At 34.4% G+C, this 72,089-nt stretch overlaps 1 protein-coding gene across 1 annotated transcript; it reads right to left on the bottom strand.

The window, feature by feature from the left end:
- Nucleotides 1-65,716: 65,716 nt before the first annotated feature.
- On the bottom strand, nt 65,717-67,730 carry LOC131157687 (protein kinase PINOID 2). Its single transcript, XM_058112023.1, has 2 exons — nt 67,117-67,730; nt 65,717-66,654 (listed from the first exon to the last, which is right to left on the bottom strand). The coding sequence occupies exons 1-2, from the start codon at nt 67,695-67,697 to the stop codon at nt 65,754-65,756; spliced, it is 1,482 nt and encodes a 493-aa protein (XP_057968006.1). The 5' UTR covers nt 67,698-67,730; the 3' UTR covers nt 65,717-65,753.
- Nucleotides 67,731-72,089: the final 4,359 nt, after the last annotated feature.

The raw sequence follows: 72,089 nt of genomic DNA, 5'->3' as shown, positions 1-72,089 counted from the left end.
ATTTCAATTACTTCCAAAATATACTCTAGATAGTCAATATGATATTTACCTTCCATTAGCCATTTCAAAATATCCATTGCATGTCTTTGAATAAACTCTGCAGAAAAACTCTTCAAAGTCCAAAAGATTTTCATACTTGAATGCTTGATTGTGTCTTATTCTAAGGATATATAATTTGCATGTTTAGGCTTAATTATAAGGCTTGAATTTACCATATTTCAAGTAATTATCTTATCCTACTTGATTAAGTCCTTAAGGACAAGTCTACATGAATCATATAAATTTTTGAATTTTCCACAACCTGTAGTTTCCGCATATAATTTATATTGATCATTGTGGTTAATTAAATTCTCATCTTAAAGTGTATCTGATGTGTTCACATTTGTGAGAGGGTCTTTGGTAGGACTAGGGTTCCTAGAATTTTCCTACATCATCTTGGTATCAGAGACTAGGTTTGGCTAGGTTGGCTAGTTTACATAGCTCAACTAGTCGATTGACCCTCCTTTTCACTTTGGTTGAATGGCCCATTGGGTGTTCCTTGTGTTGGTCTAATACCCATTAGATGGCAACTAGGTCTAGAAATTCATACCAAGGTCATAGATCTGATTATGAACGGGATAACCTCCTTGATGATCTCCAAGAACAAGTCCTTAGATTGAATGGGGACCTAGAAGAGGCCTTAACTAGAATTGAGAGGTTGGAAATCAAAACCCACAAGACCCACCTCAAGGAAGCATAGAGCATCCCTTAGAACAAGAAAATGAAGACCAAGGGAGGCCTCCATCTAGGGAACAACCTTTGTCCCCGAGGATTCGACCTCACTCTCAAAGAGGACGACCTCCTCCTCCACCAAGACAACCTCCTCCCCGAGCTAATTATGAAAGACCCCAACATTGTGATCCTTATGACCTATACTGGGATGATGAGGAATATGACTTGGATGAATTTCAAGGTCGAAGACCACACCGTAGGGACCGACATGATCCTTACGAGGACATGACTAGGAAGGTGAAGATAGAAGCCGCTACATTTTATGGTCAAATGAATCCCAAACTTTTTCAAGATTGGTTAGCTAAGATGAATGCCTACTTTGAGTGGTACAGGATGATTGACCCTCATTGGGTCCAATTCGCTAAGATGATATTGATTGGACAAGCAAAACTCCATTGGATGAATGTGGAGAGGCAAGAGGCTCACCTACGTCATAGGCCCATTGAGCATTGGGATTTGATGAAAGATAGGCTCACTGAAAAGTATGTGCCTATTAGCTACCAAAAGCGTCTTATGGATCAACTCTACAGCTTGCGCCAGGGTAATATGACTATTTCTAAGTATATGACCCAATTCGATGAGTTGTCTATTAGGTGTGGAGTTGATGAGACAGAGAGCCAACAAATTGCTAGGTTCCACACTGGGTTAAGGCCTGAATTAAGGAGAGAGATGTTTCCCCATCATATAACATCTCTTGAATAAGCATTTAATCTAGCTCATGACTTTGAGCAGATGAACAAAGGGCAGATGGGAAGGCGGTATGGCAACCCCTCAAATGAAACCTATCCTAGGAAAATCTAGGGCACTGATAAGTCTAAACAAACATCTGCAGGGCAAGTCACTTCTTGTGGGAGCAACCCCCTAGTCCAACAACCAGTGGACAAAGGGAAAGCCCGATAATGGGATCCTCTCACCAAAATTCTTGCACAAAAGTATGTTTCAAGTGCCAAAAAAAGGGACACTTTTCCAGGCAATGCCCTAATAGGAATTTAGTAATTAAGAGAGAAGAGGAAAAGGAAGAAGATGATGCACCATATAATGCTACAAATGAAGCGGGCGAAGATGTGCTAAGTAGTAAGGATGATGAGAATGTGCAGCTAAGTGTGATGAGACCCCTTATGGTAATGCCTAGGGGAGAGGAAGATTGGTGTCGTACTTCTATTTTCTACACTTATATCAAGTGTAGGAGTAAAAGCTGCAAGATGATCATAGATGGTGGGAGCTGTATGAATGTGATTTCAAAGTCAGAAGCTGAAAAGTTGAGATTAAAAACATAGCCTCATCTCAACCCATATAATGTTGCATAGGTCAATGCAACCACAATGCCAGTATGCCATAGGTGTTTAGTCCCCATTAAAATTGGAGAGTATGAGGACCAAATTTGGTGTGACGTGCTACTTATGAACGTTGCTCATATTCTATTTGAGAGACCTTGGCTATTTGACATGGATGTCTCACATAATGGACGTGCCCACCCCTACTCTTTTAAGTGTAATGGCAAGAGAATCATTCTCAGTCCACTTGAGCCCAAGAGTGAGAAAAGCAAGAAGAAAGAGGAGACGAAAGGAAAACAAGTTGGTCGATCCTCACATATTCTGAACAAGAAGGACTTTGTGTTTGAGAGTCAAGAAACTCAGGTCGTTTATATGGTTGTTGCTAAGGAAGTCGAGCAAAAGAGTCCTGAGTAGGAGACACCTCCGGAAGTATTCCCCATACTTTCTGAGTTTGAAGATGTCATTTCTAAGCCATTGAGTGAATTGCCTCCAATGAGAGATATTCAACATGCTATTGATCTTGTTCCTGGTTCATCTTTACCTAATTTGCCACATTATAGAATGAACCCAAAGGAACATGACGAGTAAGAGGCAAGTAGATGAACTAAGGGAAAAAGGGTTTTATTCAGGAGAGCATGAGTCCATGTGCATGCCCTGCCCTTCTCACTCCCAAAAAGGATGGCACTTGGAGGATTTGCATTGATAGTAGAGCTATCAACAAGATCACTGTCAAGTATCGATTTCCTATACCTAGACTTGACAACATGATTGATCAGATGGTGGGATCCAAAATATTTTCCAAGATAGATCTTAAAAGTGGATACCATCATATTAGAATCCGACCAGGGGATGAGTGGAAAACTGCTTTCAAGACAAAGGATGGGTTATATAAGTGGTTAGTGATGCTCTTCGGCTTAACTAACGCACCAACCACTTTCATGAGAGTTATGACCCAACTTTTAAGACCTTTCATTGGGCACTTCCTAGTAGTCTACTTTGATGATATCTTGATCTATAGTCAAACTAGGGAGGATCACCTTCTCCACTTGAGGAGCGTCTTTGAGGTCTTAAGAGAACATAAATTGTATGCAAACCTAAAGAAGTGTGTCTTTATAACCACACAAGTCATCTTCTTAGGGTTTGTAGTCTCTGACAAGGGAGTTTCTGTTGACCCTGAAAAGGTCAAAGCCATCAGGGATTGGCCCACTCCTAAAAACATTCATGAGGCAAGGAGTTTTCATGGGTTAGCCACATTCTATAGAAGGTTCATTAGAAACTTCAGCACTATCATGGCCCCCATTACAAACTCTCTCAAGAAAGGTGATTTTTCATGGTCAAAATCTGCAACTAAAGCTTTTTTGGATATTAAGGATATGATGACTAGAGCACCAGTGTTACGTCTCCCTGATTTTCAAAAACTATTTAAGGTTGCATGTGATGCATCGGGAGTTGGCATAGGAGGAGTGCTTAGTCAAGAAGGTCACCCAATTGCCTTCTTCAGTGAGAAGTTGAATGAGGCAAAACAGAGATATTCCACTTATGACAAAGAGTTTTATGCTGTAGTGCAATCATTGCGACAGTGGAGACATTACCTTCTTCCCCAGGAGTTTGTCTTATACTCTGAGCACCAGGCCCTTAGGTATTTGCATACTCAAAGGAAGTTGGGGCATAGACACATAAAATGGGTTGAGTACATACAACAGTTCACCTTTGTGCTCAAATACCGAGCTGGTGTTGAGAACAAAGTAGTTGATGCTTTGAGTCGGGTCGCAGCCACATTGCAGACACTTCATATTAAGGTTATTGGCTTCGAAAGCATCAAGCATGAATACCCTCAGTGTCATGACTTTTCTAATATATTCTCTGATCTGCTTCAAGGTACTTCTATTACTCACCCCGATTTTGTCATTCATGATGGGTTCCTCTTCAAGGGAATGAGATTGTGCATCCCATCCACGTCTCTACGTAACCAGTTGATTGAAGAGTTACATGCAGGGGGCACCACAGGTCATTTTGGTATGGACGAGACAATTTCTATGGTAGAAGATAGGTTTTATTGGCCTAGTATCAAGAGAGATGTTTCCAAAATTGTTTCCCAATGCCGCACATGTCAAACAGCTACGGGCAGGAAACAAAACACTGGGTTATACACTCCATTGCCCGTACCACACGTACCTTGGCAAGACATTAGACTTTGTGCTAGGACTCCCTAGGACTATGAGGGGAAATGATTCAGTATTTGTTGTTGTGGATAGATTTTCCAAGATGTCACATTTTATTCCATGCAACAAAACACATGATGCATCTAAAATTGCCACCATATTTTTTCGAGAGGTAGTGAGGCTTCATGGTCTTCCTAAGACTATTATTTCTAATAGAGATGTTAAATTTGTTAGCTACTTCTGGAAAACCTTGTGGGCAATGCTAGGTACCAAGCTCAAGTTCTCAAGTGCATACCATCCCCAGACCAATGGACAAACTGAAGTGGTAAATAGGAGCCTTGGTGACCTACTGCACTGCTTGGTTGGAGAGCATATCACCACATGGGATTTATGTCTTCCTATGGCATAGTTTGCATTCAATAGCTCAGTGAATAGGACCACAGGACTTAGACCTTTTCAGATTGTCATTGATTATAGTCCCAAGAAGCCTATAGACCTCATTCCATTGCCACCAGAGTCGAGAGTTAGCGAGTCAGCTAATACTTTTGCAAAACACAAACATGACTTACACTCTGAGATCAGAATGAAAATTAATTTGAGCAATGAACATTATAAATATATTGCTAACAGACATCGCAGGTTGCAGGAATTTTCAAAAGGTGATATGGTTATGGTTCGAATTCGTCCCGAACGAATTCCTTCGGGAAGGGTAAGAAAACTTCATGCTAAAAAGATGGGTCCATTTAAAGTCCTAAAGAAAATAAGCTCTAATGCATACATGTTAGATATTCCTCTTGATTATGGCATAAGCAATCTATTTAATGTTGAGGATCTAACCCCTTTTCTTGAAGCCAATTCTTTTTCAGAGCCTAGCCATACTAACCCTGCAGGTGATCTTTCCCCATTTATAGATATAGATATTATGAAAGAGCCAAAATTGCCTTTGCCACCACAATTAATTCCACCCAAGAAACCTGAGCAAGTTGAAAAGATTTTGGATGATAAAACAATACACACACGGGCTAGATCATATAAAAAATTCTCGGTCAAATGGAAAGGCAAGCCCCCATCAGAACAAAGTTGGATCTTACAGGAAGAAGTTCTGCGCCTCAACCCAGAACTATACACTGAGTATCTTCAACAAAATTCTACAGGGCAGAATTCTTCGCAGCCAAGGAGAGATGATGGGGATCAACAATCCCCAAGCATAATATTCGCTGAGATGGTGTCACGTGGATACATTCACTGGGACGAAGGCAACTACGCACCTTTACAAAAAAAAATGCATAACTTCATCTACAGAGGCCCAAATAATCCGATTCCAATTGGGCTGGAAAGAAGACTCCCATATCTTTCTTTGGGTATAGGGAAAACTATAAAGTTCAAATTGTACACAACTTGGCAACCCAATGACAGTACTCATTCGTCCAAAAATTTAGCATCACATGGACAGTTGTACACCTTCACCAAATATATCATAACTTTCTAAAAAAAAAAGTCCAAATGGAGTGGTTCAAAGTGTGTTGCAAATAAGAATTCCATATATTTAATTTGGTATATGGTAGGTGAGACAATTCAAAGTATTGAACATCTAGAAGGCCGAAGAATGAGACTATTTGTTTTGAAAATTCTACATTTTTGACTTTTTGGTTTCACTTTATCATTTTCCATTCAAAGCTTGTTATATTTTATTTACTTATGGTTGGAGGTTTGTTCCAACATCTCTATATATAGCTGGGCATGTAAGTTATTAGGGACATCATGTATTTTGAATTGAATCAAGATTTATTGCCTTGTTCTTAAGCTTTAAGCTTGTTCCCTCTTTATGAGTGAGTGGTGAGAGACCACATCCCTTCTCCTTTGGAGATTGAGTGGTGAGAGGCCACAAGATTATCATTCTCCATTTTCCATATTACCATTCTAGTAGTTGTTGTGTGAGATTATTACTTCAACAATCAAGCAGATCAATCACAACCCCTAGAAGTGCCGAGAATCACCATTCGAGATATCGAGCAAGGTTTGAGTGTGTTGTGTTCATCATTCCAAATAATTTCAGTACGCTCATTTCAATCACTTCCAAAATAAACCCTAGATAGCCAATATGATATTTACCTTCCATTAGCCATTTCAAAATATCCATTGCATGTCTTTGAATAAACTCTGCAGACAAACTCTTCAAAGTCCAAAAGATTTTCATACTTGAATGTTTGATTGTGTCTTATTCTAAGGATATATAATTTGCATGTTTAGGCTTAATTCTAAGGCTTGAATTTACCATCTTTCAAGTAATTATCTTATCCTACTTGATTAGGTCCTTAAGGACAAGTCTACATGAATCCTATAACTTTTTGAATTTTCCACAACCTATAGTTTTCGCATATAATTTATATTGGTCATTGTGGTTAATTAAATTCTCATCTTAAAGTGTATCTAGTGTGTGCATATTTGTGAGAGGGTCTTTGGTAGGACTAGGGTTCCTAGAATTATCCTACATCATGTTGTCATGTATTACCCCCACATGACTGGGTTGTGTGCCTGAAGACGGGACCTGACAATGGTTGGCCGACCACTGTCAAGTCAAAAGTACAGTCTGTAAGTCCTATGTGTCTACCAGACCTGGTCTGTACACCAGGGGCGCTCACACTTCTTAAAACCACATCGACTATTCGTCCTCGCGCTACTCCATATAGAAACGTTAACGCAATAACGTGATGAACACAAACACATAGCAGCGGTACCGTGCAAGTGCTAGCCTAGACCAAGCCAACCAGGTTCTAAAAACATATGGCCTATAATGAAACAGTGATATATGAATATTTCGTACAATTAATTGCCAAATCAATATCATCACATCATTTTGCATATATATATATACATCATGAAAATCATCGGCCCGTACACCGGCATTTCATATTTTACCATAACACGGCTACGCCAGCAAAACATATCCATAACTCGACCCGTATGCTGGCAAAACATATCCATAGCTCGGCCCGTACGCTAGCAAATCATATCTATAGCTCAGCCCGTACGTCGATTTTTCATTACCAAAATCCATAATATTATCATGTTCCAAGAAAACAGTAATTTATCATAAAATCTACTCATGCCACACAAAATGGGTATTATACATATATCTAGAACGTATCATCATTTTTAGCAATATTTTCCAACATAATATTCATATATATATATATATATATATATATACATATACATATATTCATATACATATATTTTCCTGAAATCAAATGCCATATAATTTTACTTATAATTTTCATAAGACAACTAGCATATAGTTTATCCCTTTACCTGATTCCTAAAGAGCACCCTAAGAAACAGTCCTACACCTGTATGGTTCCCTATTCAACACCCTGAAAATGATATTTTTAAGAACTAAATTTCAATATTTCTACGCGTACTACGCTTTCTACAACTGTTAAGAAGTCAAATACTGAGTAGAAAGTCTTACCCTAAATTTGGAATGAATTCTGAACTAGCCCCACCAACGATCCACTCCTGCAGATATGTAGAGAACTTCTACAGGAGTGTCATGATGGCTTCTGATCGTCAAACCGGCAAGAGATCGACCCGATATCTTAGAGAGAAGTGAGGAGAACCGAAAGGAGGAAGAGAGAGAAGTTCTGCGGCAAAAATCAACCAAGAAATGGCGTTTAGGGCTATTTATACTATGGCCTTCGTCGACGAGCCACGTCACCTCGTCGATGAGGTCATGAAGGGAACTCGTCAATGAACTCTTGCCTCATCGATGAAATTCAGAATCACCCAAAACCCCCTCTCGATATTTTCTCATCGATGAAGAGCACCCTCGTCAACAGCTCAGGCAAGTGAATTGAGATGAGGAGACTCCGCCTCGTAAAGAGAACTGGTTTGGCTTCACCCATAAGTGAGTCGAGGAGACTCTGCCTCATAAGGAGTATTGTAAAAGGTGTCACTCTGCCCGGTTAAGTGAGTTACTTAGTGGAATCCTCGAGTTGTTGGTCTGAGGCAGGGACGTACGCAATATTGGCCGAACCTTGATAAAAATAATGTGCCTTATTTCTCTTTCCCTTGGCTATTTCATTTTCGCACATATATGTTTGATTATTTATTGTATTGATTGTTTTACATACATGCTTTAAACACTTATGGGATATTGAGATTGTTTAGAAATACCCTAGGTTGTGTAATACTATTTATGGTCCATTAAAGTTATACCAAGTATGCTTGTGCATATAGGGTTAAATTGCTTATTGGCATGCATGTATTTCTTATGTTTGAATGCACTAAAATGTTGTGTTGAGAAATAATGCCTCTTACAACAATGCACAGCGGAATAACAATATTGTTGTAAAGAATCAAACAAGCACTTGCAACAATCTAAATGGTGATAAACAGAATATATCCATAACCACTGTAACACCCCTGAAATTACTCCTCAAATAATCATAATAATGATATCATCAATGCTATTTCTGATATCACACACACCATATCCTCGAACCCAGTGGGGTCTAAAGTAATACTATCACATAATTAATTTAAACAAACAAACAACGGAAACAAAATATACTTTTACAACCATGCATACCTGAGTACTACTCTCAACCAGTCTTACTAAAATTTCCCAAAAACATTATACAACCCATAATGTTCAAAACAACTAAACATACAAAATAGTATCCTACCTAGCCCACTTTCGGCTAGATCATCTAGGTCCCGCTCCTAGAGCTCCTAGGCTCGGTTTCCTGTAGGTCCTGAAAAGTTTGTATATTAAATGGGGTAATACACTTCTCAGTAAGACGGAATAGATTATTGTTAGTGTGTGACTAATATGAGTTTTCATGAATTTAAACACATTCTTTAATTTAATTTATTTGACATATATGACATTTCTACAACATAACTCACACCTATAAAGTTGAAAATACACATTTCTTTCATAATATAAAACAGTTTGTTAAATAATCCTATTTACATAAATTCTCATATATGTGTAGAAGAAACCCCATTTTGGACATATAACATTATCATGTATAAACCCCTATGATCAAGTTGTGCGGTTTGAAGACTGGACCTAGCCCTGGCTGGTCTACCAGGCTAAGTCAAATCTCATGCATGAAAGTCAAATTTACCTACCCAGCCTGGTCTAGACTCCAGGGGGTAGACAACCCTTCCGTGGCCAAATCAACTTATCAATACCAACACTTCTATCTAGAACAGTGTGGTTACATTATCCCAATCACTAGCTATGGTACCGTACTCTCATCACAATTGGTCCTTAAGGTTTATAAACCATATAATGCAATTTAAGTAATAAAACTATAATAAAATTCTCATTTTTATAATTCAGTATAGTTGTCATACCAAACCCGGCACTCAGTCGTCATATCAAACTCGGCTCTCAGTCAATATATCAAACCCAGCTCTCAGTCGTCATATCAAACCCAGCTTTCACAAATTCCACCATATCTCCAGTATTTCCATCAAATAGTACAAATCATATTTTCATGATAATACCACAAAAATGTTCAGATTCAATTATGCAGTAAAATATAATTAAATCTCATGCCACACAATTTATTCAATAATTATAATTTCACCAACTGCCTGCAGAATTTTCAAAATATATAATAGGTAAAATTTAATTAAAACGCATATGTGATCAATTCTCCATTTTTAAATTTAATCCCCAATATATTTTAAAACCCCAAATATGGTCAAATCCCAGCAATTTAACTTAATTCCAAAATATTCCCTAAAAAATTCCAATTTGATCAAATCCTTGGAGTTTAACTTAATTAGAATATATTCCCAAAAATCCTGATCTGATCAAAACCCTGCAATTTAATTTAATTAAAATTTATTCTCCAAAACATATGTATAATAATTCAAAATTACCATTCTCATAAGCCTAAATACTTAAAAAATCATGTATATTATTCTTGAAACCAAATACTACAATTTAATCAGGAATATTTTCAAAATAAACTGACATAATCTATTCCTCTTACCTTACCCCAAGAGTGGTGCCTACGACGTCCTAACGACGAAATCGCCCCAGTTAAAACTTTGGTGACTGAAAATGGAACCCAGGGATATTTTCTATTCTCAATCGGCACCTGTATCGCTAAGAAATTGAGGAGAGAGAGAGAGAGTGGGGGGCGTGCACAGAGAGATGAAAGGGGGGGCGGTCTACTCTTAGAAAATTTATTTCCTTCAGGAAGTATCCTGAAAGAGAGAAAGAGAAAGAGAGAGAGAGAGAGAGAGAGATGAAAGGGGGGCGGTCTGCTCTTAGGAAATTTTATTTCTTTCAAGAAGTATCCTGAAGGAATTTATATATATATATATATATTAATGTATTATATTATTATATTATATTATTATTATATTATATTATTTAATTAATAATTATTAATTAATTAATTAATTAATTAATTTTTTATTTTTATTTTTTGGAATCACTACAACCACAACCGTACAAAGAAAATAATAATAAAGGCAACGATACCAAGAATAACATGGTTCGGCAAAGCCTACATCCACGGGAGCAAACGACATGATATTTCACTATAAAGATCAAAGATACACAATACAATTACATACAATGATCTTCCCTCCTTCTCTTACCCTCTCCCATTCTCTTACTTGTCAAAATATGCCCAAAAGAACATATATAACAAGCCCTTTGAGGCTTCCCTCTGAATCCCCAACTGTCACAAAGTTTACATTCAAAATTTGAATTTTTCCACACAGGCCCAACAACACTTGTCGATGATATAGAGAAGGCCACTCATCGACTAGTATGAGTCCCTATTGAGCAGCTCCAATTTATCCATATGCTTTTCTTCTTCCTTTGTTTATGAGCCCCAATAAGTATAAGATCCACACACACAAATACAACAATCTCCTCCTTAGCGATTATACGCCCCTTAGGAGAACAAAAAACTTATCTGACTGCTCCACCTTAAACTTGGAATGTTCAATTGAGATCGTCTCCATTCTAGCACTTGGAGACATGCACCAAGTCCAAGCAACACTGCTTGAACTTGCTGATGGCAGCTTCAACTTCTATGATTAACCCCGATACAGTTGTAGATGCAATACTCGAAGACTTCACCCTAGACTTCCAATAAGGCCATCCCACAATAGTAAACACAAAAGCTATTGCAAGCCTTATATCATTAAAGACCCCTGCGTAGTCTTCAACAAAACTAGCAACTGATGGTTTACCCTGTTGCCTATTGAAACACCTCATTGCATACTCATAGGGAACCTTTGACATACCCTGGACATCACAACCCGTCCTTGGGTACCGAGTGGTAGATATTCCATTTTGATTCTCCATAGAACCTTCTTGAGACAGAAAACAAAGTCTCCCTACGGTTCCATCCATAAAGCCAACATAAGATAACACCAATCTCCCTGTATCCCTATCCAGAAAACCACCCTGAGATAACATCAATCTTCTTGCAGCTCTGTCCATTCGAATTAGCAAACCAAGACTCATCTTGGCCGAATCCAACACATTCATGTCAAAACCTTTCAACAGAGTTTCCAACTGATTAGCCTCAGTCACAGTATTTCCAGCCAATAATATGTTATTTACACACAACTGATATATCACTCCACGACATCCTATCCCCCTCTTCCAAACTAGAAGCCTCACCAACTCATACGCTTGAATAGTGGTCTGATAGTACACATGAGCCCACCGTGATCCTACTGGTCTCCTGAGTTGAAAAATCCCTGCAATATGAACTATGTCATCTCTACCCTGAGTCTGTTGCTCTACCTACATCACATGTCCTTTCATACCGTGATACTGTTGACCCGAGATAGAACTCCCCGCATTTCTACCCTAAGTCCCTAACTCCACCTGAATAACATAATTGTTGCTGGCGCAGTTTTCTGACATTTGTTTCTCTTCCTTTACCTAAGCACGTTGCCCTATGGCTCTATCACCAAAAGTCATGTCCTTGATCACCCCTGAAAGTGAAGTAGTGATCCCAATAGGGGGGTGAATTTAGCTATTAAAAATTTTAGATTCCTTTTATGAATTCATGAGTTTGTTGTTATATTAAACACACAAATTTTCTAACTTAAATAAAACCAAACACACCAAAAATTAATGAAACTTAAAGAACCAATAAATAACCAATCAACCGCAAATTGAAGATCTTTATGGAATTCATCTTGTGCTTAGTAAGCAGCCCAGTTTTTTGAATGAAATTTATTGCACTCTTTTAATTAAGATTTCCACAAATTAACCAACGTATTACCTTGTGGGTTTCCACAAAAGGTTAATTGAAACGTACTTTCTTTATATTGAGAGTCTTCTTATTGATTTAGCGTTGATCCCTGCAGCCTACACTTAGCATACACAACAATATAAAAAGTGATGAAATTTAACAAGTACGGTAATAAGAACACCACGATTTTACGAGGTTCAGTTTATCCCCAGCCTACATCCTCGCCTTTGGCCAATACCACCAAAGGATTCCACTAGAAATGCTCCTTTTCGGGTGGAGCAATCTGTTTACAAATTTCCTTCCTTAAGGGTAGAGCACCCTCTCCAAGCGATACCGCTCGCTTGGTCCAATGATCCAAACACCTTGAAATTATCAACAATCTACAAGAAAACAATCAAGAGATTTTTGTACAAAAGATGCTCTCCAATAGAGCTTATTAGTACAATTTCAAAACTATATACTTCAAAGTAAATCAATATGAAATTGAAATTGAAGCTCAAGGAAATTTATCACCAGTTAATTCTTTCAATGAATGAAAGATTCAGACTTGGAGTCCAAAATCAGTGATTAAGAGTCAGCAATTCTCAGTAGATTTCGTGAGCTATGTGTGAGCAAGAGAGCCTTTGAAAGATGAGAGTAACTTAGAGAGTTTAAGAGCTGAAATTGTTCCTTGGTATTAAAATCAATGGCCTTGGAGGCTATTTATAGACTTTAAAAAGTAATTTACTTGGTCCCCAAGTTTACTTGGAGTAGTGCCCAAGTTTTAGATAATTTTGAGCCTTAAGAAATCAAATTTAAAAACTTTCCCATTAAAAAAAAATTAAATTTTACCGCGTGACAGTAGCTTGTCACTTTAGGTTAGGCGTCTGTCAACTTAAAACTTGGTTTAAATTGAAAGTCAGAAAGGTAGCAGTCGCCTTGCAAAACACTGTTAGGCTTCTCATTTTACCATGTTAGGCGCCTGTCAAGGTCTGGTCAGTCGCCTGACGACCTTTTGCCTGTTTATCTTAAAAACCTTAATTATGTCAGCCTACTGAGAGTATACAACCAAGCTACTGTCTAGTTAAAAAATTTTGTTTTTAAGATTTGTTTACAAAAACTCTCTTTGCTTCTCAAATCTTGAAATTTTGATTTGTTTACTCAAAAAATATTTTTCCAGATTAAAAATTAGGTCTCTAGGTCTCTTATATTTAATGAGCTTCAAAGATTTTCATATTGATGTATACTTGAAGTACTTATATAATATGTCCTATAGACTCTTTCAAATTTTTAATTCTTGAACTCCTTGAAGTCTTCATATATGAATTTTTTTGCTTTGAGTCCTTTTAGTCATGAACTTCGTTTTTCTTTGAACTTTCATTCTAGATCACTTGAATTGATGTAAGCTTTCAAAAAAGTTTTTGTGACCATTTGATATATGCTGAGATTTCATGAATTTGAGTTTCCAAGATCCGTTTTCCTAAAAATCACAACTTTGAAGTATATTAAATTTTCTTGCTTTGTTATCATTAAAATGCGATTCATAAGCTTTGTTAGGCCAACAATCTCTCCCTTTTTTATGATGACAAATAAAGAGCAAAAAGAGAGTGAACCTTAAAAGGCTCCCCCTTACAATAAGCATAATCATGAAAATATCTTCAAAGTTCATTATAGCATCATGAAAATATCTTCAAAGTTCATTATAGCATTAAGTTCATAAGATATCATGCATCATGAAAATATCTTCAAAGTTCATTATAGCATCTTGAAAATATCTTCAAAGTTCATTATAGCATTAAATTCATAAGATATCATGCATCAAGCAAGTAATCTTCTTTTGCTCATAATGATACTCCCCCTTTTGACATCATTCAAAAATAGAAATACAAGTAAAAAAACAAAAACCAATAAGGGTTTACAGTATGTTTGGTGTGATCCCAAGAGGGGGGTGAATTGGTTTTTAAAACATTTTTCAGCTAATTTAAACATTTCACCAATTCACCACGTATCATATCCCATTCAACATATACATGTGTATGTAAAATGATTTTAATACTGAAACCAAACATACACGTGCGCAGTATATCTAATTTAAATTATATGTGTGTATGTAAATAATTAAGACATTAAAAAACCATTCATACACATGCTAAAATTTAAGTGTAGGAATTTAAATAAGATAGAAAGAGACACAAGATTTGTTATCGAGGTTCGGCCAAACCGGTCTACATCCCTGCCTTGGCCATACCCCCCAAGGATTCCACTAAACTTGTTTACTTAACCGGGCAGAGCAAAAGCCTTTTACATTCTCTCCTTATGAGGCGAGGAAAATCCCAGCTCAATTACTAGGCTGAACCAAACTAGTCTCACTTATGGGGCTGAGACTCGTCAGTTCAATTTCTGTAACACCCCGACCCCGAGGGGCCTGGGATATTAACTTTTTACTACTAATTTACAGCGGAAGCAAATAAACTCAATTTTATTCAAACCAGAGCGCTAATTATTCATGTTACAATCACTTATTTCAAAAGAAGAAAATTACACAAACGTAAATATCTGAAATCATACTATATTTCTAATTAATCTTTATTTTTCTAATCCCCACCCGCATGCTTGCTAAGCCTGATTTCCGACATGTCCTTCAGAGTTATCTGAAATAAAATATGATTGGGGTGAGACGACGCTCAGTAAGTAAATAAGATTATTATTAGTGTGTGGCCAAAATGAGCTTTTAAAGAATTTCGTAAAATAATATTTAATACTATAACTTCAAGACTGCTTTTAGAATAAACATAAATTTAAAAATTTTTGCCTAAAACTTTTGTCATCAATTTCAACAGTAAATTTTTACAATCATATACTATAACTGCTAAATTAAACTTTTAACTTTAAAACTGTAAAAATATTTAATGATAAACATACATATACTTTTCCTTATACGTTTTCCTTAGATCGTCATTTAAGTACCAAAATGATCCTTTTCACGTAAACTTACACTTTTCCTTCAAATCATCAGTAACTTTGTACACGTAATTAAATATGCATAAATATATATTATAAAAACCCACCCTTAGGCCTGTTTGCCGTAAGTCATGTTTACCCCCATAACTGGGTTGTGCGGTCCGAAGACTGGACTTAGCTGGTTGGCCGACCAAACTAAATCAACGTACGTAAACTTTAAGTGAGATTTTCCTTATTAAGTCCTGGTCCGGAACCAGGTGTGCACTCAGGAGAAATCCACTAACATAAATAACCACTCTGTAAACAGTGTGGGTGCACTCTGATCCGTATAAACTTTAAGCTGCGGTACCGAGCATCTGTAACTTTGAACTTTCATTGCCATAAGGGGTTTTAAAATCATCTTATTATAATTTATGCAATTTAAAATAATATCGTAAAAATCTCATCTTTACTCATATTTTCATAAAAAATGCAACGTAGAAATAAACTCATGCCACACAATTTTTGTGTTAAAAATATATATAATTTTATTTTTGAATAGAAAGAAATGCTGAAAATTTACCCGAGGGGATTGGAACATTTCTTAACCCAAAAATAGATGCAAGTATATTAAAGATAGAATTGGTATAATTAAATATGCGTGAAAATAAACTCATGAAAATTTTGTGGAACTAATTGACATAATTAAAATTTACGTACAAAATAAACTCGGAAATGAATTTAAAATAAAAAGAAACTAACATAATCAAAATTTACTTACCTTCTTCTTTTACCGTGTGCTACGAACACAATAACTATCTTTAAGATATGAGATCGGAAAGAGTGGGTGAGTGAGAACTTACTCAAAATTCTCACTCCACCACAAATTCTTTCACTCACTAATCCTTCTCTTCCTTAAAAAATTGTTGTGAAAAATGAAAGTTGAGAGCTCCCTATTTATAGGAAAATTTTGGGGAAGAAATGGAATTTATAAAAGTGTGGGGAGATGGGTGAAATTATAATTTTTAAAAATTAAAGAATGGGCAAGGGATGGGCAAGGTATGGGTTGAGTATGGGATAGGGATGGAAGCCATGTGGGAGTGCTTGCCATCATTCCCACTAAATAAATTTTTTTTTTTAATTAATTACTTACCTAATTAATTAATCAATAACTTAATTAATTATTCTATTATTTTATTATTATTTTTTTCTAATCATTATTATCATTATTATTATCATTGTTATTAATTTTAAACTACTTTTAGTATTTATTTATTTTATTATTTATTTTTGAACAAGAATTAAATTTAAATTTTAAAAACTCATGTGGGCCCCACATGGTCTTGTGGGCCCCACACAACTTTGAGACCCGAATGGATCCTACGTAATTCGAATAACTCTTATACGATTTTATGCATCCTACATAGCTTTGAGACTTGTGAAAACCTCCATATGGCTTCGGGACTCATGTGGGCCCCACACAGTCTTGTGGGCCCCGCATAGGATACCTATATTATTATTATTTTATCATATATTTCTACAAATTATATCAGTTAAAACATTATTTTATGTACTTATTTACGTATATAAACAGTGTCTTGTGGCTCCGGGACTCATGTGGACCCCATATAGTCTTGTGGGCCCCACATATGATACCTATATTATTATTATCTTATTATGTATTTCGACAAATTATGTCTGTCAAAACACTATTTTATGTATATATACTTATTTACGTGTACAAATAGTGTCTATCCTGTTTATCCTATGAAATTCCATTTTGACCAGGCCGACCTCCAAGGAGCGACTGAGCCGCAATGGTCTCTGAGCACTCGCTAAGACAAGGTCATTCTTAGGCATCAAACATGGAATCAAGGATCCTACAGAAAAACACTTCTGTATTGATATTAACTTAATGACTATTTTTATTATTTTATTATTATTGTACTTTAATCATATATATATATATATATATATATATATATATATTTTTGGGTCATCACAATTTCGGACTGAACCGAACCGGTCTCATTTACGGGGCTGAAACTCCCCAGTTCAATTAATGGGCTGAACCCAACCAGTACATTAAAACCATTTTTGTACATGAAAATGCTTCTGAAAAATACAAGCAGAAATGTACACAATAAGCTCAATAAAAATATGCACTCTAATGATATGAAATAATGCTCAAGGGAGTAAGGGTGCTTAACTATATTTAAACTCTAATAAAAATTTTTCTCCAAAAAGATATTTCAATAATAATATAAGAGAATCTAGGGTTTTTCTCTTTCAATGATTTTTGCACAAATAGAATGTGTATGAAAAATAAGTATTATGTTCTCCAACAAAGATTTATGCAAATTAAGAATACTTGGAGAATCTAGGAGTTAAGCTCAATAAAATATTTGTGCAATAAATAAATTCTCCCAAAAATATTTATCATGAAAATAATGAGGAGAAACTCTCAAAAAGATTTTCAAGAATACAGAATAAGTAAGAGTAAGCATGTAAAAATAAATGCCCAAAAATAAATATACTCTCTTCAAGAGTAATTTTTAAATGAAAGAGTGGAAGAGAGTTGGAGAGTTTTACATAAAAAATTTGTCCCCAAAAGAATGATTTAAACAATAAACACATTTTAGGAGAACTTTGATTAACAATGGATTAGAGAGAAACTTTGGGTTAATCAAAATTTTTAATCTGAGTTATGGAGGGGGTATTTATAGATTTTCAATAAATCTAGCCGTTGAGGGACACGCTTGATATTCTAGAAAATTTTAATTAAATTTTAATGACGTTTGAACACTTTAAAAAAATATTCCAACCCGAGAGCACTAGTCGACCGAAGGAAGTTCAGTTGGCCAAGTTGCTTGAAGTTCGGTCGATCAGGCATTAATTGAACTACAGGTTCGATCGACCGGACTTGCAAGTTTAGTGCGATTTTTCCCTTTTAGCGTGGTTCGGTCGATAGGGAATTTTTGAACTATCTAGTTCAGTCGACCAAACCGTTGAGTTCTCACACGTGGAAACTCGGTCGACTAGGGCGTTGGCATGCAATTTGGGCACGGTCGACCGTAAGGTCAAATAGTTGACTCCAAGGGAGTTCAATCGATCAGGAGAGAATAAACTGGATAAGTTCGGTCGACCGAGCTGTGGTCAAACTGTTGACTCGGTTCTGGTTCGGTTGACCGGGAGGAATTGTACTAGATCATACGATCGACCGAACATGCATTTAAAGTGCATTTCGGTTCTAACTCCCTTATACATTCACCCTATTCATATGATGTTTCTTTTTAATGCAATAGGGGACTTTTTTTGTGCGGATTTGTGGGTCCTAAGGTTAGTCTAAGGCATTTGAGAATTAACCCCAAAAATTTGGTATCAGTCAACCTTCAGTCGACCAAAGGTTTTGTAAACTTTGTTTACCCTCGATTTTAACCCTAAAGCTATTCCAAAAACTTTTATGATTTTAGTCTATTTAGAAAAAGGGTTTTGGTGAGATGTGCTGGTCCCTAGGGTCTATCTACAGTCGTTCTGAGCACTCAAACACATCATGCAGATGCATGCATTATTACAAACCAAAGATATAAAAATTAAATGCAATTACATAAAATAAACATCTTCTTCGTCTTTTTGCTCTTTTGACTTCATGGAATGCACTTGATCGTATAGTCTTTAAGTCCTGCAAGCTTTCATCGTCATTTCCTTATGTGTGTGTTAAATTAATGAACCTGTTCACATGCTAAATACACACATAAGAAACATGTGTTTTGTTAGCATCAAAACAGGGATCAGACTCAAAAAGTCAACAAGTGATAGTCTTAAAATCAAGAAACATCACAAAAGAAAGATATTTAGATCAAACATCATGATCAATTCTAGTAGCATCATCTGCAGCTTCTGCGGAGGCTTCTTTGGAGGCGTCATCTCCTTTCTCAGTTCCTATCATGTAGGCTTTTTCTGAATTCCTTTCCTAAACAACTTCTCAAACATGTAACATCCCTAATTCATGTCTAATAAATACAAACCGATCCTCTGAAAGTGGTTTTGTGAAAATATCCGCTAATTGATCATTTGTATTAACGAACTCAAGGGTTATTTCTTCTTTTTGTACGTGATCTCTCAAGAAATGATGTCTAATATCAATGTGTTTTGTTCTTGAGTGAGATACTGGATTTTTTAAATTATTTATAGCACTCGTATTATCACACTTAATTGGAATTGTTTGATATTCTTGATTGAAATTTTTTAATTGTTGTTTCATATATAGACTTTGTGCACAACAACTCCTGGCTGCAACATACTCAGCTTCAGCAATTGATAAAGCTACTGAGTTTCGTTTCTTTGAAAACCACGATACTAAGGAACGTCCTAGGAAGTGACATATGCCACATGTTCTTTTCTATCAATCTTACATCTGGCATAGTCGGCATTCGAATAACTAGTTATTTCAAATTCGAAGTCTTTTGGATACCACAGTCCTAGATCGAGTGTTCCTAATAAGTATCTTAGAATTCTTTTTTACAGCTACTTGACGTCATTCTTTAGGAGCTGATTGCAATCGAGCACATAAGCACATACTAAACATTATATTCGGTTTAGTAGCTGTTAAATATAATAAACTTCCTATCATACCTCGATAGTATTTTATATATACTGGTTTTCCTTTTTCATCTTTGTTAAGACTTATTGAAGTACTCATGGGAGTTCCTATTCGTTTACTTCCTTCCATATCAAACTTTTTAAGCATATCTTTTATGTATTTTGATTGATTAATGAATATTTCATTCTTAGCTTGCTTTATTTGTAAACCTAGGAAGTAATTTAATTCTCCCATCGTACTCATTTCAAACTCATTTTGCATGCATTTTGCAAATTCTTTACATAATTTTTCATTTGTAGAACCAAATATTATATCATCAACATAGATTTGGATTATAAGCATGTCTTTGTTTTTGGATTTTATGAATAAGGTACAATCTACCTTTCCTCTTGAGAAACCATTATCTAGTAAGAATTTACTTAACCTTTCATACCAAGCTTTAGGAGCATGTTTTAATCCATACAAAGCTTTGGTTAATCTAAATACATGATTCGGTTGTTTTATATCTTCAAATCTTGGAGGTTGTTCTACGTATACTTCTTCATTTATATATCCATTCAAGAAAGCACTTTTAACATCCATTTGATATAATTTAAATTCTTTATGGGATGCATAAGCTAATAACATTCTTATTGCTTCCATTCTAACTACTGGGACAAAAGTTTCATCATAATCTATTCTTTCTTCTTGGTTATACCCTTTAACTATAAGTCTAACTTTGTTTCTAACAACTATACCATTTTCATTATTTTTATTTATAAATACTCATTTAGTTCCAATGATTGAATGATTTTTAGGTTTGGGTACTAATTGTCATACTTTACTTCTTTCAAATTGATTTAACTCTTCTTGCATAGCAATTACCCATGAATCATCTTTTAAAGCTTCTTCAACATGTTTAGGTTCCTCTTAAGATAGAAATGCATAGTGATTACATAGGTTTTTCAAAGATGATCTTGTTGTTACTCCTTTAGAAGGTTCTCCTATTATTTGGTCTTTGGGATGGTTTCTTATGTATTTCCATTCCTTTGGTAATTCAGAATTTTCTATAGGATTATCATTTGGAGTCTCTTAAATGATTTCTTCTTTTTCTTCTTTTATTTCTTCAATTTCTAAATTTTCTAGTTTTTGTAAGGAATCATCTTTCTCTTCAATTTGAATAGTTTTAGTATAAGGATTAGTTTCATCAAAAGTTACATGGATTGATTCAATAATAGTGAGTGTTCTCTTATTGTAGATTCTATATGCTTTGCTATTTGCTGTATATCCTAGGAAGATACCCTCATCTGACTTAGCATCAAATTTCCCTAAGTTATCTTTGTCATTAAGCACAAAACACTTACATCCAAATACATGAAAGTAAGCAATATTAGGTCTTCTTCCTTTCCATAATTCATATGGAGTTTTATTTAAGCTTGATCTTATAGACACTCTATTTATCACATAACATGCGGTGTTAACCGCTTCAGCCCAAAAGTACTTAGGTAATATGTTTTCATTCAACATAGTCTTAGCCATTTCTTGAAGTGTCCTATTCTTTCTTTCTACAACTCCATTTTATTGTGGAGTTCTTCGTGCTAAAAAGTTGTGTCTAATTCCATGTTCATTGCAGAATTTTTCTACATCTTTATTTTTGAATTCTCTTCCTTGATCACTCCTAATGTTCATATTTCCATAACCCTTTTCATTTTGGAGCCTTTTACATAATTTTATTAACATATTGCATGCTTCATCCTTTGAGGTTAAGAAGAGTGCCCATGTAAACCTAGAGTAGTCATCAACGATGACAAAAGCATATTGCTTTCCTCCTAGACTTTGTGTTCTAGTTGGTCCAAACAAATCTAGGTGAATAAGTTCTAATGGCCGACTAGTAAAGATATGTTTCTTTTTCTTAAAGTTGGACTTAGTTTGTTTTCCTAATTAACAAGCATCACATATTTTATCTTTAAAAAACTTTGTGCTAGGAAGTCCTCTAACTAAGTTCTTTTTAACTAGTCTTGATAATAAGTTCATACTAGCGTGTCCTAGTCTTATATGCCATAACCAACTAGCCTCATTCATAGTTACTAAGAATGTGAGATTTTGAGATTTCATCTTTTCAAAGTTTATGCAATATACATTATCAGTTCTTTGAGCAGTGAAGAGTACATTATTGTTTTCTCTATTTTCAACAACACATTTATCTTGTTTAAAGGTTACATCAAATCCTTTATCACTTAACTAGCTTATGCTTAAGAGATTATGTTTTAACTCTTCTACTAATAACACATCATCAATAGTAAGGGAAGGTTCTTTACCTATCTTACCAATCCCAATGATTTTGCCCTTAGCATTGCCTCCAAAAGTGACGTATCCACCATCTTTTAGCATGAGTGGTGAATTTGGATTTATCTCCGGTCATGTGCCTAGAACACCTACTATCCAAGTAACATTTGTCTTTTGATGTGGTTGTCCTAAGGCAAATGTACAAGAAGAATTCAATATGTTACTCTTAGGAATCCAAACTTTCTTAGACTTCTTAGATTCATTTTTGTTTTTTTAACTTTCCATACTTTCTTTACTCTTACACTCTTTCTTTTAAATGGATAATCAAATTTAATATGTCCCCTTTTCTTGCATAGAAAACATGTAGTGTGTTGATAGATATGAGGAAGTGCTTGCACAGCATTTTGATTCTTTGACAAAATATCTCATACAAAGACCCTTTTTCTTTTTGTTCTCAATTCCATTATATCCTTTTCCTTCCTTGTCTAATGACATCTTTTGTTTTCCAAGCAATTTTTCAAAGTTCTCTTTTCCTTTAGTAAAATTGTATTTGATTTTCTCTTTGTCTTCAATCTTTTCTCTAAGATCTTTGATTTCTAAGTCTTTCTTACTTTGATCATTCACTTGTAATTTAACAATCTCTTGAGATAAGTCATTTATTTATTTTCATAAGTTCATCAATATGTGAATCTTTTTCTTTTTCAACTAATTTTAGAGAGTCAAGTTGATTTTTGAATGATTCATTTTGTTCTTTTAAAGCAATATTTCTTTCTATGACTCTTACAAATCTATTGTGTAAAGCAAAGAGTTCAGCTTGAATTTCTTTGTATGATCGCATACTATCACTAGAGTCACTACACGAACTATCACTAGATTCATTGGATGAATAGTAGGAATTTACCTCATCATCATGCACCATGAAGCATATGTTGGCTACTTCTTGATCACTTGATTCATTCTCTGATTCGCTTGAACTGGTGTCATCCCAAGTAGCTTTCATGGCCTTCTTTTTCTTCTTTTTGGCATCCTTTTTTAGCTGTGGACAATCGGGTTTAATATCTCCTACCTTTTAAAAATTATAACAAGTAAGGGGTTATTTCTTGTTTTCCTTTTTACTAGTTTCTCCTTTTTTAGATTTTGACCCTTTAAACTTTCTAGTAAACCTTTTATTTCTTTTAAATAATTTTCCAAACTTCTTAGTAATGAATGCAAGTTCTTCATCATCTAGGTCACTTGTCTCTTCCTCTTCTTCACTAGAGTTTTTTTTAGCTACCTTAAGGGCTATTGATTTTTTATCCTTGTTTTTAGCATTTCGTTCATTCATAACTATCTCATAGGTAAGAAGAGACCCTATAAGTTCATCTAGAGAAGTATTCTTAAGGTTTCTTCCTTCCATAATAGCTATGGCTTTGGGTTCCCAAATGGGTGGAAGACCTCTAAAGATTTTTCAAATCATCTCATAGGTAGAGTAATTATTTCCTAAAGCATTTAAGGAGTTTATTATATGTGTGAACCTAGTGTACATACTAACTATTGTCTCATATTTCTTTGGCTAATTTACATGCCATGACCCTACTGAATTCATTCATATCAAGAGCACAATATAATACATTCATAGCACTTGAATTTACTTGCAGCATTTTATGGTCATTGTCAGTCATATTTTTTTCTTGTTTGGGGACTTCTTTTCCATCTATTAGTTTAGTAGGAATTAGGTCATCATGTATGACAACCTTTCATGCTTTCCAATCCATGGTTTGAAGATAGATTTTCATACGTTGTTTCCAAAAGGTATAGTTGAGTCCACAAAAGATTGGTAGTCTAGTTGAGGATTGGCCCTCTCCAAAGGGAGTTACTCCTATGTGTGCCATGTAGATCTTTATATAACTACTTTTTAAGATTTATAATAACTTGACTCTGATACCAATTGAAAGTGAAGTAGTGATCCCAAGAAGGGGGGTGAATTGGACTATTAAAAATTTTAGATTCCTTTTATGAATTCGTGAATTTATTGTTTTATTAAACACATAGCTTTGCTAACTTAAACAATTCACACATCAAAACCAAACACACCACAAATTAATGAAACTTAAAGAACCAACCAATAAATGACCAATCAACCATAAATTGAAGATCTTTATGGAATTCAACTTGTGCTTAGTAAGCATCCTTCTAAGTATGCAAGCCCTATTTTTGAATGAAATTTATTGCGCTCTCTTAATTAATATTTTCACAAATTAACCAACGTACTCCCTTGTGGGTTTCCACAAAAGGTTAATTAAAACGTACTTTCTTTGTATTAAGAGTCTTCTTATTGATTTAGTGTTGCTCCCTAGAGCCTGCACTTAGCATAGACAACAATATATAAAGTGCTAAAATTTAAAAAGTAGGCTAAGAAGAACACCATGATTTTACGAGGTTCGACTTATCCACAGCCTACGTCCTCGTCTTTGGCCAATACCACCAAAGGATTCCACTAGAAATGCTCCTTTCCAGGAAGAGCAAACTATTTACAAATTTCTCTCCTTAAGGGTAGAGCACCCTCTCCAAGCGATACCCCTCGCTTGGTACAATGATCCAAACACCTTGGAATCATCAACAATCTACAAGAAACAATCAAGAGATTTCCGCACAAAAGATGCTCTCCAATAGAGCTTATTAGTACAATTTCAAAACTATATACTTCAAAGTAAATCAATATGAAATTGAAATTGAAACTCAAGGAAATTTATCACCGGTTAATTCTTTCAATGAATGAAAGATTCAGACTTGGAGCACAAAATTAGTGATTAAGAGTTAGCAATTCTCAATAGATTTCATGAGCTATGTGTGAGCAAGAGAGCCTTTGAAAGATGAGAGCAATTTAGAGAGTTTAAGAGCTGAAATTGTTTCTTGGTATTAAAATCAATGGCCTTGGAGATTATTTATAGACTTTAAAAAGTAATTTACTTGGTCCCCAAGTTTACTTGGAGTAGTGCCCAAGTTTTAGATAATTTTGAGCCTCAAGAAATCAAATTTAAAAACTTTCCTGTTAAAAAATAAATAAATTTAACTGCATGGCAGTAGCCTGTCACTTTAGGTCGGGCGCTTGTCAACTTAAAACTCAGATTAAGTTGAAAGTCAGAAAGGTGGCAGTCGCCTGACAAAACACTGTCAAGCTTCTTGTTTTACCATGTCAGGCGCCTATCAAGGTCTGGTCAGTCCCCTGACGACCTTCTGCCTGTTTATCTTAAAAACCTTAAATATGTCAGCCTACTGAGAGTATACAGTCAGGCTCTTGTCTAGTTAAAAATTGTTGTTTTTAAGATTTGTTTACAAAAAACTCTCTTTGCTTCTCAAATCTTGGAATTTTGATTTGTTTACTTAAAAAAAAAATTTCGAGATTAAAAATTACGTCTCTAGGTCTCTTATATTTAATGAGCTTCAAAGATTTTCATATTGATGTATACTTGAAGTACTAACATAATATGTCCTATAGACTCTTTCATATTTTCAATTCTTGAACTCCTTGAAGTCTTCATATATGAATTTTTTGCTTTGAGTCCTTTTAGTCCTAAACTTTATCTTTCTTTGTGCTTTCATTCTAAATCGCTTGAACTGATGTAAGCTTTCAAAATATTCCTTGTAACAATTTGATGTATGCTGAGATTTCATGAATTTGAGTTTCCACGATCTGTTTTCATGAAAATCACAACTTTGAAGCATATTAAATTTCCTTGCTTTGTTATCATCAAAATAAGAGTCATAAGCCTTGTTAGGCCAACAACCCCTTTGTTTGCCATAGGATCACCCAGCTTGCACCCACCTTTCTTATACACTAGAAAAGTGTATTCCCAACATCACACCAAGCCTAGATCCTCCAAGACTAGAATCGTGCACCAGTGGACATCCACTCACAACCGAGTAGTCTACCGCAAATCTTGCCCACAATTCACCTAAAACTTTCCCATCTAATGATACCTTTGGTGATCAGACACATAAGAAATGTGTCATAGTCATTGACTTCACCAAGAAGTACCCTACAAGCCTTGCATATAACCTGCCCTACTCATGAAACTTCTTGAACAAAACCAACGTACTTAGTCTCAATGTTTGACTTAAGGATCTTTCTACTGGTCTTGTTCTCCACCTTAGCCACCACATGAAGTACACCAAGACCCTTCGTGATAAATCCACGAAATACATATGTCTATCCCCTGATTCTATCATCATTGGTTCCCAAACATCTGAATACATGTAATCACCCATATGCTTTAACAACATATGGCACAAGATATCCGATTCAGATTCAACGGTTGCAACTCCACCTACAACTGTAACATCCTGTAGTGCATAGATATTTCCCACAATCTATCTCCTTTCATCACTATCGAGTCACCTTCATACACTTTCATTTCTCCACTTTCATACTTGTAACAATAACCATTATAGTCTAAAATACCCAATGAAATAACATTCTTCCTTAAACCTAATTCCTACTTTACATCACATATGGCTTTTACAACACCATCATACATTCTGATTTTGACATTTCCAATAACAAATACTTTGCATGAAATATCATTTTTCATCAAAATACAATCAGCATAAACTGACCTATAGGTGTCAAGCCATTTTCTAGGATAAAAGCATCAGGTATCTAAGATCCAAGAATCACCTGTGAGGCACTCCGAACCGGATGAAACACATAGCATATCTTCATCACTACAATATGAATCTTCCTCTACTACACTTACAAATTTTGACAAACCCTTAAACATATATCGGCATACAGTTTTCACCAAACTAATGCCAGAGAATTCTAATTCATAACGTGATACAATGCGTCCTTAGCCAAACAAAGATGAATGATTGCTCCTAATTCATTCTAAGTCACTGCATCCATGCTATCCGGTTGAATTCTATATAAACCTTTCATCATGCCTTACTGCACCACGAGATCCTTCAATTTAGAGGTCATACTACACGGTCTAATACCAATTTATTGTGAAATAACGCCTTTTACAACAATGCACAACGGAATAACAATATTGTTGTAAAGAATCAAACAAGCACTTGCAACAATCTAAATGGTGATAAACAGAATATATCCACAACCACAGCAGTATAAAGAAAACAATAATAAAGGCAACGATACCATGAATAACGTGGTTCGGCTAAGCCTACATCCATGGGAGCAACTGGCAAGATATTTCACTATGAAGATCAAAGATACACAATACAATTACATACAATGATCTTCTATCCTTCTCTTACCCTCTCTCATTCTCTTACCCTCTCTTATTCTCTTACTTGTCAAAATCTTCCCAGAAGAACATATATAACAAGCCCTTGGAGGCTTCCCTCTGAATCCCCAACCGTCACGACCTTTATATTCAAAATTTGAATTTTTCCTCATAGCCCCAACATCACTCGTCAATGAGCATAGGGCACTCGTCGATGAGTCTTTAAACTCTGTGATTTTTTGGCTCTTGGTATCTACTCATCAATGAGAATAGGGGATTCGTCGACGAGTCTCTGCTAAGCAGCATCAATTTATCCATATGCTTTTCTTCTTCCTTTGTTTATGAGCCCCAACAAGTATAAGAGCCACACACACAAATACAACATGTTGTGGGATCGACATCATTGGTTTGCATAATAAATAATACCTCTTACTTCTTTAAGTGTACTAGTATTAAAGTAGCATTGCATAGTTAAGGGAGTTCAAAATCCTAGATAAACAAATCATTTCTTTCAAGTATTTTTTTCATTTTTTTTAGATTCCTTATCACTTTTACCATCAACAAGGTCAACATTTTTGACACCATGCCAAAATCTACAATGACAACCTTTCCTTTGCTTGAACATTAGTGGTCCAAACTCAAAAGAATACATGATAAAAAATATGCAAAGAAATCGAATGTATGTGGAGGATCGGGCAAATTTGAAGTATTAAAGGCCCATATGTTGGCAACATTTGGAAGGGCATTGGGTTATCCCCATGTTCAAGATGCATATTATGGAAGACGATGCATTGAAGGGGTGAGAATTGGAATGAACACTATGATGATGGATGGCATGAGGACACATCCTAAGTCTGCTCATGCAATGATAACACTTTACAAAATGCATGTGGATTGCTTTCTATCACTATTGATGTTATGCATGCAATGCATGAAAATGTACAATATTTTTTTCACGTATGCTTGTGAACCAACGCCTATCCAATCAACAGACTAGGTTCTGCAGCCAATCTTTGTCGTATCTCAATTATGCTCATCATTTTTCAAACTTCAATATGATGTGCGTGCCCCTGGATTTTTCTTACCATATCTCGATTCCGCCTCAACAATATTCAAATTCCAATATATGGAGAGAAAATTTCATGTTTTGCCCATGATGCCCATATTAACAATATTCAAGGAAAACACACTCTTGAGCATAAAATACCACTCATGTTGTCTAATGTGAATGCCCCTGGATCCTATTATCTCATAACATGACATGTCATTTTCCCCAAGCTGCTTGTGACCAAGTTACCCATTTATCTCAAGAATGACTATTAATCAATGCATCACTGTATTTTCCTAACAATGGCACCCCCTTAAGGACTGCACTCTTAATGTTTGAATCATTTCGAAATTAAATTAATAAATATGCAATTAGATAACGCAATCTCATTAAATATACAAATGAAATACTCAAATATGTCTATTTACCTATTTCCGTGCTTGTTCAATAGGAAGTGACTTTACTAGTATTTGGGTGTCGTGCAGCTTTGATGCTAATTTTGAGAATCGAATCAACAAGCAACCACATTTTTTCTTTCACCCCAAACATGTCATTTTTTTATCATTTTTTTTTTCTTTTTCTATCCCAAACTTGCTTTCTTTATAGGAACAAGCATAACTGACACTGCCCATCTACTGCATCCACTTTTGTACTATTCCACTTGTTGACTATTGTATATTCCCAAGAGGGGGTAAATTGGAAATTTAAAAGTTTTCCTAAGTTAAACCAGATGACAGTAATACACAACCTAGGGTCTGTCTAAACACATACTAATTCAACAGACAGAATAATGAGCAGATAACTAAACAAACATACCAATCTCAATACTAACAATCATCCAATGCGAATGTGTGAAACAATCAGAACAATAAATAATAACATACAGGTGTGGTAAATAAATTGTGGAAAAATAAAAATGACACAAGATATGTTGTCGGAGTCCAACCAATACTGCCTACATCCCTGCCTCTAGCTCGCAAGCCTAAGGATTCCACTAAAGCTAACTTGCGAGTGGAGCGATATCGAATACAACACCCTTTCCTTATTGGGCAAGGGAAACCCCAGGTCAGATTAACAGGGTTGATCCCAACCTTTACAACCAATCCTTATGGGCTAGATTAACACCCCCTTATGCCACCCTTGGAATACAACAGATAAATAATATAAATTTTTGTGTACAATATCAATGCTTCTCCAATAAGCAAGTATGTACCAATACAATCAATGCACTTCAATATGATAGGAGTTATAAGCTTAGTGAAGTATATTAAAACAACTCTCAAGATAATGTCAATATAGCAAGTAATATGTGAGAGTATATTATGAGAGATTCTTTGAAACAATATATATATATATATATATATATATATATATATATATATATATATATTAATCACAAATATGGTTTCAAATATTTTAAGAACACAATTAAATATCTCAAAAAAATAGTTTATCAAGTATTAAGTATAAGAGATATTTGGACTTCTAGCTTGTCAAAAATATTTTGCTAAAAGTACAAGACAAGCTCTTGAATCTTGCAACAAGAATGCAAGACTCACAAGCCCTAGAGAGTTTTCCCAAAGAAACTTATGAATAAAATCACAAGGGAAAACTCAAGCTTACTCTCGATAAAAATCAATATCAATCAAAGAATATCACATGAGAGTGTAAGCTTATAGTATAGATGATCTCAAGATACTCTCACCAAAAAGATTTTGTAAGAGGAATGTGTAAGAGTAGGATTTTTACGCTTGTATGAGAAAAATGGGTATTTGAAATTTTAGAGGATTTTTGCTAATGATATTTGCTAATCTCTTACTAATCAGAACAAATGAAGGATTATATATAGACACTCCAAAAATTATAACCGTTTGGGACTCAATGGGTATTTTAAAAAATGTTACATTAGGTTTAATAAAAAATAATCTAATTTAATCTCGTTAAATATCTCACCAACCCAAGAGGTTCGGTCGACTGTATTTAGGGTTCGGTCGACCATATTACTGAGTTCGATCGAACATGACACTTTTGAACTGCAGATATGGTCGACCTTCTCAAGGTGATTTTGAACCCCTTCATGGGTTCGGTCGATCGTGGCCAAGGTTCATTGACCGCTCATCTAGGTTCGGTTGATCGATGCCAAAATGAACTACACATTTGGTCAGCCAAACAATTGGGGATCAGACACGTTTCAGTTCAGTCGACTTAGGACGATACGTTCATTTTAGAATGGTGGACCACGCGAAGTCAAAATGTTGACTTCTTAATGGTTCGGTTGACCGTGGCATTTATACTGCCACAGGTTCAGTCGACTGTGGCTAACTCTTTTCAGCTAACAAAGGTTTGGTCGACCCAGCTGGGTATAACTAGGTGGGTTCGGTCAACTGGGGCCCTTTCAAAGAATATTTTAGGTCCTGATTTTTATTAGAATTTACCTCTATTACTGACGGTATAACTTTTAAGTTATGGGGAATTTTTCATGAAGTGTTTATGAAGACTTAAAGTCAATCTATGGTCATTGAGCTTATTAACCCTATCATGCATGCGATGTATTAATTATTATAGACCATATTACAGACCGAAATGAATGAAACGACAAATAAAATTCATTTCCTTTACTTCTCCAAACACCACCATATAATGTGAACATTGAGTTCTTTATGGCATTGTCTGAATCTTTGCCATTTCGTGCTAAGAATGGCCTTGCACATAAACTCAGGGCACAGGTAAAATACAAAGATATTTGTCATTATCAAACAGGATATGACCTATAAGGTCAACACCATTGTAAATCTAATGCCAACTTCCAATCGTACCTTCTTGATTTGTGTTCCATGGCCCATTTCGGCCTTTCCATCCTAAATTAAAATCTATTCTTATCGGGTATTTTGATCAGTATTCCAATCTCAAGATGGACTTTAAGACACGAGACGAAATGTAGGGTAAGGATACAGGTTTCCAGAAGAATGGGGAATTTAAGGCTAAAAAACCCTCCCTAAAATGACATTTATGTCCCTAGTGATAGAGAAAGTTGACCGAACTTGTTCTCTGAACAACCTACTTACATACCTTATTAAGATTAGGTTATAATGTAGTTCATACTCTAATGAGCTTGAAAATTCATTTGAGGTACTCGCACATACCAATCAGGTCAAGACTTTCCTTTTGGACCGTAATGTAGGTTGTAGGTATAGGCTAAAGAAGGAAAAGATTTAACAAAGCTCAAAATCATCAATTTTATTAGGATAATCATTAGTCAAGGATCACCTATGAAGTATGCCCCTAATTTTTTCCTTATTATTTTTTTTTCTTTTTCTTGTACCTCCCTTTTTGCTTTTCCTTTTGTGAAGAGATCTTGGTATTCCTTTTTATTTAGAATTCACTTGGGGTTGTATATTGATCTTCTTGAAATTGTCCCAATGTAGGAAGTAATCCTTTGATGGTGTATTCAAGAAATAGATCTTTTAGGCTCAACAGGGCTAGTAAATGATTTTTTTTCTTCTTTTGAGTAGCTAAAATATGGCCTACCACCCTTTTGGCGGTAACCATTGCCTCAGATGAATTTCCAGATACTAGGGGATCCAAATTTTGGTTAAATTTTTGGTTAACTGACTTTTAAAAAAAGTTGGTATAAAAATTAAGTCACAAATAGGTTACCAAGTGGTAAGTCAATGCATTATTTGGTTCTTTTGGGAATACTGGCCAACCAAAGATGGTCACCCATCATTTGATTAGAACACAATCAATTCACTCATAAGACATTAACCACAGTTTAGAATAGAATGGCAAGGAACCTTACTAATGGATCTCATGAAAAAGGCACACATGTTACCAAGCGAAATATGATAAAGTGTGATAGGTTGCCTCTATCTATATCAGCTAACAGATAATACCCTTTATAATTTGAAACTCATTTCTCGCAGGGATCCTTAGGGATTGTCAACATCCACTTTTAGACTAGTTCATCTCCTTAAAACTGTTGAAGTGGGTTTTCAACTAAGCACCAATCATGAGGCCTTTTTTCATTTTTCTTTTTTCATTTCTCTTTTTTTTTTTCATCTTTTTCATTTTTTTTTTCATTTTTTTTTTCATTTTTTGCATTTTTTATTTTTTTATTTTTTTTGTTTTTCCATATTTTTTCCCTCATTTTTTTTTTTCTATTTTTTCATCTTTTTTTCTACCTTATTGAATGGACTCTCACTCCAAGTCTTCCAACAAGAAAAATCGTGTCATCTATCACTACATGAAACACAAGCAAAATATAAAAAAAAAAATTAGCAAAAAGTGATAGTCAAAGGATGATGTAATGAAATGAGACTGAAATGCATTTTATTTCATTTAAATTTAAAATAATCTGAACAAAAAAGAATTTATGGGGTGTTGTCCTTTTATTGGCAAGAATGAAGAATTTCGTTCATTTCATCACCACTAGGTACTCAAGCACATGTCATCTATCTAATCCAATTTTCCCTAGTCACCTTTGTGTCGAATTGATCCACCGCCAAAGTAGACAACGGATCAATCTTCCAACCCAGCATGGAAGTCTATTATGTAGTGACCTGAAAAATAATAGCATTTTAATAATAATAAGAGGGAGAGAAAATAGATACAGAAACAGAAGGAGTTCGTCGACGACATTGTATTTTGAGGGAAATAAAAATTTCATAAAAATTTCCAGGGCTTCGTCGATGAACACAGGGTTTCGTCGAAGAAGGTATAAAGGATTTCGTCGACGAACATAGGGCTTCGTTGAAGAAAAAATACCGAGAGACGGTTCGGGCTGCTCTGAATTTCGTCGACGAATTTTATGAAGGGCTCGTCGACAAGGTGACGTGTCTCGTCGACGAACCTGGCCCTATAAATAGTGGAAACCTAGGATTTTTTATCATTTTTCACCGAGCTCTCTCTCTCTCTCTCTCTCTCTCTCTCTCTCTCTCTCTCTACGTCTCCCTCTTCCTTCTCTCTTCGATTCTGGCCCCACCAGTCGTCGGATCGACGATCCGAAGCTACCACGACACTCCTGGCGGAGTTCTCTGCGAATCTGTCAAAGCGGATCGTCGGGAAAACAGAGTTGAAATGCATCCCAAATTCAGGGTAAGGCCTTTTAGTCCCCTTTTGGCCTTATGATAGGCAGAGAAATACTGATATTATGTTCTGGCATATATTGCTTTCAAGGTGTTTTTTAGGAGGCCCTGTGGGTGTTAGGCTGGTATTTCATAGGGGCTTTCTAGAAGTCAGGTAAGGGAAATATGCTATGTTAGGATGTTTTAAAATATTATACAGTCTATTTAATGATGGAAAATTATGTATTAGAGTACTGTGTGGCTTGTGAATATGAATGTAGTACGAATATTCATTTTATGATATTTCAGTGTTATGATTTTACGATATTTTAGTACCATGATTTTACGATATTTTAGTACCATGATTATTCGGATCTCCGTATTACGATTATGCAATTTCAGTGTTATGAATATAAAATTCTCAACAGTACGACATATGAATTACAGTACAGTTTATGCAGCATTATGGTTATTACGACTATTTCAGAATCATGGTAAATCAGATATATATATATATATATATATATATATATATATATATTATATGATATCAGACCCTGTTGGACTTGCAGCTACAGAGCACGGTACCGTTGCTACAGATATTATGTTACTTATTTAATGCAACCACCTATCAGATAATACGTGGTAAGGTTGATCACCTAGGCCCTTGAAGAGGTTAGGTTCCCCATCCAGATAAGGGTTGAGGTGGACAGATCAACTGACGGAGTTCAGTGATTTATTCCTGGTTGGCCAGCCAGGGTAAATCTAGCCTACGGACCGCACAACCCTGTCATGAGGGGGGCAAATCATGACACACAGATAGCCATAGGGAACAGTTTCAGTTACTATTACATATGTACGGATTTACAAAAACAGGGACCATATTTGTGTACACTAGAAGTACTTTGATTTATAACTATAATGCTGCTATGTTAAACAACATGGAAAGGGGTGGTGTATTTTATTATTTATACTGGACTTTTGTATTCAGTTATTCATGTTTATATGAAAACAGATTTCATGATATATAGTAGCTCATTTGCCACACACTAGTAATAGTATATTTCTTCTTACTGAGCGTTGGCTCATCTCAATGTTGAAACATTTTTCAGGTGATCCAGGTAGGTGAGCAGATCAGGCTTGCAAGTAGAGGGGCGTCAATAGTGCCCTATCAGAGAGTATCATTTTTGGGAGCATTTTTGTATAGCCCTCACTAGTTGAGGTTATTTTGGGAACAGTGATATATGTATATATGTTGGGAAAACATTTCTGAACTCTGGTATTGTATGTAATGATTTATGGTTATGTTACATGATTTCTACTTTTTGCTGCTTAGGTTTTGGTTGGGTTTACCCCCAGCGTGGTATCAGAGCATGTAGAATATTAGTGTAAAAAAATAAAAATAAAATAAAATACCCAATTAATTAAGCAGGTCGTTACATATTAAATAAGCATCCATTCCTATTTGGAATTGCCTCCTCTATAAGGATGACCTTATATTGCTTGCAACTCTCTATCTTTGTTTTTTTCCATTCCTTCCTTCACAGCTCCCTGCCCAATACTTGAATTGCTCATCCTTCCCATTTTAAATGCCCGTTCAATTCTTTCTTTGGTAATTACCAAATCTGCAAAATTCTAAAGAGTGCTTTTGATGAGATGACTAAAATATGGGTCTTTGAGGGTATTAACAAATAAGACATTGCCTCCTTATCCTCAACTGGAGGATGCACCTGTGTTGCTGCTTCTCTCCATCAATAGCCATATTCTTTGAATGACTCACTTGAATTCTTCTCCATATTTTGTAGAATTAATCTGTCTCGAGTCATTTCAATTACATGTTTGTACTGTGTTATGAAGGCATGATCTAGATCCTTCCAGGTGCGGATCTTTGTACGGTCTTACTGGATATATAATCTCATAGCGGCCCCAATCAAACTATCTTGGAAGCAATGGATAAGCAACTTGTCATTATTGGAATATGAAGCCATTTTCTAATAATAAATCTTCAGATGAGTTAATGGACATTTGGACCCACTAAACTTCTCGAAATGCGAGACTTTGAACTTCAGAGGTAGAATCACCTTAGGCACCAAACATAGATCAAATACATCCATTGATCCAAACACATTCGTACCCCCCATAGCTCGCAAACGCTCCTCCAATACTTCAAACCTATAGTTTACCTCTAGGCTAAGGGTCTATTCTTTAATTATTTCCTTGACTATTCCCTTTTCTTTAGTAATTATGGGTAGTGGGGCTTGTATATTCCCCATTGGTTGGAACCCCGAGACTGGTGCCATTGGAGTGAATGGGTATGAACTTAATTGGCCTTGAACCTACATTTATTGGTTGTGATATATGAAGGATGTCCACTTACTGGTGTAAATCCTGGTGGGAATAAAGGATCCTATTCAATCATAGGCTCTAGAGATTGCACAACTTTCCCTTTACTCATAATAGTGAACATCTCCATCAACCAATTCATTTGATCCCTAATCTCACGAACCTCCTGACTGACCTTCATGTGGATTTGCTTAAGTCACAACATATGGCTTTCCAAATGCTCACCCATGCTTTTGGCCTTTCATCTAGTATTGTAAGGATACAGGGATACTGTCTTATTATGCTTAATGTTGGAACCTCAAAATTATAATCAAGCTTAGCTATATTTCTAGCTCTGTCACTCTGACACACTGATTTTGTAGGCAATTGGAATATAAGCAAGGACTCATTGGCTATGGCTATGCATGAGTTACATGAATACAATGCAACCTAAAACAACCACTTTTCCAAAATTCTTAGAAAAACCTCATCGCCTAATGAAAACTCCCAAATCAACCTAGCTTTTGATATACAATCTTCACAATTTAAGAGTCGAATTGTCTTCCTTAACTTGCAGACACATTTATTTTCCTCTACTAACTTCTAAGAATTGTCCCATTTGCTGAGCATTCAGCTTCTGACAAATCTTTCCTCAACTAAAAATTCTTTCATGTAACCCTACCTTTTCCTATAACCATATTCTTTCTTTGAACTTCCATTCCTGTTGAGGTAAGACCTAGCAATTAAAAGTCCCATCTGAAGAGCGGGAACTTCTGATGATTCTTTTGGACTCCAAAATATTATTGAACCTCTATTTCTTCTTCATTGTATACCACTAATAAGATGTCCATGGGTGATTTAGGGATTTCCAAAATCTTGACTAAGTAGTATGTATGTCTAAAATGGATGCAGAATGCAGGAAAAAAAAAACACAAAGAAACTCAAAACTATATACAAAAGGTTGGACTAAATCATAGGAAGAAGGATGAAGCTCTTGTCCCAACCCCAGGGTGGATTTTATCACTTATAGATTTTCTCTAAGACTCTGTCCTAAAGGAGGAAGGTAAGGTCAAATATGTGTGGTTCAAGCTCTTTTCCTTATCAACAATAAGTTCGTAGAATGTCTCGGCCCCTATCTTTACCTAATGGGCTTGGACAACGTACAGACTAAGCGGAGTGGTTCGCACGCCCCCAAAGACCTTGTATCATGGGAGCTAATGGTACTACACCCCTATCTATTCCTAAAGGGTAAAGCCCGGGTAGGAGGCTCATGAAAATGTGTATGCTCACATAAATTTCTAAAGCCTATCCCCAAATCCCAACATATCATCAAACTTGCACATGTTTATCCATTCATTCACAACATACATATAAGAGTTATATATACAGGTAAAATATTCACAATTATGCCACAATTATCTAAGTAAAATATGATGGAGTAATTTAAAAGACCACTAAATTCGTGTTTGGGATAATTCATAACTAATTAATAGTTTGATTCTCTAAGTCCCCAGCGGAGTTGTCAAGCCGTCACAACATCCTAGAGAAGGGTCCAGGATGGTAAAGAATAATAATATTGAAAGTTTGATGGAGTCGCCACTAACCTGTTATTTACTTAAATGCGGTTAAATCACCTAATTACTACTTGTTGATTGGTCTCCTAGACTAATTTTAGGCTAAGGAATCAGTAGTCTCAGTCAACTTTTACCAGAGTTGGGATCGAGAGTTCAGTTATGCGAGGGCAAGGTATCAGCACCCATTACACACCCATTCTATGAACGGTACTTAATTAATCATGAATTATCCATAAATTGAATCTAATGGTATTTGATTAACTACTTTAAAATAAATAAATAAAAATTTAAAAAAATCAAAATAAAGTGTGATTTGGGAATGTCTAATAAGACCCCCAAAGGAGGGGATCTTGTTAGAAACTCCCTCAAAACTAATATAAGTGATGTCTGAAATACCTCTTTACCCTTTATTAAATCATTGGGAAGCGCGCGCACACACACACACACATACATACAAAAAGAATATATGCAGATAATAATCAAATAAAATCATTAAATTCTTGGAAAAAAAAAAAGTCTTTAAAATATTCCTAGATTTTTCCACAATTTTATAGGATTTTTTTGAAAATTTTCCAACACTTTTCTAAAATGTTTTGAGATTTTTTAAGACTTCTCCTCCTTTTTGATATTTTATTTTTCTATTTTTTTAATCTGAGACAAAATGACTCAAATGATTTTTATTTATTTTTCCAATTTTAAATATTTTTCTAATTTTTTTACTATTTTTTTATTTTTTTAAAAAAATAAAATCAATTTTAAATAAAACAAATAAATCAATGATTCAACCGGTCTGAATTGAGTTGACAAGGTTGGGACAGGTGGGCCACGTGTCCACCCACAGTCGAGGTTTATTATGTTTTGTTTTTGCTATTTTTAATTATTTTTTCTCGTAAATCAATACAAAAGGATAAATGTAACCAAAATTTTGTAATGTAAACCTAATGGATGGATGTTTATTTCAAGGCCTTGAGAGTGAGTGAATTGGAACTGATAATGAGAGTCCCCGCTAGGCAAAGACCTTAAAAGGCACCCCCCCCCCCACCCCCCCCCCCCCCCCCAAAAAAAAACCCAATTTTAAAATATTTTTCTTCAAAAACGTGATTCAATGATTTCAAAACGAATTAAATGAAAACTTATCTTAAAAGAAAGCAATTTTAATCATACTTATTTATTTAAAAAAACTTAAAAATTTTCAAAAATTAAGCAAGTAAAAAGTGTCTTACTATGTAATGGTCGAATAAAATGGAGTGTCTATAATTCTTTTAACCTAGCCACTGACTTTGACAACAGAAAGATCTTGCGGACCTCTTAACCCAATTCTCATTCTTGTAGATTATAAGGAGCAATGATTTTTCATCAACTCTATTCAATCAACCTTTAAAGTTACGATCTATTTTTAAGTATCAATATCTCCTAAACGTAACATTTTTATTTATTCATTATTTTGTACATATTGTACTATGTATATAGTACAATTATATAAACCAATGAACAAGTAAAAGGAATGTTTAGATTGCTACTCATATTAATATTACAAGAAAACAAGTTAACAAATGAGTAACCATTATATGTTGCATCTCTGATTAAAAATTTAAGAAAATTACGAATGGATGTTATGAAAGCTTTGAAATACATACTCACCCCACATTTGCGATGCAAACTTTTTAATCTTGACGCCAAATCTTACCTTATGTTTAGACATGTTTCAAATTTAGAGTTGTATTGAATTTGGATAAAATGTAATATAAAATTGTACTCAAATTAATTTTCAATCAAATCTAAATTTAAGATTCAAATCATGCTTCCCAAACACAGTTTTAGTTTTTTCTTCTTTTTTTTTTTTCTTTTTTGGAGAGGATGAGGAGGGTGTTGAAGTAATTTAACTTTTGTTTTACATGTGGATTTGGGAAGCCCCCAAATGAAGGGAGGCTAAAATGGTCATTTTGCATATTAGAACAAGGGAGGGGGAGTGGAGACTGAACTGTAAATAAATTAGAAAACAAGGGGCATTTTCTTTAGTTTATCTTTGATTCAGCTCCAAACACTCTCCTGAGACTCTGACACAGAAACCCTATAAACTGCCCTTCCTTGATTTTTCACTTCTCATTTTGGTAGGTGTCTTTTTCTTTACTTTAAGAGAGAAAAGGCAGTGGTTTGGGGTAGGGTTGCCCCTAAAACCATGGGCATCTCTTCATGTGCTCCCCTGCCCTTTCCAAAGACCCACCAGATCAGGACACGTGTACCGAATCAAGGGCCCTCACTCACAGACAGCATCACTCAAAACATGTTTGATGGGTTTCTCCTCTTTTGGCGTTCATGGGTTTTTCTTGGCTTTGACTGTGTTCGGTGTTTGTTTTGCTCTGCTTTTGGAAGATTAGAGCATCCTAGCCATCCACGTGGCAGTCTTCTCCCACGTTTAACTTTGCATTTAATTTGAAGGGGGAAAATTTAAAATCAAATAATTGTAAAAAATATTATTCAAATTAAAATTAACTAGGAAATTGCCAAAAATTGCTACAAATTCAAAGCCAAACTTCAAAGTTTAAGTTTGAAAAAAATAACTAAAGTTGGAATCTAAAACCAAAAAACTAATGAATGATTACTAGAAAATTGAAATAATAAACCCACAATTTACATCCTCAAATTCATTTTTAAAAGTAGAAAGTAGATGATGTTGTAATATAAAAATCATTTAATGTTCATTCAAAAGGAAAGAAACTTTAAAAGAAAAAGTTTCGTGATAAAATAGAAGTCAAGATCTGCACATATAGGACAACCAGGGTGACATGTGTATGTTTCATTAGATAGCTTAAAGGCTCATACTATAGTCTACCTCTAAAAGATGTATATTATACTTTGATATTTAATGTAAGTAGGAGAAAATTTCTAATCAAACATCAATGTGGATAAAAAGTAAAATAAAAAATAAAAATAAAATAGAAGGATCATGATTTGAGGATTAAATTGCTCCCAAAAATATTTTAATGAAAATATCTATCAATTTTATTTGATTTCTTTTATTAATTCACTCAAAATAATTCAATTAGTCAAACCATGCATAATAATAATAATAATAATAATAATAATAATAATAATAATAATAATAATAATAATAGCATGTAGATTACTTGTGGATTAGTCTATAGATTTACTTAAAAAGCCAATTCAATTAAATCGCCCTTTAGAGTTAACAAAACAATTTGATCCAGAAGGTTAAAGATACTAGAATTAGAATGAGGTATGACAATAATTTGTTACTTTTCTTTTCACAAGTCAAATTTTGAGATGAGCTAGTTTAGTTAAGAGGGCTATTGGAAGAATAGTGGTGGGCTGCCCTTTATTGAGCAGCCCAACCTCTAATGGGCCAAGCAATGAAATTTCATAGTTGGCCCACAAAAGGAAAAATCATTTGGCCTATTATGCAATATTATGTTACAATAAAGTATAAGGATTACTAAATATAAATTTTATATTAATGTTATAAGGGTTGGTTATATGGTTGAAATATAAAACCTTAACCACATTATCAAATTAAAAATAATATTAAGAAAGATTTGGTGATGCATTAATTAAATTTTTTTTTTTTTTGTTGGCTAAGTGTACTTTTTAATTTGACTTCATATGCCAATAAGTCAAGGGCCATCTTGTAACAAGATACTAGTTTCGATAATATTATACCAATTTTAGTACTTTGAGATGATATCACGCACAATGACTTCAAGTATGGATATTTGTCAAAAGCTTTCAGATCGAGTTTATAGTAAGACGGCATTGCAACAGTTCCAATAATTTGAGATTATTAGCGTGTCAAATAAAAATTTAAAGAAGAGTATGAAGCTTAGTTAACAATACGGGATACTGATGCAAACACAATTGCTATGAGTGAAAGGCTCCAAAAAATTTTGAAATGAAACTATCAGAGTGGGATGAAATCAAAATCATATTACTAGTTATAGTTATTGTTGAGACAAATTGAAGTTTTGATGCAAGTATGAAACAAGGGCGCTCGTAGTTTGAGGGACCATTAATGCAATTTAACCCTAAAAAACGAACTATAGAAAACGTAAACAAATCCGGCCCACAATTTAGCATAGTTAGGTCAACTTTTGAGCTTGGTTAAATGCTAGAAAGTTAATCAATGATCAGTCATAGTCCTTAGAAAAGAAAAAAGATTTGTTCATGATAACTCCAGTCATTTAATATTAGAAAAACACTATCCTAATATTTTTGTAATCGGAGTTCGAATTCTCGAAACCAAAACCACACATTATCATAGGCTATGAGAATATCATAAGAGAGTGGAGAAAAATCGATCTACCAAAACGAAAAAGTTACAGTTGTTTAGTATAATGGCATTAGGTGTTAAACCAATATAATATATTTATTTATAAAGCTATGATTAATGGTAATGATACGTGTTGAAAGCAAGATTAAGAATTAATCACATCATTAGGAATGCCCTGCCTGAATTGGAGGTAGTTGCACCTTACAACCTAAAGTCTGAGGCTATATATGCTTCAAATTAAAATTATATTTAGAAGACATAATTAACTTACGACTAGTTAAATTTTTTATTAATATTTTTAACAACTCTGCTTAGAACTTTAAAAGCTGATCCAACCTAATTGCGTAACACCCTCTGTTTCTTCCTTCTTCATCAAGCTTCTTCTTCCCTAAAACTTTTTCGCTGGCAAACTGCTCATTATTACACCGAGCTCCTGCAATTAATTAATTAATAACCTCCGTCCCATCTTCTCTCTTTCCTTGAGTTCAGGGATCTCCCTATTTATTAATATAATTTGTTAGTTCCTTCAACTCATGAGCTATCTACTTTCGCCCGCAACTCTGAAACGCAATACAGTAGAAACAGTGTCGTTTTCTTCACGTACTCATGACTGTACAGGTTAGACTAGTGGAGGCAGAAGCTCGCGTGCTTAGCTTTTACTGACAATTAGCTTCCCATATTATATATATATATGATGCATGGAACCACATGCAATTATAGCTTTTCTTTAATTTGCATTGTAGGGTTTAAGTGGGGCTGTTCATGGTTAAGTGATCTGAATCAAACCTTTAGAAATTGAATCTGGCAGAAGGTTTTAGTTCGGCCTTTTTGTGAATCAAAATTCATCTGAATCCTTTGATTAACCATAGTTCAGTTAGCTTCAAGTCAAGAAAAAATGAACCGAAGCCCCAGGGCATGGCTCAAGTGGTAAGATCGGATGCTGAGAGTGCCTCTTGCGAGGTCAGCAATTGCATCTCTCGAGTTCGATTCTTTCCCTGGACTCCTGATATACCTCCTCATGGTGTTGTGGGGCTAGTGTCATGAGGTGTGGGATTAGTCACGGACCGTAAAACGGACGTGGACACCCGGGCGATATCAAAAAAAAAAAAAATGAACCGAAAACCAATCAAACAAATCAATTAATCAAAATTTGGTTCAATTTAGGTCGGATCGATTTTTAAACATTTTTTAACAATCCAACATATAGTAGATGTATGTGGCTATAATTCCATCAATCAATTAAAATGAGAGTATACATATATAATTTCTAAAATTTATAAATTTACACTTTGTTATATTGTTTTCTCAAAAAATACGCACACATATATTAATGGACACTAATTATTTCCGAGTTAACATTATAAGGATTCATCTTAAAGGGCTCGAATGAATTAGCTTTAGTCATATCACCCTTTTGAATACTGAACCTAAGGATTATTGAAATGTACAGTTCTTGATCCTCTCGATCTTAACCTCTTTAAGATTGATCATGCTAGAGAAATTGACTAAGTATCTGATTTAGATTCATTTACACTCACATGTTCGACCTAAAGTCAAAGTAATCATGCACTTAATACTTTGATTCGCATAAACTCATAATTAAAAAAAGACTAATTAAATTACTTACAATTGGTATGCCTCGTAACAATAATCATAAAATCATAAAATAAGCAATCACTAGTGAAATTTAGACCAAGTCACATTGATCTAATGGTATCGTCAGCAGGCCACATCTCTTGAGGACTTGAACTTTTGGTGTATAAACTTAATTTGATGGCATGAAGTACTTTTTTCTCCATTAATTATGGTGGAATGTGAGAAGAGAGATGAAGTTTAAAGTATGATCACTGGCAGTCATTAAAGTGGGTCTTAATTGGCATGAGTAGTATTCTTGGCTAAAAGAGATTTATGATACCAATTATTAATTAAAACATAAAAGCATAATCTTAATTACTTGCAGGTGAAGTTTGAAAATTGTCTTTTAATTAATTAACATCTCTAATAATAAGATATGGGTAATTCTCTTTTCATCCATGGAAGTTTAATTTTGTCTCCCATTTTTTTCTCTCTAAATTAAAATATGTCCTTCTTAAATTCCGTGAGTTAGGCTTATGATAAAAGAGATGCATGAATAATAACTCAAAATCAAAAAATTAAAAACCCAAGTATTATTAGATCCAAAGAAAAATAGGTATTTAAAATTTTTATGTCAAATGGGGAGATCGTAAGACTTAGAAAATGAAGAAACTAATCATTTAGAGAAGGATCTAGTTAGGTCACGATAAACCAAAATGCAAAAAACCAACAAGAAGAACTATTTATTTATTTGTTTGTTTTAAATGAAAGCAAAGCATTTGTTTATTTAATTATGATAAATATATTAGAAATAGGAAGGGAAACTTAGGCATAATGGTAAGGTTAGCGTCGTGTGACCTATTGGTCACAAGTTTGAGACATAAAAACTGACTCTTGCAAAAATGTAAGGTAAGGTTACATACTATAGACCCATTGTAGTCCGCTACTTCCTCGGACTCTACATAAGTGAGAGCTTTATGCACCGAGTTGCCTTTTTTATTTATTTATTATGATATATATATATATATATATATATATATGTGTGTGTGTGTGTGTGTGTGTGTGTGTGTGTATTATTGTGTTGGAGTATTTTTTTTTCCCCCCGTAAATATATATATATATATATATATATGTGTGTGTGTGTGTGTGTGTGTGTATGTATATATTATTGTGTTGGAGTATTTTTTTTTTTCCCCCGTAAATCTGTCTCTTAGAGTGATTTTCAAGAATTAGAGTATAAAACGTTTATGTTTGGCTTCTCAAAAAAGGTGTGGACCGAGAGATGAGTTATATTTTATTGTATAGCTTAAACCCATTAGGTCTTTAATCAAAGAAAAAAAATCTTTATTTCTATTTGCCAACTATAGGTTTATTAAAAATTTGCTGCCTATAATTTTTTATTTTTGTACCAAAGCATGTTTATAGAAAAAAAAAAATGAATGTGAGAGAGATAAAAATGGTGCACAACTAATATTTGTTTGATGTAATCTAATTAATAATTACAATCATAATCAAAGGTTACATGCATTAATTAGCTATGATTAAGCATATACAATTATCCATTATTATTATTATTATTATTATTATTATTATTATTATTATTATGTAGAGAATAATCATTTTTAAGTTAAAAAAGAAAAAAACTTTTTTTCCCTTGTGTTGACATTTATGCTCACCAAGTTTTAGCAGTATTTATTCTTTATCTCTTTAATCATTCATAAATTTTGACTTTTGCACAAAAAGTCCCAAAAAAAATTTCAAATTTTCATTCAATTGACACTCCAAATAAAACGGAAAAAAATTAATATCAATAGAAATATCCTAAAATTTTTTTAAAATATTAATCTTTTAGAAAACAAACTCTTATTATTAAATCAAAATGACATGCACTAACTTGATTCTCTATTCAATAGGTCAATCACATTCAAAGCGAAAATTAAGAATTGATGCTTGATTAAAAAAATTAATCGAGATTAAAGTTAATTAATTAGAAAAAGTTAAACAGTTGCATAGATCATTACGTAGTAGTAGTGACAAATGATTTTTTGTTTCTTTAGTATGTTTTAGTTTACAGGAAGTTCATACGTTCTTCTTATTTTTTACACTTCTTATTTTTTACCACGCAGTTAAAGTGATTTAGATTAATAATATTTTGTGACATTTAATAGCCAAAAAAAATTAATTCATTCATTCACAAGTGTTTTGTTATATAATGATCGAATATAGAATGCACAGCGGAATAAGTAAATCAATAACAAGCAAATGAAAAACAACCAAAAAATTGAGAAATAACAAGAATCAACACGAGAATTAAGGTGGTTTGGCAAAGCTTACATTCACAGAAGCAATCGGCACATGAATTTCACTAAGAAATGTCAAAGTACACAATACACTTCACAATAATCTCAATCTTCAATCAATACACGCCCAGAAGAACATAAATAAGACTCTCTCAGAAGTTTCCCTCCAAATTCCCAACCACCCCAATGTTCCAATTCAAAATTCAAATATTTGCTCGCAACCCAAATGCACTCATCGACGAGGATAGGGCACTCGTTGACGAGCCAGAGAAGGTCACTCGTCAACTAATACGGCCACTCGTCAACTAGTACGGCCACTCGTCGACGACCTATTTTTCTGTTCTCAATATCTCAGAAACTCTGAACTTTTGGGTCTCTCGGTATCTACTCGTCGACGAGGACAGGACACTCGTCGACAAGTCCTTGCTATGCAGTACCCTTATGTTTTTCTTCCTTCCTTTGTTTATGAAACCCTAAGTATAAGAGTCACACCATAAACAACAATCTCTACCTTGGCGATTATACACCCCTTAGGAGAACTTGAAAACATATCTAACTGCTCCACCTTGAACTTGAAACACTTGGTTGAGTTTGTCTCTGTAATGCCCCGGTCCTTTATAAGAACCCAGAGTGCTACTACACATACGGATTACTTGTATGTGATAAACATACATAAACAAGCTGCCCTAAATAGGGACAAACGGGTGTATCTCATACATATTTGTATTCATGCAAAGTGGATAACATAAACATTCTTACGGGGTTCTATTAGACATATACTAGAATTCTATCTATATTTTTTCAGTACACAATATCCATGTTTAAAACATAAACATATTATATCCTCTTACATTCCACCAGACTAACAACCCAGTACTGACACAAAAACTTACGTCTACTAACAAGACTCTACGCGCCAAAGTCCCTCTAAAAGAACTAAGGTCGACGTCTTGTAGGACCTGAAACAAAGGTTGTAAGATTGGGGTGAAACACTTCTCATTAAGGTGGAATATATTACATCAGCACGTGACTACATGAGTTTAATCCAATTTAAAAACAGTTGCACATTATCACATTCATAGTACAATATTTTGCAAGATATATAAACATAATATAGCATCATTACAGGTGAGAGTCCCCGAGGTTAGGGTAGGGTACAGGCTCATACAATGTACGATTCCTTCCACACGGTACTCAACCCTGTGACTTTGCCCATTTCAGTTTTTAAATCATGTATATGAAAATTTAGGACAATGACCAGCTTTGAAACTTTCAAAATATGTCTAATTACCTCGTGGCATTGGTTGTGTACTGATAACTCTGACAGAGCTCTATTCGTGCAGGCATTGTCAAGCATCAAAAATATAGTCTGGCTGCCCCACCTGGTCCATTATTTCACCAGTGGTCCCATACACTCCTGCAAGTCAACTATCTCGATACCCACACTGATTCACATGTGTGGTTGCACTGTACCTCAGTTAACAACGGAACCGCGCCTCAAGCTATATAAAACCTCAGATAACCTGGAGTATTTTTCAACTCCTTTAGAGTGTCTTTCAACTCCTTTAGTAACAAGTTGTGGTCCCAATCAATCATATATAAAATTTACAATAAAACATAACAACCTGTGTAGTTCCAGTAATTTCACAATCGTAATCATGCAATCTTTCATGCATTTTTCTTTTCTGTCAGACAATGGTGTTAATCGGCACTAACGCTCTCGGTTCAACCCTTTTTACATATAGAGACTGGTGATTAACCGGCACCTATTTTTTTATTTTTTTTGTTTTCACATTTTCAAATAACAGAATGGATTCTAGTTCTCATAGTTCATTCACACATATAACAGTTTGGTATGTTCCAGTTCATATCACATGTCATGCTCGTTTCGCCAAAAACCACTATAAACAGTATAATTCGAAAAATACCATTTGTACCTCAAACATGGGTATCAACTAGCTCCTACTGTAGTTTTAAAAAATTTAAAATAGTTTTGGAAAGTTTGGAGTTCATATGCCAAAACCCCTATTTTTGCCAAAAATCGTAAAACCATAAAATCATAAGAAATAGCATTTATACCTGATAAAATTTTGCAGATAAGCAGTCAAAATGTGCATAAAGGCATAAGCCAACTTTCTAGCTATTCAGTTTTCTAAAAATACTAATGTAAACAAATCCCCTAACCTTAATCCCGAAAATAGAAATATGAACAGATTGATCGAAATCAACAACCCGAGATCCCCGAAACCTAAAAATCGAAGAACAATACTTCACTATAATCTCAACTACTACATAAATACCGAATAAAAAATGGAATCGGATCCTTACCTCGATTTTAGGGAAAAACCCAAAAATCCTCAGATCAAAAATTTGATCCGCTATAACTGTAGAGATTCTCCTCCTAATCCACATAGTGATGTCGGATTGTTGATTCTGGAAATAAACGGCACGAAATCCTAGAAAAAGAGAGAGAGGGTTGGTTCGTGTTCTAGAGAGAGAGAGAAAATGGGATAACTTAGCATGGAAGTAATGAATATTCCATTTATAAGTAGGTTAACCCGGCCAGCCTCGTCAAAGAGTCAGAGTTCTCATCAATGAGCCGAAGGAGGTCGCTCATGGCTGAGTAAGTGACCTCATCAATGAGGCTAAGATTTCAAAATCTTTGAAAATCCTTCGGTGTCTCCTCGTCGATGGGTCCCTACATCTCGTTGCCAAGCCACAAAAGAGACTTTGTCGACGATAAATGCAGCCTCGTCGACGAGCTCTGCTGTTTTATCGTTTTTAATTTCCATTCTCTTTTCTTTACTTATTTTTCGAACTCGGGTCCCTACAATCTCCCCTCCTTATAAGAATTTCGTCCCCAAAATTCACCAACCAATACCAAACTCACTCTACCTTACATCAAATTTCTACAAAAGAGTTGGCAGCTACCCAAAAAGCAGATCTGACCCGATTTTATTACTTACCCTCACTTATAGCGGAAGAATACCGTGGTTACAATGTAAAGCTTTGGGAGCTTACATTATACATGCAAAACTCTCCCGAAGATCATATCTACTTACTAAACATACTAACATACATACATTCACTTACCTGAATAACTTAATCGTCTCTCAGCAACTGAGGATATGTAACAACCCGAGAAATTTTAAAATAGATTGAGGTAATAAGGAAGATAGAAGGGAAGAAAGAATAATTTAAAAGGTGGCAGCAATCATTCGTCGACGAACAGACTGGTCTCGTCGATGAATATTCTTCATAGCTTGTCGACGAGGAATTATCGAGAGGGGTTCTTCGCATGACTGAAATTCGTCGACGAGTTGGCTATCTCATTGACGAGTTGGCTGTCTCGTCGACGAACAGTATACTAGGACTCGTCGACGAACCCTTGAGTATAAATAGTGGATTTCTTTCATTCCAGCACGAAATTTCTGCATGTTTCCCTTCTCTCTGTAAAAACTTCGGCCATTCCACCTTCTCTATTCAATTCCGAGCCAGATTTAGCTCGGTTCGACGATCAAAAGCTGCCACGAGACTCCTAGAAAGATTCTCTGCAAAATAGGCGGAGTGGATTTTTGATTTAAGTAGTTTGGGAAACATCCCAAAACCAAGGTAAGTGAACTTTTTTGGAATTTCTTTAACAAATATTATCATTTGGAGCCTAGGAAGTATTACAAGGGTGTTTTACTAAAATTTGAGGAACTTGTAATTTTGGATTTCAAGGTCTCGTTTTTTTTATTTTGGGTCAAATTTCGAGGAGCAGGTAAGGGGAAATATTTTATAATGGCTTTTTAATAATTTTAAACAACTAGTTTCGAGTACAATATATATATATATATATATATAGGTATAATTTTCTAAACCTTTATGGTATTGAAATGTTGTTTTTAGATAAATAAATTATATTGGGAAAATTCGTGTGGTTGAAACCATTTTTGATAATTAAATGATTGTGGATATTGTGGAAATGAAGAATTATTGAGAATGCAAATATTGTTTGATTGTGAATTCTGGCTAGTTGAATATGCTGATGTGGTGTATATTGTGATAGAATTATTGATATGTTGAATGGTTGGTTGTCTGTTAATTGTGGGTTTTGGTTCATGTAAATTACGATATAGCTTTCGTAGTGGTATGAGGAGGTCGTTATATCGTACCTGGTATAACCGTCATATAACGTTGGCAGTGGTATGAGGAGGTCGTTATATGGACGATTATATTGGGAGGTAAACATTGGCAATGGTATGATGGAGTGTGGTCTTGTACCCTATGTGGTTTGTATAGTCCTGTGTGGACATTATGCTATGGTTTGGTTAGTCCTGTGTGGACCAGTCCTGTGTGGACATTTCTGTTGTGATTTGTATAGTCCTATGTGGACATTTATGCTGCGATTTGGTTAGTCTTGTGTGGACATTTATGTTATGATTTGATTAGTCCTGTGTGGAAAAGTCTTCTATGGACATTTAGGTCGTGATTTGTTAGGGTCCTGTGTGGACGATTACATGATATGTGAATGTAAACCCTGTGTGGGTAAAAATTGGAAACTGTATGAATATTCTATGTGGATTGACAGTGATATTGGTATAAGTGTGACTTTAATTAATTAAGTATTTATGGTAAAGTAGATTATTCCACCCGAGGGCTCGCTGAGAAAGGCAAGTACTCTGGTAATTGATTGTAGGAATCAGAGTAGAGGGAAGCCACTTGTATGTGCGGGTGATCTTTTCTATTCTCGGTGACTTTACCTGAATACATAACCCGAGGGCTTACTAAGAAAGGTGAGTGCCCTAGTGTTAGCACTAGAGCAGAGAGAAACTACTTATATGGGCGGGTAGATTTCTCTATTCTTGGGAATCACCAATAAAGTATTGATGATTATAGAATGTGATTGGTTGGCAAAGTCGTTGACTTTGTGTGATTATGGGCACGATATTTTGGGTTACTTGCGGATTGTGGATGCACTTTGGATAGATATTTTAATTGTATATTAAACACTTCAACCACACACGGTTATAAACTATTTCTCCCTTACTGAGAGGTGTCTCACCCCGTCAAATGTTAAATCTTTTCAGGTTATCTAGGTGATCGAGGTTAGATAGCTCCAGGGCGGGGTAGTTTTGTGAGTGAAACTAGAGCAGTTATGTTTTAGTTTTTTTATGTTTCTTTATATTTCTTCCAGGTTTGTAATATGGTAAATATGGATACATGGTATAAGTTTGTAGATGTACAAATATTGAACTCTGGTATTTTATGTTTGAGGTTTTATTATTATTTTTTCACTACGTAAACGGTATCAGAGATGCGTGTCATTCTCATAACACTCTGCGCCTCACGTGGCGGGTCCAGGGTGTTACAGGATACTTCTGACGTATCTCAATTTCTAACTCCCATGAAGCTTCGTCCATTGCATGGTTCTGCCACAATACCTTCACTAGTGGTATTTTCTTAGTTCGTAACCACTAAACTTTCTGATCTAATATCTATACTGGTATCTCCTCATACGATAAAGCATCACTAATCTCTAAAGGTTCGTAACTCAGCACGTGTGATGGATCTGACACGTACTTCCTCAGCACTGACACATGGAATACGTCATGCATGAGAAAAGTAGCCTCGTTGACGAGCTCTGCTGTTTAATCCTTTTTAATTTCCTTTCTCTTTTCTTTACTTATTTTCTGAATTCGGGTCCCTACAGTCTCCCTTCTATCAATTAGGGACATGGAGTAAGTTCAAGCAATACTTGAACTTTCCACTAGTCAATGATTTTGTCAAAATATCCGTTGCATTTTCATACATGTGAACCTTCTCCAATACTAGTTCACCCGAAATAATCAATTCCTGAACCCTGTGGAACCTCACATAAATATGCTTCGTTCTAGCATGGTACACTTGATTCTTCACTAAGTAAATAGTACTTTGACTATCACAACACAGCACAACTCCATCTTGTTGTAATTCCAGCTATTTGACCAAATCGGTAAGCCATAAAGCTTCCTTTGCAGCTTCGGCAACTGTCATATACTCAGCTTCATTCGTAGACAATGCTACCAGAGATTGAACCATGGATCTCCAACATATATTTCCTCCTACAAGGGTAAAAACATACCTAGTTGTAGACCTTCTGTCATCTATATCTCCTACATAGTCAGCATCTACAAACCCCATGACTGAAGGATTACCCTATTACTTGCCGAACATGATGTCATAATCCGATGTACCCTGCAAGTATCTGAATATCCTTTTGACGGCTTCCCAATGTTGTCTTCCTAGATTACAGAGAAACTTACTCACCATGCTCACAGCATGTGCCAAATCTAGCCTCGTACACTCCATGGTTTAATCTCTAGAGCAAGACCTCTCCAAAAAATACCCCACGCTTGGTCACTCCTTAAGTAGGCTAGACCAAGACCTCTCCAAGTGATACCCCACGCTCGGTCAATGATCCAACGACCTAGAATCGTCGAGAAACAAAAAACAAAAGATGTGTACAAGAACACTCTCACATAAAGCAAATTAGTACCAATTTAATCACTAGGTACTTCAATATTAAATATAAATATGAAATACAATTGAAGCTCAAGAAAAGAATTCACAAAGTTCCTTTTAGATAAGAATTAGCAACTCAAAACTTAGTAGTGTGATGACCTGCACTTCAGAAATTCAGCAATTCAGATTTTGCAATGAGTAAGCAAGAGAGAGCTTTGTAATTAGAATGCATGAATGTTGATTGTAAGCTTGGTGATTTAATTCCTTGGGTTAAAGGAGTATTTATAGAGTTTTTAGAGTAAGTTTTCTTATTTCCCAAGTTGCTTGGAGTGTCCCCCAAGTTTTTATAACGGTTACATTTGAAAACTAAATTTTAGAATTTTCCTGATGAAATTGGAATTTTAAAATCTTCGTGGGTCAGTCGGCGAGTCACTCAATTGGACCTGTCCAAGAATTTTAAGAATTAATTGTCAGTCGACTGAGTGAACACAGTTCAAATTTGTCAATCAGCTGAGTGAACATAGTTCATTTAGGGTAATCGGCTAGACAGTTTAATTAATTGTTTTAATTGTTAGTCGGCTGAGCAAGTACAGTTCATTTAGGTCAATCGGCTGAATTGTTTCAACTTTTCAAAAACTTTCATTTTTAAGACTTTGATCCCTTGTTATTTGAAAAACTCAAATGTGACTTTTAAAAAGCATTTTCCAGGATTTTCAAAAATTTGGTCTCTAAGTCTATTTTGCATCCTAAAGAACTTCAACATATTTCAAGAGATATTCAAATATGAAGTACTTATATAAAGACTTCTTAAGACTTTGACATTCTAAATACTTAATTCTTCATGCTTGCTTTGGCTTCATCTTGTCTTAAAGTTTTAATATACTTTGAGCTTTCTCTTTAATACCCATGCTCTCATAATCTTCTAGTTTTAATAGATCATCTTGGAATCCATGCCTTTAATCTTTTTTTTATCATATATATATATATATATATATATATATATATATATATATTTTATTTTAAGACTTCAATGGATCCTTGTGAACACTTGACCTTACTTTCTCATAGTTGAGTCTTGAAATGTCATCACTTAACCAAATATGTTAAGTTCCTCTTGTTTGTTATCATCAAAATAAGATTTTAAGCCTTGTAAGGCCAACAATCTCCCCCTTTTTGATGATGACAAACAAGGAGCAAAAATTTGAGTGAGCCTTAAAAAAACACCCCCTTACAATAAGCATTATCTTAACAAACTTAACAATAGCAAAATCAATTTCAAAAACTCTTTTACTATCATATTTGTAGTGACCCGAAGAATAATGGTATTTAAATAACAAAGAGGGAGGAAAATGCTAACAGTAATAGAAGGAGGCAGCTGATTTCGTCGACGACATTGCATTTGGACGTGATAATTCCAAGAAATTTTTTAGGCCTCGTCGACGAACACCAGGGTTTCGTCGATGAGAGTTCTTTAGGATCTCGTTGACGAGGTCCCGTCTCGTCGACGAGAAGATGCTGAGAGAGAATTTTGGAAGTCTGAAATTCGTCAACGAGGGTGTAGGTTCGTCGAAGAACTTTCTATAGGACTCATCGACGAGGAGACGTGACTCGTCGACGAATCCCGCAATATAAATAGTGCTAAACTTATTTTCTTACGCAGAAATATCACCGAAACCCTCTCCTCTCTCTCTCTCTCCTATGGCTCCACCTCCATCTCTCTTCAATTTTGGCACCGTCGTTCACTGGATCGATGATCTAAGGCCACCACGACGCTCCTAGCGGAGTTCTCTTCAAGTCTGCGGGGGCGGATTGTCGGTGGGATCGAGTCGAATTTCTTCCTAGAATCAGGGTAAGGCCTTTTAGTCAATTTTTGGCCTTCTGAAAGTTGTAGGAAATGATGTAGGCAAAGAAATAATGATGTTTCGTTCTGAGATATTTGATTTTCAGGGTGTTGAGTGGAGAACCCTGCGGGTGTAGGACCCGTCATAGTAATGGATTTTTTAAAGGAAATGGGTAAGGGAAATATGCTACGCTAGGTCATTTGAGTATGATTTCAATATAAAATTATATATATTCTACCAGATTATTATTCATAGCAGAAATTTATATAGTTTATCCTTTATGTATAATATGTTTTAAATCACTGGGTGGCTTGAGAATGTAGATATAGTACAGAGACATGTTTTACAGTATTTTTTAGAGATATATTTTACAGTATTCTCAGAGTATGTTATACAGAATATACAGACAGTGAATATGTTTTACAGCATTTTCAAAATACCATGACATACAGTTTTACAGTTTATTTCAGAAAATACAGTTGATACAGATACAGTTTATCATAGCGTCATTATTTATAGAGTTATTATAGAATCATGGTAAAACAGATAGTTATATACAGAAATGTATTATATAGTATCAGACTCTGTTGAACCATTACAGTTTACAGAGCACGGTACCATAGCTACATAAAGTATATAGAGTGCAACCACCTATTCAGATAATACGTGGTATAACAGTCGATCGTATAGACCCCACGAGTGGACAGGCTCCCCATCAGATATGGGTTGAGGAGGCCTGATCAGACTGATGAAGTATAGTGGTTTTTTCCTAGTTGGCCAGCCAAGGTAGACCCCGCCTACGGGCCGCACAACCTTGTCATAAAGGGTTAAATCATGACACACAATTATCCACAGGGAAGTTTTCAGTTATTACTATGTTTATACAGATTTACAGAGACAAAATATATATATATTAGAAGTATTTTGAGTAGAAACCTAAAGTACAGATATGTTAAGCAATATGAAAAAGGTGATGATTTATATTACTAGTATTGAATTTACAGATTCAGTGATACATGATTATATAGTAATAGATTTTCATAGTACTGTAACTCAATAGCCACACACTAGTAATAGCATATTTTGTCTTACTGAGCGTTGGCTCAGCCCATTACTTTAACATTTTTCAGGTGATCCAGGTAGGCGAGCGGATCAGGCTCGCAGATAGAAGGGCCTCAGTATTGCCCTGATAATAGAGTGAGTATTTTTGTATAGCCCTAGCCCAGTTAAGGGTATTTTTGGGAAGCAATCATATATGTATATTTTGAGAAACGTTTTAGCACTCTGGTATTGTATATAATTATATATAGTTATGTTTATTTAATTTCCGCTTCTCGCTGCTTAGGTTGATGGATGGGTTTAACCCAGTGTGGTATCAGAGCATTATAAATGTTATAATATAAAATAAAATAAAATAAAACCAAGTTAAATAGCAGGTCGTTACAATGATCATCATATCATTCAAGTTCAAGATCATCATTTAAGTTCAAGATCAAATACTCTCACATTCAATATCATGTTCATGCTCAATTTTTGCCCAAAACTTCTCCTCCTTTTAACATTAATCAAAAAGAGTAAGATATCAAGAAAAAAGTATAAATAATAAGGCTATGAGCAACCATAAGTGAAAGTATAGATCTTAGTGAAGGTTCATATTAGCTCAAAATTCATCATGCATATTAATTTATCTTTGCTTACAACAATCTCTCCCTTTTTGACATTAATTTATGATACCAATTGAAAATTAGAAAAAAAAAAAAAAAAAACATAATACAAGCAATAAGTCATAACACTCCCCCTGAATTTAATACATTCAAATTTTCATTCATTAAATGAACTCTATATTCATGAAAATACCAAATGTACTTTTTAAATTTATCATCCCATGCTTCAAATATTGATTTATATAATGTATGTGCTCATGGATACTAATATCGAGAATAATACTAATATCATGTCATATCATCAATATCATAACATGCTCATGGATATAATTATGATGTCATGCTCAAATACCAATTAATATATTCATAGATACCAATGCTAATGTCACATCATGCACTGCTCATGGATACCAAATTAGTTAGATGTCAATTTTTCAATTCAACTTTCTCTCCTTTTTGATATTAGTAACATAAAGAAGATTATCAATAAGCATATGTAGTCTAGTACAAGGAGCAGCGCAAGACAAATAAGTTTATCCATGTGATCCCTCATTAGCATGTATGGTCAAGAATTAATTTCATATTCATATATCAATGTCATATCAAAATTCATGCTACAAAATTATGCTCAATAACTTCATGTTCAAATTTTCAATATATAGTGAGTCATAAATTATCAATATAAGTCAAATCATTTTCATGTCTTTGGCATTATCAAGATATCAGCATGTAAGCATGTAGCATATCAGCATAACATATAAGTATGGAGCATATCATTATCATGTGCATTGTACTACAATATTGCTCAAATTGTTCTCAAGTATCTCTCATTCTCAAATATTTCTCATTTTAAATATAAGTTCTGTCAGTCAGTCGATTGGACTCTTTGCTGTCTATTAAAACTTGTTTCCTTCAGTCATTCGACTGGACTTATGGTGTAGCGACCTCAATTTCTTAATAAGAAATATAACATAATAAATGAATAAGTCGACCCGTACCCATGGGTAACGGGGACACCTGTCAATCACAGCGGAAACCTAAGCAGCAGTAAAATAAAATCTCAATCATTCAACCATGAAACATAATACCAGAGTTATTTACATTCCCAAAATACTGTATTTATTTACAATTTTCCAAAAAGTCAAAATAACACTAGGATCGTACAACAAAAATCTCATGATCCTAGTTCAACGCTTACCCTTCTAGTAAGGAAACTAAACTCACTTAACGGCGGCCCTGACCCGCCGATCCCTCTGGGTTTCCTGAAAATCATTTAATATTCGGGGGTGAGACACTTCTCAGTAAGGGAAAATAAACTAAATGCAGTTATGTGGCAACATGAATATTTAAGGTACTTATACGTATACAGTACATTTCATAACTCTGTAAACATTCATCATATCATACTAGATGATCATATAATTTCATATTTATTAATAAATCATAACATACATAAAACATTTGTTATAATTGTAATACTGAAAATATACCCAGGATGAATAGCTAGCTGGTGTCATGTATTACCCCCCATAACGGGTTGTGCAGCCCGAAGGTGGGACCTGACAATGGCTGGTCGACCACTGCCGAGTCAAATATGTCTGTAAGTACGATGGGCCCACCACACCCTGGTCTAGACTGTCAGGTGAATGTCCACACTCTACTAAAAGCCACATCGATTATCCATCTCCCACCCCCTCGTGGGGTGGTTAGCACTAATCTGATCATAAACATCTGATCTATAAGCTACGATACCGAGCCCCTGAACTGAACTAAACTAACATCCAGGTTCTGATAACATATAATACATGATATAATAACGGCCTCGTGCCCATCATTTTCATAAATACGGCCTCGCACTAGAATCATAAATACAGCCTCGCGCCAAAATCATACATAAATACAACCTCATGCTGATATCATAAATACGGTCTCATGCCGATAACATATATACGGCCTCGTGTCGATAACAGAAATACATGGCCTCACACCAAAATCGTTTCAAGTATATATATTCTAAAAATAAATCATTTATCATATATTCATCAAAATCATTCCAACATAACTCATCTTTTCATAATACCTGAAAACATGCTTTACTCATAAAATCTTTCATATCATAATACAGTTCACGTAAAATAATATTCATACCACACATGTGCTGTTAAAAATCATACTTCATATTCTAAAATCGTGGTTTTTTGGCATCTCATGCATACATATACATTTTAATCATCATAGCAGTATTTTCTCAATCGTACATTTCATTCGTAATAAACAAATATAACATATGCTTTTCTGAAAATAGATTCACTCATAATTAATAATAATTTGCATGGAAAATAATTGCTTTAGTTCATTCCCTTACCTAGCTACTAAGAAAGCCCCTAAAATATCCTAGCCTGACCCCCGTAAGATTTCCTGATCAATACCCTGAAACTTAAAACTCCCAATATTAAACTTCAGTATTTTTATGTGTACATCATTTCCTATAATTATCGTAAGATCAAATTCGGCTTAAAAAGCCTTACCTTAACTCAAGGATGATTTCCAACTCGTTTTCACCAACGATCCGCTCCGGCAGATTTGGAGAGAACTTCCTCAGGAGCGTCGTGGTGACTTCGGATTGTCAATCCGATGTAAATCTGGCTCGAAAATGATGAGAGAGAGAGAGAGAGAGGCTCTGAAAATGACAAAATATCCCGGTTTTCCACTATTTATACTACCAGATTTGTCGACGAGACACGTCATTTCGTCGATGAATCCTTTAGTAAATTTGTCGACGAAACCCTGTGTTCATCGACGAAATTCAAAGCAGCCCAAACCGCCTTTCGGTATTTCTTTGTCGACAAAGCCCTATGTTCGTTGACGAAATCCTTAAAGCCTTCGTCGACGAAACCATGTGTTCGTCGACAAAGCTTGGCAACTTCCTTCTGTTCCTGTTTCCATTTTTCCTCCCTCTTTATTATCTAAATTTCACCTTTTATCCAGGTCGTTACATATGGCCAGTTGGCTGACCCTTGCTTCTTTTTTTTTTTTTTTAAAGTATTGTTCAGCCAATCGACTGAGATTATGGTCAGTCGGCTGGCCTTTGCTTTCTTTTAAAATCTATTTCTTTACACAACCTTTCTATTATGTATCAAACCAAGCTCTCTTCTTATATTAAGGTACTCATGTAATAAGCTCAATATGTTTCATATTTTCTTTTCTTTTGATTTCATACGAACACCCAAAATCCATATTGCTTTCCAAATCTTAATATTTTCTCAGTTAAACCTTTTATGATTCATTTATTGATTGAGGCCAACAATTTTCATTAGTTTTAATATGATAAGTATCAATAAGCTTCTTAAAACTCATCTTTTCATTTCAACCAGTTCAATATCCTTCTAGAATATGTGATTAAGTTTCTTTCATAATTTCTAAAAGGAATACCTAACATCTATGGAGTCCTTAATTTATGAACTAGACTTTTATCTTGGTACCCATATTTTCTTGGGTCCAGATGGTTTAACAAGAGAAGCTTCCTTTACTTTCCAAACTTGTTTAAACTTCACATCTTTCCTCTTTAATGGAAATTCAAACTTTATATGTCCCTTCTTCTTACATAGGTAGCATATAGTGTGAGTATAGGCATTAAAGGAGGTGCTAGCATAGTTTTTGGATGTTTTTGTAAAGTACCTCATATAGAGGCTCTTTTTTTTTGTATTTTCAACTCCATTGTATCCTATGTCTTCTTTATTTAAAGACATTATTTGTGCACCTATCATTCTAACAAAGTTTTCTTTTCCTTTTGTGAAATTGTAAATTATTTTTGCTTGATCTTCAATTTTCTTCTTAAAATCACCAATTTCTGAGTCGAGTATGTTTTTACCCTTTTCTTGTAGTTTTTCTTTGTCTTGAGATATTTTGCTGATTTTATTCTCTAGTTCAGAAATAGATTGATCTTTCTCATTATTAATGGAAGTTAGGGATCTTATATCTTCTAATTCCTTCATCATCTTTTCATTCTTGTTTTTTAATTTCTTGATTTTCAAATTTTTTTCATTTTTAGCAAGATTTTTAGATTCTAATTCTTTTATTACAGGTTCATTTTTATTTTTCAATAAAGTATATCGTTTTGTTACTCAAACTAGAATCTTATGAATTTTGAATAATTCATTGAGGTTCTTCATAAGATGGTATACTCTCATCATTGGATTCATCATTGCTAGATTCACTATATGATTCATTAAAAGATTTGGATGAGGAGCTTTGTCCTTCATCATCATCCCATGTCATATAGCAAGCAACATCTTGGTCACTTGATTCATTATCGAAACTACTTGTACTCATGTTGTCCCAAGTAGTGGCTTTCATTGCCTTTTTTTTTTTTTTTTTTTGGAATCTTTCTTAAGTTTTGGACAATCCGATTTTAGGTGTCCTACTTTCTTGCAATTATAACATGTAGGTGTTTCTTTCTTTGTTTCTTTCTTATTAGCTTATTCCTCATCTGAATTTGAGTTTTGGACTTTTCTTTTAAATTTATTCTTCCTTCTTAGTATTCTTGCAAGTTTCTTGGATATGAAGGCTAGTTCATCTTCTTCATCTTCACTACTATAGTTTATTTTTTATGCTTTAAATGCAACAGATTCTTGGGCTTTAGTTTTTCCACTCCTTTCATTTATGGTCATCTCATAGGTGAGAAGGGATCCTATGAGTTTATCTAAGGATGTGTTTTTGAGATTTTTTCCTTCTATAATTACTGTGGCTTTAGATTCCCATATTGGAGGAAGTCCTTTAAGGATTTTATGGATTATCTCATAGGTTGAGTATGTTTTTCCTAAAGCATTTAAAGAATTTATTATGTGTGTGAACCTAGTGTACATATTAGTGATGGTTTCATCCGGGTTCATCTTGAAAGCTGCATACTCGCTTGTGAGCATGTCTATTCTACTATCTCTAACATCTATAGTACCTTCATAAGTAACTTGTAATTTGTCTCAAATCTCTTTGGCTGATTTACATGTCATGACCCTATTAAATTCATTTATATCAAGAGCACAATATAATGCATTCATAGCACTTGATTTTACTTGTAACATCTTATAGTCATTGTCGGTCATGTCTTTTTCTTCTTTGGGTACTTCTTTTCCATCTATGGTTTTAGTAGGAATTAAGTCACCATGTGTGACAACTTCCAAGCCTTCCAATCCATTGTTTGAAGATAAATTCTCATCCTTTGTTTCCAAAATGTATAGTTTATACCACAAAAGATGGGTGGTCTAGTTGAGGATTGACCCTCTCCAAAGGGAGCTACTCCTAGGTGTGCCATCTAGATCTTTATATAACTACTTGTTAAGATTTGTTATAACCCCGCTCTGATACCAATTGAAAACCAAGGTGTAATCCCAAGAGGATGCGATAATTGGGTTATTAAAATTTTAGTTAATTTTTTTTGTATGAATTCTTAATCACTTTTAATTCTTTTAATGAATTCTTGACTTCTTGTTGATTTAGCAATCACACAAAAAACTTAAGTCTTTTTATTCAATCAACAACCATACAACTTAAACAATCAATCAATTGACTTACCAAGCACAAGTCAATGTATGCATTGCAGCACTATCAAGATTAATTTAAAGATATATTTTAATGCTTGCAAGTTTCAGCACTTAAAGTAAAGATTGAAAATGTATGTTTGCTGATATAAAGCCCTATATTAATGATTTTGTTTTCTCAATATGAAGTGCAATATAAAATCCAACACTTTTTCCAAAAGTTTAAACTTTAAATAAACTTTTAGTTAAAGAGTCTTTGAGTGCTAACCAATCAACGTACTCTCTTACTTTTTCTGCAAATTATTAATCAACCAACGTACTCCCTTTCGATTTTCGCAAGCCCCAAAATAAATTAATCTTCAGTTTATTTAATTTCCAAACTACGTAGTATATATGATCAAGAATTTAAATCATCTACACAGTTTATAGGTATGCTAAAAAATAAAGAGAGCAAGGGAAAGAAAAGGAGACCAAGGTTTTTACGAGGTTCGGCTTATCCCCAACCTACGTCCTTGCCTTAGGCAAACCACCTAAGGATTCCACTATACATGTTCCTTTTCGGGCGGAACAAAACCGTTACAAGCGATACCCTACACTTAACCACTCCTTCAATAGGTTAGAGCAACGCCTCTCCAAGTGATACCCCACACTTGGTCACTCTTTCAATATGCTAGAGCAAGATCTTTCCAAACGATACCCCACGCTCGGTCACTCCTTAAGTAGGCTAGAGAAAGACCTCTCCAAGCGATACCCCACGCTTGGTCAACGATCCAACAACCTGGAATCGTCAAGAAACAAAAAACAAAAGTTGCGTACAAGAACACTCTCACATAGAGCAGATTAGTACAAATTCAATCACTAGGTACTTCAATTTTAAATATCAATATGAAATACAATTGAAGATCAAGAGAAGAATTCACCAAGTTTCTTCTAGATGAGAATTAGCAACTCAAAACTTAGTAGTCTGATGATCAGTAATTCAAAAATTCAGTAATTCGGATTTTGCAATGGGTGAGCAAGAGAGAGCTTTGTAATTAGAATGCTTGAATGTTGATTGTAAGCTTGGTGATTTAATTCTTTGGGTCAAAGGAGTATTTATAAAATTTTTAGAGTGAGTTTCCTTATTCCCCAAGTTGCTTGGAGTGTCCCCCAAGTTTTTATAACGTTTAGATTTGAAAAACTAATTTTTATAATTTTCCCATTGAAGTTCGAATTTTAAAATTTCCCTGGGTCAGTCGGCTGAGTCACTTGACTGGACCTGTTTTTGTATAGATCATTCGACTAGACAGTTGATTGAGACCATTTTTTTTGTCTAGGAATTTTAGGAATTAATTGTCAGTCAGCTGATTGAACACAGTTCAAATTTGTCAGTCGGCTGGACAGCCCAATTTGTCAATCGGCTGAGTGAACATAGTTCATTAAAGTCAGTCGACTAGATAGTTTAATTAACAGTTTTAATTGTCAGTCAGCTAAGCAAGTACAGTTCATTTAGGTCAACCCACTGAACTATTTCAACTTTTCAAAAACTTTCATATTTAAGACTTTGATCCCTTATTATTTGAAAAACTCAAATGTGACTTTTAAAAAGCATTTTCCAGGGTTTTCAAAAATTTGGTCTCTAAGTCTATATTACATCCTAAAGAACTTCAACATATTTCAAGAGATACTCAAATATGAAGTACTTACATAAAAACTTCTTAAGACTTTGACATATTTCAAGAGATGCTTGCTTTGGCTCCATCTTGTCCTCAAGTTTTAATATACTTTGGACTTTCTCTTTAATATCCATGCTCTCATAATCTTCAAGTTTAAACAGATCATCTTGGAATCCATGTCTTTAAGTTTCTTTTGATCATTTTTTTATTTTTTTTATTTTAAGACTTCAATGGATCCTTGTGAACACTTGACCTTATTTTCTCATAGTTGAGTTTTGAAATCTCATCATTTAACCAAATATGTTAAGTTCCTCTTGTTTGTTATCATCAAAATAAAATTTTAAACCTTGTAAGGCCAACACGTGCATCAATACAAGCGTGTGAATATTAATTATGACCTAATTTCTTTACGTCTTTGTTTAATATTTGCCATTAATGGTATTGAATAACTAGAATACATCAAAACTAAAGGATAAATAAATTTTATGCACAAACATAAAATACATATCGATTTAAGCATCAAAGAGCAAATTAAGACAATCAAATTACAATATTGTCTTCTTTTCGATTCATCTAAGAAGCCTAATTAAGATTGCACATATGGATAGCAAGATGCAAAACAATTTCAAGTTTCCTTAATCCCATCTATTTCATTATAATTATCTTATTTGAATTTAAAACTTTTAAGCTAATAGTTTCAAATTCAAACACTCGACAACATCTCTCGGTGTAACTTCTACAATTCCTTGACAGTTCTTCTCTAATATGTACAAACACAAAATACATATCGCGTCGATTTAAGCATCAAAGAGTAAACTAAGCATAATCAAATTACAATATTGCCTTCTTTTTCGATTCATCAAGAAATCCAACAAACCTGATTAAGATTGCACACAACGATAACAAGATGCAAAACAATCTTAAGTTTCATTAATTTCATCTATTTCATCATAATCATATTTGAATTTGAAACATTTAACAATTTCAAGTTCAAACACTAAACAACATCTCTACGGTGTACTAACTATAACTCCTCAACAACTCTTCTTTAATGACCAATAACTTTTTAAAACAAAAAAAAAAATCTAATGGGTCAACATATCTGACCTTCTATTTGTCATAAAATCTAATTTTAATATAAAAATATAGCTCGTTAACCTAATAGTTCTCAAACTCTAAGACGATGAGCAACCTTATTTTATTTTTCATATATAAAATACTTGAGGATTCCTTAGCTTGAAAGTAAGTAGTTCCTTTGAAAGTAACTAGGTAGGTTGTATAATAATACATAATCACAAATCATCTTCAGCTTTAGAAAAAATTCAATGTGTCAAAGGAAAAATAGTGATTTACTTCTAAAAGACTCCCCGCCCAACACTCTTAAAGCCATCGTACACTTTCAATATTACAGATTATAATATAAAAAGTCACCTTACTGAATCAATAGTAACAAAAAAATAATAAATAATTGAGTACTTCTTTTACTTTAGACATTGAAAACATTGAAACAACAGCTAGAAAAGGGGAGGGAACCATGATGGGATTATTTTTTTTTTTTTCTTTTAACTTTAATCAGTAAAAAAGGGACATGCGAATGCGTGGATATGAAAGTGCCTTATGAAAAAGCAGATGTATAGATTAACTAAAAGAGAAAATATATATATATATATATATATATATATATATATATATATATATATTGAGATCATTTTTTATTTATAGTATTTTTGTTCATCATGCATTGGGAAGAGCCATTATTGCCATCACATGATCAGTTCATGAGTTTTCATGAGAAACACATTGGGACCATAATGGGCTCCCTACCTTCCCTTTTACACCTATGCACAAACATTTATTAACATGCATATATGCATGGTTGGTCTATATATGGAGCTAAGAACAATGTACAAAACATAAAATTACATACATATATACAATAAAATGTAGATAAAAATAATTACATATATATAATTTGTTTATGATCGTACGGAAGCTAATTCTTAATTTAACATAAGAGAGTTATAAACTGTCAAGGCTGGTCACATTCTTCTTAAGTTTGATTGTCAAGGTTGGTCACATTCTTCTTAAGTTTGATACTGTCAAAGATGATCTAAGGGATTGATTTATCTGAATTTCTAGGATTGATAAAAAAATAATTTTTTTTTTCTTTTGGATAACCTGGAGATTTCAGTAGTGTGGCACCAAATTCGAGGGTGAAAGTCGCCCGCTTATTGACGCATCCTTGATAATTTACGGGAGTAAACTCTAAAGGGGGAAAATAATCCTTTTTATCGTGAGAATAATGGACTATCATATTGGTTATAAGATTTTTATATTGGAGTTGGGGTGTAGAGGCTTAAATCTTAAAATGAGAGAGATGTTAAAAAAATGGACTATCCCTTTCAAAGAATCCAATCACACTTATAAGTTCAGATTTATTAATTAGATGAGCATCAGAATGGCTTTAATCCCTCTCGACATGTTTCCACGCTTGACCATTACATACTGGAGTGGATGAAGGACTAAACCTGCAATATCTTAATCTATAACTTTTAATAATTAAAAGTAGGGTAGTGAATTTGAACTCTTGGCAAAAGCTCTAACACCATGTCAAATAATCAAATCATTTAATTTTTCTTTTAATGAATTAGTGGTTTGACTACCTCATGTGCAACTAAAATGAATTTAATAAGTCTCTTCTGATTAGATTAAGAGAAGATAAAGAGATAAGCATACAATTAATAGAACAAAGTCATTAATGGGCACAATATTAATGGCATTATCCAAATTCTTTTCTCATTAGCCAGAAAAAACAGTGGAGATTAATTGAACAACTATAGTTTCATGTTTAATTATATATATATATATATATATACATATATATATATATATATATCTATTTATTTACAGAGCTACATGGTTAATTAATTAATTAAAAACAGTCAAAGTGATTAGGGATCTGATATGGTGCATCTCTCTCTTTCTTGCTTAGCTTTGGCATGTAAACTGATCTACTTCTATTTCTGTGAAGATCTTTAGGCACCTCTGGTGGCCTCACTGACCTAATCAAAGCCCAATTCACACCTTTGAAGAACTCATGCCTCTTGATCTCCACTGAACCCTTGAGGCTCCCAAGTCTCCTCTTAGGGTTTTTCACCAAAAGCTTCCTTATGAGGTCTTGCACTTTCACCATTTCCTCAAACTCTTTGCTGTTGCTCACACCAATTCTTGGAAAGCTCAATGGCTGCTTCAAAATGTTTATGAGTGTCTTCTCGTTGCTTTCTCCCTTAAATGGTGTTCTTCCATATATTAGCTCATATAGAAACACCCCTAAGGTCCACCAGTCCACCGCACTTCCGTGGCCTTGCCCGGTGATCACCTCCGGTGCCAAGTACTCATGCGTCCCCACGAATGACTTTGACCGAGCTGTAATCGGCTCGGCCACCAGCTCCGGATCGAATTCTCGGTGATGAACGTATTTTGATTCTTCTTCTTTGGAGGGTTTTGCCTCGGTTGGTTCTAGTTCGGGGTTTTGGTGCTTCTTCTTCTTGTGATTTTCGGATAGGAAACAAGAGAGGACCGGCTGCATGGGCGATGCACACGAAGGTGTTGAGCTCTTCGCCCGCTTTGCACTGCCGGGAGTACTTTCGGAGTTGGGTTGTTTCAATCGAAGAAGCTTCGGGACGACGACGCATTTGAACGAAAGGTCGAAATCCGAAAGCATGATGTGCCCATCTTCTCTGACCAGCACATTCTCTGGCTTTAGGTCTCTGTAAACAACACCCATCATGTGGAGATACTCTATGGCTAATAGAGTCTCTGCAGCATAGAACCTGTCCATGTTCATACAATTAATTGAGATTAGTCAATTAATAATCCACTAATTTATTAAACAAACTCATCAAACAAATACAAAAAACCCCAATAATTTTTCCTTTTTATGTTTTTTTAAAAGCTAATTGGGAATTATAAAACAAAAAGAATTCTAAACATGATTAATACCACCACATTGTTCATGTAGCCAAGTTTTATCGTCAAAATAGTTATGATTATCTTAGTTGCACATAATCAATTCAGTATATACTTTTGAAAAAAAAAAAGTAAACTATGTTTTGTAGGAGGGAAAATGGTGTAGCAGACAAATTCTTTTTCATAAAACAAATTTAAAAGCACCGAATAATTGAAATGAAATGGGAGCAGGGTAGAATAATTGAAGAATTAAAACAAAAATATAAAGAAGTACAGTGATTCTTGTTTGAAAATAGAAAACCTAAGGAGGAATAATCTATACTCACTTGGCTGAGGAAATGCTAAAGCGCTTGGCCGGCTGACGGAGGCGTGTGGCGTGGAGGTCTCCGCCGGAGCAAAACTCCGTAACCAAACAGGAGTAGTGCGAAGCATCGAACTCGGCGTACAGAGTGGGCAAGAATGGATGATCAAGCATGCCCAGAATCTCCTTTTCCATTTCAGCCCTCTGCAGTTTGTTCCTTATGGCCAGAGCTTCCCTGTCCACCACCTTCATGGCGTACAGGCATGGCGGCGAAACCCCCGTGGGACCCCGTACTTGGCAGAGGTACACGTTGCCGAGGTCGCCGCTGCCGAGGCGGCGGAGAAGGCGGAAGTGATGTAGCCCCACTCCGCTGCTTCCACACCCGCCGCCACCTTGCTCGGTGCGGAGGCGGCGAATGGTCTCCCAGGCGGCCTGGTTGGCCTTGTGAGGCTTGTGGGAGGTGGAGGGGAAGGCGTCACTGGAGCAGACGGAGACGGAGGAGCTCCGGCTGAGGTTGCTTAGCCAGCTGCTGCGGCTGGAGTCGGGCACGGTTATGGAAGAACAGCTGCTGTCGTAGTCGGGTTCGTCTCGGAGTTGGGTTGCCATTGGAGTGGGTTGTGGAGGTTGTGCTTTGGGTACTTGAGGGTTTTTATACACAGGCATGGTGAGGATTAGCATGTGAAATTTTGTGATGTACACCTAAGAAAGTTACAAAGAGGAACTTTTTTGCTAAATTTTTTTTTTTTTTTTAGCGACTAGGAGTATACATATAATAAATTAAGTTAAAAAGTTATAATGGGTATGGAGTCATGGAGATGGGAATGTAAACTTTGAATGAATAATGAAAAGTTCATCTTTCAACATGCTTTCAAGTAGCCCTAGCTAACTCCTAATATCATCACAACTAACCATTAATTAGTATATATATATATATATATATATATATATATATATATATATATATATATATATATATACACATGATCTACTCTTAGCCTACTTCTTCATCTACGACCAACGTGGCTAGATGTATTTGTTCACCCTTTCTCAATCCCTCATTGAGTTGTATGGCTGAAAGGGACTTCTATGACTAATGCCCTGCTATATTAATCTGCTAATACCTTTTAAGGCAGAACATTCAACTAATCTATCAAGATAGTATATATGTCTATTTTTTTTATCTTTCTTTACTTAAATGTTAAAGTATTATCTCAAATAAAATTCAAAACCCACAATTCGGAATATTAATATTTTAATTAAGAGAATCTTGAGTTATTGGGATGAACCTTTTTTATTACTGTCTTTCTCTCGTAAAGATGGAAGACATGTGAAAATATTAAATACAAGAAAGTATTTGTGATGCATGTGGCATTGTTGAATGAGGAAATGGGTGAAAAATTACTATAATTATTTCTGAACTGATTTAGTAGGTACAATAGATTTTTAGTGCGCGTATTAATATATTTTTAGCACTGTTTTTTAACTTGTAGAATTTTTAAAAAAGATTTAAAGATTGTTGGTATGATAAAGTTTTGGGTATGGGATGAGTAGAATTCAAGATCTAGGGGAGTAGGTAGGCTACTTTTCTAGCTTCAAAAACTTGAGCCAAGCTAGGGATACGTATTTTCTAGGTACATAATTGGAAATTAAAGGTCACACTAGACCTAATGTAGTGATAAATTAAACAAGATCAAAGACTCATCATTTGCATGAAAATATATAATACTACTTTTTAACATAAAAGAGTTGAAAAAGAAAAGAATTACTATAAACCGTTTTTTGATGAAAATTTGATAAAGGAATGACGCTATACGCCATTTTGCTTTTTACTTATTTCAAAATACTCCCTCCAATGCAGGAGATAAAAAAAAAAACGAAAGAGACGTGCTCGTTCATTTGGGCGTTAATCATTATTTTAAATTTTTATATACTCTTTTGCTTAGCCGAACAACAATAAAAGGGAAATTACCTTTCTTCTTTTATTTTTATTTTTACTACATCTTGTTCTTCATATTATATATAATTCTATTATATTCTATTATTATTTTTTTGTCAATTGAAAGTCTCATTGTTTGAGTTACGAAATAAGAGATGATTCATCTTCCGTACACACTCTTTCATAATTAGAACTTGAGAATACAACACAAAAATCTCAAATTTCAATTGTTAAGGTGTCTTTTATAAGTTTTTCGATCCAAAATATATAATTTTTATATATATAAATATAAATTACCTATATATATATATAGGTAACTTTATATTATTAATTTCAGGAATCCATTTTCAACATGGGGTCCTGCAGGTCCACAAATTAAAGCACTTTTTATACATATTTGGGTGAACAACTTTTTCTCCCTGAAAGAACTTTATGTTATATAAATAAAACTCAATTCTAGCCCATAAGCATGCATGTTGATGATCATCCATTCACCTCCATTCCCACCTTTTCTTATTTTCTTGCAGGAAAAAGTGCTTTTTTTCCTGCATCCAACGGTCAAAGGTCCCTTCCCCTCTCTGTCAAAAGGTCATGCACACCCACTGATCCAAGAAAAAAAAAAAAAAAAAGGATTATATATCGCACACCGACTCTCTCTCGGTGTTACCATTCGGGTCCAGTTGTCGTAAGGTATTATCTGTTTTGCTCACTGATTTCATAATTTTGTTTTATATATAAAAGACGCCTCACGTAAGTAGAGATTGAATTATCCTCACAATTTTAAGATTTCTCCAATTAATACATCTCTTATGTGTGTAAATAAAATAAAAAAATTAAAACAACGCATTTGAAATCTTAATTTGTTTTTTGCTTCTTTAGAAGGCCCATTTGGGTCAAAAATTTTGTTTGGGAAAAGGAAAGAAACGAAAATTAAAGTAAAAATGCATTTTCCCTTCTCTATTAAACACCATCAAAAAAAATTATTATTTTAATATAACTAAAAATTATGAAAAATTAAACATGAATGATGTGTAAAATCAAAATATGTTCATAAATTTGGTATATTTAATTTTATTTTTTTCTCAGTTTTCTTGATAATTAAATATGAAAATATAGATTTATTAATATATATATATATATATATATATATAATATTTTCCGAGTTTTAAACAGGGTCTCGAGGGGGCCAAGATACCGATAAATGATGGTATTTGTTGGAAAAGTAAAGGGGCTTTGCAGTAATTAAAAAAATGTGGGTGTTGAATGGTAGCTCCTTGGAAAAGTAAGGGTGCTTTTGGCAATAGAAAAAAAAAATTTGTTCGAGTAATTGTTGACGATTATGAATGAGGCTGAGGAATGCAGTTGGGGGGCTGCAGGGTGCATGGAGCACCCGTGCCCCCATTCATTTCCACCTCTATACACAAATTTATATACACGTAGGTGCATGAATGCCCTTTAATTTGTACTTGTCATGCATGTGAATTATAAGTCTATCATATATATATATATATATATATATATATTGAATATTTAATATGTATAGAAAGATCTAAGAATTATATAGTGTTCGTCAAAATGTGTGCATCTATTAAATGATGTTAGCCCAATAAAAAATTTAAAGGGTATGTATGCACACCCACCTATCCAAAGATAAGTATTTTAATTTGGGTATGGTGCATATCTATCTCTCATTTTTTTTATTTTATTTTTAAAAAAAAATTCATTACTATTTTTTATAAGTAGTATTTTATTGTGCACATTTTCATAAATGATATGTTTAACTTTCATTTGTGATTTATAGTGAATGTGATTAACTTGTTTTTGGAAAATATGATTTGACTTAGGATTGCCCATTTTTATTAATTTGCTTCCAAAAGCAGATGAATAATCATCTGCTTCTCACGTTCTGTGAGGGGCATTGTGGAGTATCCAGAAAGGCATTTCGGGAATCGATCTGATTTTATCTTTGTTCTTATGTTTGAAAAAAGGAAGATCCCAAAGAATCAATCTTTCTTTTAGTTGTTGAATCTCTCTTTGATTGATCAATGTGTGCCATTCCGAATCCTCATTACTAATGGAATCCAAAGGATCCTCAAATTGATCATAAGATCCTTTCAATTGGCTGGTTCCATTTTTATATTTTATATTTCAATTCAGTTTATATTTAGAAATTAAAAAAAAAGTTACAAAGACTAGATAAAACAAAGAATATAAAACAAAAGGGTTAAGTAATACATGTCCATTTTTTTAGTCTATCTAATGATGGTTTAATCTAATATAGATAACAATTATTAAAACGGTGTACTAGAGATTAGATGCAAGTCCATTAATATATAATAAATATGGTCCAAAAAATATACCATTTAGAGGATAGCAAAAATAAGGATATGCTAATATATGTCAATTAGATAATGGGTTGATCACTAGATGCATTTGCCATTTGTAAAAATGTTCCCCACCTATAATGTGTTTTTTTTTTTTTTTTAACATTATCAAGATACGTGTCTGCAATTGTATTATTAAAATGTTCGTATATGCGAAGAAGATGAAAGTTTTTTTTTTTTTTCCTTTTTCAAAGTTGTAAGCATGATGTGAACTTCAATTCATTATTTTTTTTAATGCTTTTATTTCTAAAAAAATTGGTCATATGACTTTGAGCGCCTTTTGTCATGTTTCTAGATATTTAGTGGACTATAAAGATACCTTTACGGGCTAAAATTAAGTTGACATTTAAACAATCGTGGGAAAACGTAAAATTTGAAAATTTTAGAAATAACATAGAAGCTTCTTAGTTTTGCTTTTACAAAAGCATAAAATAAATTTTAAGTGATCATCATTATAGATTTTCTTTATATTCTTTTAGTTATAAAAAGTTCTTGCTATTTTGACATGATAATATATTAATAAAAAGTAGCAAATATAATAATTTTATATATTCGCAACACTTATCCAAAACATTCATGGATAATTCTTTTAGCAAAAGAAAAAAAAAAATGAGTATCACATTCTCTGCAATATAATTTCATAAAAGCAATTTTTATATAGATAGCTATGCTAAGAAT

Source organism: Malania oleifera, chromosome 6, assembly GCF_029873635.1.
Source record: "Malania oleifera isolate guangnan ecotype guangnan chromosome 6, ASM2987363v1, whole genome shotgun sequence".
Classification (NCBI taxonomy): Eukaryota; Viridiplantae; Streptophyta; class Magnoliopsida; order Santalales; family Ximeniaceae; genus Malania; species Malania oleifera.
Note: the sequence above shows the minus strand (reverse complement) of the source record. Positions and strands in the feature narration are given on the sequence as shown.

What these genes read in the sequence shown, in the direction of transcription:
- LOC131157687 (XM_058112023.1), bottom strand. Translation starts at nt 67,697, where the DNA reads ATGGCAACCCAACTCCGAGACGAACCCGACTACGACAGCAGCTGTTCT. An exon ending in TTTAGCATTTCCTCAGCCAA is followed by an intron (nt 66,655 to 67,116) that starts GTGAGTATAGAT and finishes GAACATGGACAG; the next exon opens with GTTCTATGCTGCAGAGACTC.